The sequence below is a fragment of the Rhinolophus sinicus genome, linkage group LG04 (assembly GCF_036562045.2).
Source record: "Rhinolophus sinicus isolate RSC01 linkage group LG04, ASM3656204v1, whole genome shotgun sequence".
Classification (NCBI taxonomy): Eukaryota; Metazoa; Chordata; class Mammalia; order Chiroptera; family Rhinolophidae; genus Rhinolophus; species Rhinolophus sinicus.
Window position 1 is genome coordinate 50207492 of NC_133754.1, and position 60567 is coordinate 50268058.

The 60567-nt window shown below is 40.2% G+C and overlaps 1 protein-coding gene across 2 annotated transcripts; it reads right to left on the reverse strand.

The window, feature by feature from the left end:
• Positions 1-11906: 11906 nt before the first annotated feature.
• On the reverse strand, positions 11907-55191 carry EFNB2 (ephrin B2). 2 transcript variants are annotated; one of them, XM_019731055.2, is made up of 5 exons: positions 54417-55191; positions 32453-32736; positions 16286-16378; positions 15405-15518; positions 11907-13930 (listed from the first exon to the last, which is right to left on the reverse strand). In XM_019731055.2, the coding sequence occupies exons 1-5, from the start codon at positions 54536-54538 to the stop codon at positions 13542-13544; spliced, it is 1002 nt and encodes a 333-aa protein (XP_019586614.1). In that variant the 5' UTR covers positions 54539-55191; the 3' UTR covers positions 11907-13541. The 2 variants fall into 2 exon arrangements, with proteins under 2 accessions (XP_019586614.1, XP_019586615.1); XM_019731056.2 differs by lacking the exon at positions 16286-16378 and having other exon boundaries at positions 11948-13930.
• Positions 55192-60567: the final 5376 nt, after the last annotated feature.

Sequence of the window (60567 nt, forward strand, 5' to 3'; positions counted from 1 at the left end):
GTGGCCAAGACATGGAAACAACCAAAGTGTCCTTCAAAAGATAATTGGGTAAAGAATATGTAGTACATATATACACAATGGAATATTACACTGTCATAAGAAACGATGAAATATTTCCATTTGCAACAACATGGATATATCTTGAGATTATCATGCTAAGCGAAATAAGTCAAACAGAAAAAGTCAAGAACCATATGACCTCACTCATGTGGTATATAAAACTGAAAGCAACAAAGGAACAAGACAAACAAACAACGAAACAAAAACTCATAGACACAGAGAACAGTTTAGTGGTTACCAGAGGGTAAGGGGGAGGGAGGGTGGTAGAAGAAGGTAAAGGGGGTCAAATATATTGTGATGGAAAGAGAACTGACTCTGGGTGGTGAACACACTCTGCAAATATAGGTGATGTATTACAGAAACGGACACTTGAGGAGATCCAAGATGGTGAAGTAGATAAGCACCATGCCTGCTTCCTTCCATTAACACATTAAAGTGCAACTAAATTATAAAACAATCAACCTGGACAATCACCTAAAGTCTGGCTGAACAGAAGTTTTATTACTAAGGATATAAAGAAGCCACTGGTAGGAGGGGTGGAGATGCAAAATGGGCTGGTCCCAAACCTCCATGTAGCAGATGAAAATTGGGAGGGATATCTTGGCTGCAGAGGTTCCCCCCAGAGGAACGAAGGACCCCAGCCCTATTCCAGGCTCCTCAGCCCAGAGTACTGGTACTGGGAAGAGGAACTCCCATATCTAGCTGTGAAGAACAGTGGGGACTCCAACCATACAGGTGGGACAGAAGCCTGCAGGAAACCCAGAGGTCCTCTTAAAGCGCCCATGCACAGACTCACTTGCTCGCAGGCACTCGCCTTGGGCTCCAGCAGAAGGGCAGTGACTCGGCAGACATCAGAAGCATACAGGGAGCAGACTGAGGTGGTGTGGCTTTGAGGCCAGGGCTGAAAGACAGTCCCACTTTCCCTGTGAGAGGTCCTTTTCCTATGCAGCTAGCAGTCAGAGGCCATCTTTAATATGTTAAGCCCGCCCCCACAGGCCAATTCTGAATCTGATTGGTCTGGTGAGCTCCTGGGCTCCACCCTGCTGATTCACTGGGGCTCCGCCCCACATGTCTCCCTCAACACCTAAGGCATTTTCTCGAAGAGCAGCCAGCCTGGCCTGCATTGCACTCTTTCTTGGAAAACTATCAGAGTCCATGAGCCCTAGGCAGACAACAACTGGCCTCGGTGTGCTCTGAGACTTTTGCTGAGTATCTCCAGGCTCAGCACTGGCACCAAACCAGAGTCTACATTAACCTGGTGACCACAACGTTTTCCACTGTAGTGAGTCTCTGAGACCCTGCACCATCCAACTTGCATACCACTCGAGGCTTTATCAGGGGCTGTAATTTAAGGGAGCCTGCAGATGGCAACAGGACTCAGGGTGTCCTGGCTTTTTGCAGAGCTCCCCCAGGTCTGGTACTGATGGCAAAATATCGTCAGTTCACAGTGGGGCCTCTTCCACATGCCTCCAGGTTTAGCACAGGCAGCAAAAAACCCTGCATTGATTTGTAGCTCCTACCAGGTAGACCCCAGCTGGTCACAGCACTGGGTGACCTAGGTTTAAGGTGGAAAAAAGAAAAGATTAAAATTATGAATAATAAAATGGCAATAGCTATATGTCTATCAACAATAACTTTCAATGTAAATGGATTAAATGCTCCAATCAAAAGGCATTAAGAGGGGTGAATGGATAAGTAAACAAAACCCTTACATATGCTGCCTATGAGAGAATCATGTCAGATTGAAAGATATACACACAGATGGAAAATAAAGAGATGGAAAAAGGTATTTCATGAAAATGCAAACAAACAAAATAAAGAAACAAACGAAAGAACTGGAGTATCCATACTTATACCAGACAAAATAGACTGAGACAAAATAGACTCTAAAACAAAGACAATAACAAGAGGCAAAGAAGGATCCAGTAATTCTATTTCTGGGTATTTATCCGAAAAAAAACTGCTTTGAGTTTCAAAATGCTACTTTGAGGGGACGTGTGCATCCATATGTTCATTGCAGCGTTGTGTACAATGGCCAAGATGTGGTGGCAGCTTGGGTGTCTGTGAATGGAATAATGGATGGAAAGGAAGCAGTACATATACGCAATGGAATGTTGCTCGGCCATGGAAGGGAATGGGTTCTTGCCATCTGCGGTGGCATGGATGGACCTGAAGGGTATTGTGCTGAGTGAAGCGCGTCAGACAGAGAAAGACAGATGCAATGTGACAAATTGATTGTTACAAAGTAGTTATGGGACTGTAGGGTATAGCATAAGAAATATAGTCAATAATATTGTAATAACTATGTATGCTGTCAGGTGGGTACTAGATTTATTGGGGTGATAGATGGAAGGGATGGATAGATGGGGAGAAGGGTGAAAAGGTGAAGGGATTAAGAAGTACAAATTGGTGGTTACAAAATAGTCATGGGGATGTAAAGTACGGGGAATATAGTCAATGATATGGCAATAACTATGTGTAGTGTCAAGATTAGTCAGGGAGATCACTTCTTAAACTATGTAAATGTCTAACCACTATGCTGTACCCCTGAAATTAATATAAAATAATATTGAATGTCAACTGTAATTGAAAAATTTAAAAGGGAGGGGGGGAAGGTAAAGGGCAATAAGAGGTCCAAATTTCCAGGTATAAGACAAATAAGTCATGGGGATATAATGTACAGTATAGGGAATATAGTCAACAATATTGTGACAACGTGGTACAGTGTCAGATGGTCGCTGGACTTATCATGGTGATCACTTCTTTAGGTATATAAATGTGGAACAGTGATGATGTACCCCTAGAACTTATTTAATATTGTGTGTTAGCTATATTTTTAACAAAAATCTTTTTGAAAAACAATATGTACACTTGAAACCTATATAATTTTACTAACCAATGTCACGTCAATACAATTAATACATTTTTTTTTTAAAGAATGAAATTGGAAGGCAATCTGGCAGTATATACTGAAACTTCAAATGTGCATTCCCTATAATATAGCAACCCACAACTAGGAATTTACCATAAGGATATAGTTGGAAAAGTACCTCAAGATGTTAAACATGTATAAGTTAGGAGAGGCAGGTGTATGCTGTTGTAGCCAACAATCCTCCAAATCTTGTGGCTCAACATGTAAATTGGATTTCTCCTAGTAACACAGGTCGGTTAGCAGCAGGCTCTGCCATACACAGTCACCTGAAGACCCAGGCTGACGGAGCCTGCACCATCTTTGAGCTGCTCCCTCTGGCATTTGTGACATCCTGAGTCACAACAGCAGAGGAGGAAGGGAGCTTGGGGAGCCCGTACCTGCCCTTTTATCCTTCATGCCTCATTCCCATTCTGGCCCGCTGCCGTCACTTAATTGCAAGTGAGGCTGGGAGAATTAGGGGAGTACATAGATTATCCGAGGAGCCCCTCTGTCTCTGCCATTAACCATGAGATGCTGTGTTTAGGAGCTTAAAAAACAAATTTTGCTAGTGGGTGATGATTTAAATAAACTCTGGTATATTATGTGGTTGTTTAAAAAAACAGATCTGAATGTACCAATGAGGAAAGATTTTAAAGATGTATTATTTACCAAAAAAGGATGACACAGAATAATGTACATAGGGTGATCCCTATTAGAGACCATTTGTTAACAAAACATATATGTATATGCACGTCTATGCATACAATATTTTCTGAACCAATAGATAAGATTCTGCTTATGATGATGATTATTTCGAAGGATGGAGAAGGGGATGGGAAAGGAAACTTATGATTCTTTTAGCAGTGCAACTATAATACTATTTTTATCCCAAATTTTAAAAGATAAAAAGATACATTTAACAGAATAGTTGATTATAGTATGAAATTCTCATTAATTTTCTCAAGATCGATAATGGCATTATGGTTATTTGAGGGGGATTCCTTCTTAGATGTTGAGATGTGGGAAGGAAGTTTCATGATGTCTACAACTACTTTAAAGTGTTTCAGCCAAAGGATGCGTGTGTGCACGTGTGTGTGTGTACACAAGCACAGAACATGCACATATGTGCAAAAATGTTAATTGCTGAATCTACATGGTAGATACTGTGTTTCCCCGAAAATAAGACCTAGCCGGACCATCAGCTCTAATGTGTCTTTTGGAGCAAAAATTAATATAAGACCTGGTATTGTATTGTATTATATTATATTATATTATATTATATTATATTATATTATATTATATTATATGAATTATGTAAGACCGGTCTTATATTATATTAAAATAAGACCGGGTCTTATATTAATTTTTGCTCCAAAAGACACATTAGAGCTGATGGTAAGGCTAGGTCTTATTTTCGGGGAAACATGGTATATGGGAGTGCATTGTTCTAGTCTTTCAACTTTTCTGTATATCTGAAAATTTTCAGTCAGAAGCTAAGGAATATAAAATGAAACACAATGATAAAAAGCATCCCATTTAAAAACAGAGAGCTTCATAAATCTCCCATCTTTCTACCTCAGGATTGATGTAGATAGAGTTCAGAGGTTGCCATATTAAAATGTCAGAAATAGACATTACAATCTGAAATCCAGACACATCACAGAAAGCAGTGGTGATCCTAGTCTATAGAACAAGTTCTCTGAAAGGATTTCTGTTCGGGCCTATAAAAGGCTGGGGCAAACTTATTAAGAGGAACCAGACTCTTCAAACTGCTTAATTACTGTCGTAATCACGGTACCTGCTTGGCTGGTGATGCTGTTTAAAAAAATCTGTAGCCATATTTCAAACACTTTCCTGGAATCAGTTCTTCAAGTTAGCATAAATGAGACTCTTAAAATAAAATGCACAGAGGGATGAAAAGCCTGATAGATGATTTGAACCCATTCTCTCGCACACCCTTAAGGTGGTAGTGACTCAAGAAGAAAGTATATCTTTCCAGGTCATTCTTTAGGAGGTGAGGTATGCTGCCATTCCAGATGACACCTGCCTCTCCCTGTGTCTCTAACAATAGTGCATAGTTCATGCGTCCTGCTCATTGCGTTATAAACTCTGATGTTTCCCACGTTTGGCAGTTCTCTGCAGCCAAACCCAGTCCCCGTGGTGTGTGGTGAGGCAGCTTGAGAAAAGGAACCATCAAGGTGTATTTTTCATTGTTTGACAAAGTAAACCATAGCTTCCTCTTTGGAAATGGTGAATGGTGCTTCTACCACGTCCAGGAGACATTTTTTATAAACCTGTATGTGACTGCTACATACAGTATGAACTTCTGACACTTGTGCTTCTGGAAAACGGTGCGCTCCAATCTTTTCCTGACACTCAGCCAACAGTATGGAGGAATAAATTCACGTAAGTTAAAAGTGAGATTAACACAGTCATTACTTTTATCTGAAATATTTAAGGGAGTAGGTAGGAGCCCCTTATCTTTGCTCTCTCTTTTTACAAGGAGGGAAGTTAAAAGGGAGAGACCTGGGTTTCTGCAGGAGTTGCCCTGCGTCTGGCCTGCTCGGCTGAAATGCTTGTGCTGCCGTAACTTCTAGGTCACTCTGGCAAACATCCCAGATGCTCAATCATTTTTTTCCCTGCTGCTTTTGAGCTCAGTGCTAACTACTGTTAGCAGACATAAAGCTCTGCAATTCTTTCCTCAGAACTAGCTACAAGAAAACTACCAATTATAGCCAAGAAACAGTCTTTCAAATACACACACACATTGTAATGTGGGCTGGAAACCAACTGGAAACATTTTGATTTGCCCTTTAAGGCCAGAGGCAGGCACTTAAGGCAAACTCCTAGGATGTTTTGAAGAACAGTTATACTAAATTTAGCATCTAACCAGCCAGTTGGCATATGTGTAATGAAAGATTTAAAAGGAAAAAAATTCAACCTACGGTAACAGAGGATATAGGTGGATGAAAACAAGGCTGCTAACAGACAAATACTTTTTAAAGAAAGATTCACCAGGAATAAAAGAGTGGTTATAATCATCATTACTTCCCTTCATACATGCATCTGAGATGCTTAATTGTTATTCATGAAAGTTTTTGAATTGTTGACTGGAGTGTGAACTTCCCTAGGAAGAATTCTGTCTTTCATGTCATCTCCAATGTTTAGCATACTGCCTGGCATATGTTAAGTACTAAATAGACACATGTTGGATAAGTGAACAAATTAGTGTGTGTGTGTGTGTGTGTGTGTGTGTGTGTGTTCACTGTACAGGAGCTTCTAGCCTTGTAGATAAGCATGAGTCTGCTTGGGTGGGCTCGTTGTTAGTGTCGTGGACCAGTCTAATTACAAGGCTCTAGTTGAGAATGGCTGAAGCTCAGTGTTTCTGCCTCTGTATTTGCTCACTACTAAGCTCTAAGTGGTCACTGCTGGTAACCTACTGCGATAACATCTTTGCATTGGTCGCATTTTATGAGCTACACTTCAGAACTCGATGCATGTAATCAAGTTAAACCTTAGGACGTCTCCATGAATATACCACAGAACCCACATTGAGATGGCTGACCGAGGTGGAATAGCAGCTATACAGTTTTCTTGGGGTCACAGAGGAGCCAGAATTTCAGACAGAGGTGTCCCGGTGTCGTGGGTTGTATGCTTTCTCTCAGAGTCAAATGATACTTCATCCAAAGAATGGCAAGGAACCCAAACTATGCTAAATTACATATGTAAAACAAAGAAATTTGGAATCATGTTTATAGAAATCTCTCACATCTTTCTCAGCATCTTGAGTAATATGCAGATTATCCTGATGATAATGAACTAAGAAACCAAATACTTACAGACTGAAATGAAAGATGTAGTAAGCCTCCAGCAGTTCCCGTAGCTTCCCCCCCTTTCTCCACATGAAGGATCTTAGAGCTAGATGTTAATGTCTATCAATTTTTTGGTCTTTTAATGTTGTATTCATGAAGCCACAGTACAAAAAAGATGTTCCTGAAGAGGAATCTTGTAGTGTTTGACTTCAATTGATTTTAAGCAATTTTCTTTGATGGCATTTATCTCCCCTACTGTTCTTGGACTTTTTAAGATAGTCACCATGGCTTTAAAAACAAAACACACACAGAAAAACTCTAATCTCTTTATTAAGCACGAATGGCACTTAGGAAATAATAGCACTATTATCAACTAAAAGATGTTTATTAGTTATACAGTTCTTTGCCACAGAACACAGAATCAGAAGTATAAATAATAAAGGAAGTATCAATAATGAGGGTGTGTTCCAGATACCAGAATGAAAAGAATGAACTACTAAGTAAATTAAAACTCAAGTCTACAAGGAAGGCAAAGTGTAGCTGAGCTAAGTTAGCTAGGAGAAGAGACCACTACCAACACCTAACATGCTGCCTGGCCCATGGTGGACCCTTATGAAATATTTAAATAGAAGCTGGAGGCCTGCTTGCAGTGAGCTAAATATGTTTTTAAGTAAAGAAGAAAAATCTACTTAACCATTATGCCTTAAAGGCTGAAAACACAAGAGCACGGCTCACCGTTTAATCAGCATGCATAAATTGTTAGTCATTGGATGTTTTTGAGTTCGAAACTAGGAAGGGTGCAGAAGCGACAGCAGAGCTCTGAGCTCTGAGCCCTGATGTGGACTTGAGATGGAGGCAGTAGGTCAATGGTCAAGGGCAGTCGAAAGGAGGGTGTGGTGTTTAACTGAACCACTCCAGTGGTCTTCAGAGCTTTGCCTGGGGGATGACAGGATACATAGAAGCTTGCATCAAGATACTTTTGTACAGCTGAAAATGCTTTAAATCCCTTAAAAAGTTAAAAGCGACCTTCAATGTATCAGTCCCACCTTCTCTCAGGTTATGGGTGAGACTGGTGAAGCACAAAATAGAAGGGATTTGCTGAAAGGCCGTGGAGCAATCAGTAGTAGAACTAGAGCTGGAAGCCAGTGCTCACTTTCGATTCATTCAACACATTTATCAGCTATCTGTGCTGGGCCATAAACTGTGTTGGCATTGTTACTTCCCTCATGCTGTGCACTTATATATAGATTTTTTTTTTCTTAACAAGGGATTTGGTTATATTTTAAAATATAATTAAGTTCACATGAAGAATTCTTTTTAGGAGATTCTATTTATCAATTGATCGCAGTATAAAAATCTTGAGATGAATGAATGTATCTTTAGCTTTTGGCATACAATTTAATCACTAAAAATCTATTTAACTACCCGGCATGCTATACTTTATTACAAATAAATACAGTATTTTAATACCCCTCCAATCGTTGATAAATGCCTCTGTACCTAAATGAGGGGAAGAACATACTCTTTCCCATTACAACACGGAAAATTTGCCGTTAAGTATTTCTGCAGTGTAAATATCATAAGCATAATCTCAAATGCACTGAAAACAAAAACAAAAGCTGCAGACCCTCCAGGTTAGTCTCCTTTGTGTGACAATAGCAATTTTGTATCCTTCTGAGCCACCGGAAGACCTACCGGCTACCCAACCAAACAGGAGTGGAATTACCCTTTCCAACATACATAAGGAAATTGAATTTTACTCCTCTATGTTTTATTTTTTCCTTCTTTGCTGATTCTTCTCTGGGTTGGGTCCAGAGACTGACAGCAAGCTGCACAGTTCAGTGAGTGATAGTTTACTGACTTTTTTTTCTCATTTCCATCTTGAACCTTTATCACAGTGTTTAAACGGGCAACTGTTTTACCAAAAAGGGAACTGACAATAGGGAGGGCTGTTCTGAAGTGTTGCCCGCTGGCCAGACAACACTTTGTGATGCAGTGCAGTGATGTCGCCACACCTTTCAGGCAAAGCAAAGAGCATCTGGTCATATAATCTCTGTGTGTGAGATTCCTTTTCGCCAGTTGGAAAGAATGGCTGCACTTATTTTTGTGTTCGTTGTCTTTTCACTGAGTTTGGCTTACTTGATTTTGGAAAACATGGTTTCAAAAACAAAGTGGAAAAAAAATGACACAGTGTATTCGATAACTGAAATAGTAATAGAGGCCACAAAGTAAAAGCTGAAAATGCAATACTTGGCAGTTGTTCTTTTCTTTTAGCCAGACTAATCATTAGTGATCTTGGTATATGGGGTAGAGCATTCAGCTTAATGACGTGGCTATAAATTGTGCCACTAAACTTGGACTTGCAGTGGAGGGGCAGTTAGTTGGATGCAACAGAATAAAAAGCTGGAGGAAAGTACTATTCCAGCATCAACTAAAATTGTGGACCTCTGGAGGATTTTTGTTTTTGAGCATTTATTTGACAAACTTTTCTTTGGTACAAATAGTGTGCTAAGCAAATGCAGCAGAGATCCCTGCTTCCAAAACCAGCCTTTTATGAGAATCTCCTGGGGAACTTTTGAAATGTATAAATTCTTCTTCCTACAACTAAGATCTTGGGCAAGTTAGTCGGGCCCAGAAATCTTTCTGGATCGCTTCTTCACTTCAGGGGCCTTTCTTATCCTCCCTAAAATACCTCACTCCTTGTGGTAAGGATTAACCTGAGATAATGTAGGTAGAGATCTGAGTACTTTCTTGTAACTAGTAGCTGTCTCTGCTGTGACTACTTTGCTACCCTCCCATCCTGCAGGTAAGATCTTCCCTGAGGGAGGGAAGTCTTGTGACCTCAGTCTTAAGACCTCAAAGCCCACGAGAGCAAGGGAAACCACTCGCAGCCCTCCAAGTGTCCAGTCACCTTTCCCAGGAAGGCCAGCATTGAAAGTGTGGTTAAATTCACGGCTGGCCTCTGACTTGCCTCAATCCAGTATCACAAAACATGCTTTTATCAATGTTACATTTTCACAAAGAACATTTGACTTTTTCCTTCCTCTTGGGATTATTTCGTGAAGAAAAATGAAGCTGTTGATAGCAAAATGCTTTGCTTGAATGGAAACTAGATAGATCTGGATCAAGTGTTGAGATAACAAAGGTGTGTTTCCATCCTTTTCCTCTCACAGCTCACTTTGCAGGTCACTATTCAGACCGTGCAATCCTGGTGAAACCAGAGACATTTTCTGTTCAGGATGATTAGGACTTTCTAAAACTTTATGGTAAAGCGTTCTTTGAGAAATGTGAGTTCAACAGTTTTACGAGGAAACCAATGGGATCACGACTCTTTGCAAGACTAGCACTCATGTTCTGTGTATGTCCTGATTAGGAAAATGGGCACAGAAATGCCCACGGGCAGAAGGCGGTGCATAACTGTAATGATAGAGAATTAGGGAAGGAGAAGGCAACTTAAAGTAACAAACAAAAAGAAAAGAAAAACAAAAGGAAAGAAGAAGAAAAGGAAAATACTTTGAAGGCATTTTTTCCATAGGAAAAAAATATTTTATTTTTTTTAAGAACAAATTCAGTTGGAAACAGACGTGGAATGTGACTTCACGGATTTCATTTTCTGGGGGCTAACTGCAATGTGGAACTAAGGCAGATCGAAAACCTATGACAGGCTATGAAAATAAAACAAAGAAAGAAAAAATATTTATAACTCAAGCATAATACTGTGTTACTTACAAATTGGACAACGAAATTTTAAATAAATATTCATGGTACATAATTACGGCACAAATATGCAGCAATTTGGCAACCTTTTATACCATTTTTTTCCTCATTACAGTGCAAAGGGGAATGACACTGCCGTTTAACAAGCTGTAGCTAAATACATTGCAAAATTCAGATTTTATACAAAACATCTTGCTTAGACTTTATAAAAAACCAACATTGCTCTATGTACACAATCTGGGTAAGAAAAGCCATTTCTGTCTTGTTTTCATGTGTATTTTTATTAAAAAGGTGAATAAGGCTACTGTAACACCCCAAATCCATATACAGTAAAATCTGAACCTATTTACAGCATCTTCACTTAAACATTATGGTGCAAATTCCAAAGTCAGGTGACTAGGGATGATAACACAAGCAAGGCATTTACAGTAACTTTCCAAAGCTGAACCAACTTCAAATAAAGGGACAGTTGGTAGATTGTCATATTCTGCACCAGACACAAAACAGACGCACAGAACACTTTTCGATTGGTTGCAGGTAACTCTTCATCAATTCATCTGATTTTTCACAGTTTAGCATATAACCAAAATGTAGCCAACCGATGATACACACATTTGATTTCATTAAAATCAGACTATTTCCCATTTTTCCCCTTCTCACCCCTCTCCCCCATCCTACAGGTAATTTTTGATGGCTTATAAGAAAATCTTGTCCAAATGCACATAAAGGAGAAGGTTGGGGTGATGGAAAGAATTACATATGTACTGTGGCTGGTCACCATGGCAACCTTCCACAGAAATATGATATAGATATATATAATATATATTGTAGATATATATTATACATATATGTACACATGTATACCACACACCCACTCATACATACACACACGCACTTTGGACCAACATCATTTTCAGGTTCAGGAAATAGAGAAGAATAATTTCTGTTGCAACTCATTTTTGCAGGTATTCATTAGAGGTTCGAGAACCTTAAAATGCTGTTGCCACATTTTTTTCTCCCAATTCAGAAAGCAAAGTGTTACCATAGTAACAGGACTATGTTAAAGATGTCTATTTTGCATAGCACATAAAAAGTAGGTTTCCTGTTTACTCGTTTAGTTTCCCAAAAGGGAGGGTTGGGGAGAGGGGAGGGAGGAGGGAGGCTCAAGCCAAACTTTCAGCTGAAACCCCCTCCATGTGACCCGGTGGATTCTAGCGAACACTTCAGCCATAAGGCAAGGGAAAACACAACACAGAAAATAAATGCCGGAACATCTTGTCATTGTTAAATATATGATGCAGTAACATCGATTTCCTGGTATTTGGGGCTTGCATTTCCTAGTCTACAGTTACGTGAGATGCCTTCAGAGGACTTGGTTATTTTTGTATTTGCTCTCCTTATTGTTATTTTTGGAGTGATGTTGTTTTTCCCAGAAGTAGCTGTCCAATTTCTTTTTCTTTTTTTAAAGTACTGAGCGTTGGGACCACTTAATTGCCACAAATGAATTTCACATCTTCTGGTGTGTATTGTGTGCAATCTTAAAATATATATTAGTAAAAATCTTTCACTTTATATCCCTTGTGTTCTATATACCTATTATAAATACGTCCTATCCTCCTTCTTCCCCCTCGACATCATAATTTATTTCCATCTTAAGGATCTAAGGGGTTTGCCATATGTGCTTCACCTTGACACGGAGCACCCGCGCACGCGCGGCGGCCTCGCTCAGTACCTACCCCGCGGCCCTCGGCCGGGACAGCACCACCATAAACCAAAGTGTCGTAAGGCTCGATTGGGGAGGAGGGCGGGAAAGGGGCATTGGGGGACAGGGGAATCTGACCTACCTTTTATATATGAGAATTCTTTAATAACATCAATGATGATGGAATTACAGCCTGTTTGACCTTTGGCTTTTAAACTTCTAGGTCAGATTTGGCTCTCTGCTATTCTCCTAAATGCTTTCCCTGTGTTTAATAAAATGTGATAAGTATAGCAGCTGAGTCTGCTTTAAACATCATCCAAAGCAGACCGACTTCCCTCCAGCTTGGGAGCTGTACATCTTATTGCCAGTACCACAACAGTCCTGCCGGAACCTACCACCAGCGGCCTGCTTTCTCCCTTCCCTCTCCAAGCCCATTCCTTTACCAACAATGCCCCTTTGTTCCACCCAGCGAAGAGGGACTGCATTTTTTCCTGCACGTTGCTATTTAATAAGAGTGAATTCCTTCCAATGCACCCTGATCCACTGTGTGCTGTTGTGTCTCCTACTTGCCTCTTAAAATCTGAGCAAAACCGAAGCGCTGCGCCACCTCATCCGGTTCTCTTCGTCCCTTCCCAACTTTCTGTTTCAGAGGCAGCAGCAGGGAACCACATTTGCAGACAGCCCTTTCCCCCGGCCCACCCGCTTCCGCCAACTCCTAGTCTTCCTCAGCTGACAGCCTAGCGTCTGGCTGGAAGGCTCCTTATTAGCAAACGTAATTTCTATAAATGTGTTACCCATTCAACTGTAGCTGTTGTTGCAAATGGATGGAGTAGGAGACCCCAAACATTAATGTTCCATTAGTGATGCAGAGTGTGGCGTGAGAGGAAACCTCATGTGAAGTACTGTAGAGCGCCGGATAACAGGAGTGTGCAACAGTTATCCGAGGGGCACACACCCGAGACAGGAGCCGGCACCTGCCCAGGAGGCTCCGGGCTCCCTCTCATCCAGCAGCCACTCTGTCTCCCCCTGGCTGCGGTGCAGGCTGGAGCGGCTGCGGCACATGGCTTCGGGGATGAGAGGTGTGAGGCGAGCGCCGCAGCCCCCGCGGGCACCTTCCACACGAGTCTCCCAGCGGTCGGTGAGTATCTGTGTTCACCTCGGCCGAAACGCTACAGACTAGTAAGCTGTCCAACTCCACAGGGCTCTTCCGAGAAGGAGTGTTCCCTCTCCCGTGCTGTGCTTCAGTCCACTCGAGACACAGGGGGTCATCAAACCCTCCGCGGGCTGGCGGCAGCGGGACAGTAAGTTTCCTCCGGGAAAGCGAAGGCACCGCCGAGTCTCAGACCTTGTAGTAAATGTTCGCCGGGCTCTGCGGAGGCATCTCCTGCACTATGTACACCGGGTGCCCATAGTCCCCGCTGACCTTCTCGTAGTGTGGGCAGAAGACACTGTCTGCGGTCCTCAGCGGGATGATAATGTCACTGGGCTCCGAGCCGTTGTTGTTGCCGCTGCGCTTCGGCGTGGCCAGCGTGCTGAGGGACAGGGTGGCCGTGTGCTGCGGAGAGTGCTTCCGGTGTCTTCTCCGGTACTTGAGCAAGAGGACCACCAGCGTGATGATGATGACGATGAAGATGATGCATCCTGAAGCAATCCCTGCGAATAAGGCCACTTCGGAACCAAGGATATTGTTCCCAGAATGTCCGGCACTGTTGCCGTCTGTGCTGGAACCTGCACCGGTTGAGAAAGAACAGTTATCGCTGCCCTGAGTGCTGACGAGCTGCTTTTAGGGCCCTTCAAAATGTGAAAAATAAAGCAGGGCCCACGATGTAACTGGCAACTAGACTTTGACAAACCAATTACCTCATTTAATAGCTAAACGTTAAAGGCAGAAGTCAGCAATCGATATGAAAGGAGATGTGCCTCTCGGTCGGATTTTCATGCTGCTCCCAAACCACATCGTTTCCTTTTCATATATCATCATCCATCAACCTCGTGGATGGGCTGTGACAGCCAGCCCTTGATCTTGCCTCATGTTTTAACCCATGGAAGCCAGCCTGCGGCCACAGCAGACAGAGGAAAAGGAACTAGCCGATTCTCTAGGTCTCAATGTTTGCTGACAGGTTGTACTGCTCTCCTGCTTTCCTCTGGAGCTGGTGGCTTCCTGGGAACCCAAACAGCCTGCCTTCTTAAGACAAGCCCTGCCTACTGGCAGCAAGGCACAAGTACGCCAAAGGAGTGGTGGGGCCTGGGGAAATGTTCAACTCGTAACTCGTCTGTATTATTTGATTTACACTTAAAATGTATTTGGAAGGCAGTAGAAACTCTCATGCTGAACAGACTGCCAACCCAAATGTTAAGCACTAAAAAATTGCCTGGCATCATTATATTATCCATTTATCAGTTTGTCACAAGAATTTGACACATCTTGTCATTGAAAGTTAGAAATAACAACTTCCCTCCTTGCCGCTTGGAAAGAGAGAATCTTGCTACAGATGCTAACTTCACATGACTACCAACCGGGCATACAGATCCCTAGTACAAAACTGCTGACGTCTGCTCAACAACTACCATGGAAAAAATTCATTAGTGTGGTAAGAAACACACAGCTATTTGTGCAAAGGCTGTTAAGAAAATGAAGTTAAATGACAGCCAATTTTATCTAATGTTCTCAACTTCTGCCAGGGATCTATTTAATATTTTCTCTTATACTGAAAATGTAAAAGAAAAAAACGATTTTTCGATAATAACCGCCTGGAACACGTGGCACTATGCAGGACTTTAAGATGTTACCATCTAAACTGTACGAGAGGATCAATCAGGCTCTTTGTGGATTAGACATAATTACATGAGGGATTAGAACATTAATTACATATACATTAACATCAGCTTGAAGCAAGTGTTGCAACCAGCACGACAAACTGTCAGCCGATGAAAGCAACTTTGGTCTGAGAGACTTGTGCTAATAATGGGCACTTACAACTGATGAATTCTACACTTTTGAAGGTAGGACTTTTGTGGAAATAAATTATTTTGTTCTAACTGAGTAATTGATGACAGCTAACTGAGAGCAATGATTCCTGACTTCGGTAACTACAAGCTAATCCTACTAGTGTAGAAGTACTTCAACTCCGTTTTACCTCTTGAAATACGGAGCATACACACAGCGCACACAGACCTACACACACAGGTCACGCTGCTGTACCTGGATTTGGTTTGACAAAAGGACTTGTTGTTGAGCTTCTCCCATTTGTACCAGCTTCTAGGTCTGGACGTCTTGTTGGATCATTATGCCTGGTTGACCCAGCAGAACTCGAATCTATATGAAAAACAAATGGTTACTTGCAGCACAGACGTCTGATAAGATCTAGCTTTAGAAGCTGGCTATATATCTTCAGAGGCATGAATAGCAATGAACATAAGATTCTTTATGCAAAGTACTACAAGATACAAGAATATAATGTTCCTTTTGAAACAAAATGGTTATTCTAGTAATTTCAAAGGTTTAGATTGTGAGGCCATCTGTGGAAACTATAGGGATTCTTGCATTTGGCAGGCAGAGCATTGCAGATGACATTTCAATTTAATTGAGCAAGTTGATTGACTGCTATACCAATTTCTAATTAGAAGAATAATTCTTCCTGCACAATAGGTTATCTATAAGAGTAAAGGTTCAACAAACAAAAGTCTTCTGTAGTCAAGATGAAGAAATGGGCAAAATGGCAAATATCTTAGTTGTCATTCTGGGTATTTTAATTTTGAACCAAAGAAATGTTTTGCTTTTAAGAAGGAAAGACCATATACATATATATGAATATATATACATATATATATATATACATATACACACACATATATATACATATATGGCAATAGACATTCTACCTGGCTGACATTAACTTCTATCTCCAATAAAAGAAGTTTGTTACATTGACTTGACGAAATCTCAGTGGCTCAAGGTGCAGAAAAAGGTTTGCTTTCAACACTAAACTGAAGAGTGCCTGAAAGCGAGTGTTAGCAATACTGACACTAGCGGGGGGTTCAACCAGATTACAGTGGCTTCATGAAGCAGCAGATGGTCTTTACCTTGTCCAACTTTCATGAGGATCTTCATGGCTCTTGTCTGGCACACCCCTCCCTCCTGGTTATCCAGGCCCTCCAAAGACCCATTTGATGTAGCTGATTAAAAATAAAATGGACAAAACAACAAAATAAAGAAAAATCAGGAAATCAATAAGCCAACTTTACATGAACATGAAATGTCTGAAAACAATTTGAAAAATAAGAATTCACTCTTAGTCACGTTTTCTGAAAGTATGGGATGCTGAAAGTCAAAAATAAAATAAAAAATAAAGAAATAAAGAAAAATGGATGCTGTCGACACTGCCGCATGTATGCTACCTGGTTCCAAATTTACTTAAGCACTTTCTCCTTCCTTCATAATCAACTAATTTAGTCTTACTATATAGATAAAAGGGACAGCATCTTCCAAAAAGCTTACTATTTTGGGGTCAAACTGAAAAGAGCAAAATAGTTAATACAGTAATTTCAAAACGTGGTAATCATCACACAACACCTGCTTCCTCTACTACAGATTTCCTGCTTCAAGAACAATTAGCTTGATGCGCCCTGTTTGTCAAGCATCCAAGTTCTGTAAACACTAAAAGAGAGACTCCCACATCCCTTTTCTTCTTTTCCCAGCCTTACTCAAGCTTAAGAAGTATATTAGAATTTAGGTCTTCAAATTCTGAAGTTTGTTCCACTCATTTTGTACTCAACCAGAAAGAAGGAGTGTATTATTACCACCAACCTCAATATTAGTCAAACTCGTCAGCCAAACTCCCTGTTTTAGGACAATTCTGGATGGACAGAGGGAGACCCACACATCCCACTCTGTGAGGGCCCTGTGGCAAACTGGGATATAAGGCAGAGTTCTTCATGTTCAGCAGCTTTATTCCCTTTCCACTTCAGGAGGAACAGAAGGAGCAAGGACAATATTTGACCACTCTCCGTGTTTTCGTTTTTTTTTTTTTAACAGTCTATGCTCTACTCCACTTAAACACATTATTGTTCTGTCCTTTTAGGATAGTGAGTTCTCTGAATTGCTTTGTAACTAAGGCTGAAAAAAGATAGGTGGCCAGGTACTTTGCTGAGGAACAGGATTTAAATTACAGGTCAAGTTCCAGAAGAGAAAAGAAGGTGAAGAGTGCTAGACATTTACATTCTTCCCAAGTTCAAGGGGCAAGGAACAGAAAGAAGTGTTTCATAATGCATTTCTGCAATGTAAATCATTCCCTACTTTCATTATCAGAGTCTTATCTACTAACATTATACTTTTAAAGGCAGTGAAAAAGGGACAGACTTTCTGGTAAAAATAAAACCGAAAGACATTCTTTCACTGGGCTGTTTGTTTTCCAATGATGGGTCAACAAACAAATTCTCAATGCATATATAGAAATATGCATGCCATGGATAATTACATGAGCTGGAAATAAGGCGCTTATTTACTTGACTTTGTGTTCTTGAGTTACTGACTTTTACTTTCACTGTTTTCCTTGAAAACAATGGCTGCCTCTTGTGTGTATAAATATCTCTTTGCTTATCTGCGTATTTCCTTAAAGTTCACAGTCTCACAATCGTATTTCACTCTTCTGCTATTGCTGACACTGAACTTCTCCTGGGAAACTGGGTGAAAGTTGCCATAATAATTTGGCGGGGGTGGGGGGTAGTGTAGAAAGCAGACAGTATCCTCTTACAGATTGTTGAGAAAACGTTTGGCAGGTAAGTTAAATACTTAAAAACTAAAAAGTGTGAATCTAAAAAAAAAATCATCTTTTTTCCCCCATTTCTACACCCTTCTCTTTCCCTTTTCCCTCTTCCAAATATGTGCCTAAATTTCAAAGTATCCTTTTCTCTTAAAGGCTTAGAACAGTATGGATATTTATAAGCAGACATGATTTCTGGACAATTGTAGAGCAGCACTATAATCTGCACTTAATTATTTTGAGTTTTCTCATTTGATCTTTCTCAAAAATTAAAATGTGTTTTCATACAGGAAAAACTAGAAAACTGATGTCTTTTTTGGTTGCTGGTTTCAAAGATTCAGTTTACTTAATTCAAGTGAATTCTTAACATTTTCTAATTCATATACATAGAAATGCACCCACATGCAAAAGTGTACCAAACTCAAAGTTAAATGACTAACTTTTTCTCACTAAAGGCTTAACACTAAGCTAACAAATAAGATAAAAATAAGATCTGAATGGTGGTACACACACACAAAAAAAATAGGGAAAAATGTATTTATTTTAATCTTCATGAAAAAAGATCAAAGATTTAAGTCTGAAAGAAAAAAATAAAGGAATAACAGAAAGAGTAAGACAAGGCAGGGTAGAGAAGAGTCACTGGCAAATATAATTAAAAATAGCAACTGCAGAGGGACTGACTACTTCTACTTTGTCAATTTGGAATCACAAGAAATGCACATAAGTTGAGCGACTTTTTCTTTTCATTTCAATTTGTAGGTCAATGCCTGTTCTGAATATCAACACTTTTGTGCAGAATTCCCTTTGGTTTACCCAAAATGATGTCTGGATAACCCCCAAATGTGAAGAACTCTAAAAGTATTCAATTAAATTGCAATCTATAATTTAACATCTACAAACTATTTGATGGTAGGAGAAAAACTGTGAGAATGACACTGCATTGCATCTTTGAGAACTGAAATTTTGTTTCTTCCTTGGGGAGACAAAAAGGCTTCAAGCCCTGGTATTACATAGAGGGAAACCCATAGATGCCGCTTTGTAGAGGTCTTAGACAGTAGACGCTAACTGCCGTTTGGGGCAGGGTGGGGGTGTAGGGGAGAGCAGGCCGAGGGACAGAACTCTGTGAGTGAGGACAGTTTCCCTGTACATTCCTGGACTCTGCTTCTTTTCCTTTTAAGTCAGCTTGGAAGTTGCAAAGGTTACTGGAAGACATTGAAAGATTCATTGCTAAAGTTAAAACAGCTACCCAAATACTTGACTATTTAAAAAGGGGCTACATTTTATTTGTGACAACATGGATGGATCTTGAGATTATTGTGCTAAGCAAAATAAGTCAGAAAAAGTCGAGAACCATGACTTCACTCATATGTGACATATAAAACTGAAAGCAACAAACGAACAAGACAAACAAACAAAAACTCATAGATATAGACAATAGTTTAGTGGTTACCAGAGGGTAAGGGGGGAGGGTGGTGGTAGAAGAGGGAAAAGGGGGTCAAATATATGGTGATGGAAGGAAAACTACTCTGGATGGTGAACACACCATGCAATATATAGATGACATATTATGGAAATGTACACTTGAAACCCATACAATTTTACTAACCAATGTCACCCGAATAAATTTAATAAAAACTAAAAAAAAAAAGAAAAGAGGGATTCACTTGCTTCTCATTTCAAATAAATAAATAAATTAAATTAAATTAAATAAAAAGGGGCTACATTTTAAAATATGGTTAGATGTTCCACCACGAAAGATTTTTGCCCTAAGTTAGGAATGATCTAAGTTGTCATGGAAAACCCTGTTTTAAGATATTACTACCAACTGAAACTGCAGAAGGTAAACTTTATAGGAGGCATAAAATGATTCGGAGTAACTTCAACTTACATTTGATCCCACAGTAAAAATTAACCTCTCTTCCCTACTTCCTCATCAGGGAGGGAAGTACCTGTGGTTCTAATGCTACAGGTCTCCCTGCCGCCACCTTGAGAAAGGGCAGTCAAAAGTGTCCTGTCCTGACTGTGCCTCTTTACTAGCAGAGAACTCCGAAATAAAGCCACAAGACTAATATTCTGATTTCTGCTGCAATAGCCAGTCACCAAGAAGCTTTAAAAGGTTTAGTGGCTGACTTTGGGAAACAAGAAATTGCTAATGCTGGAGAATAAAATTTATTTCCATTTCAGGAGACAATTTTGCAATTATTTTTATTGTTGATTGGAATGGATTGGCAATTTTTAACACAGAGAAAGAGGAAAAATAAGTTGTTACCTCATTATACTTTGTTTTTCTTTGTATCTCTCTACCAGCATTATCTAATCCTGCCACAATCAGTATTACTAAATGGAAGACACTGCATTTCATGATTCAGAAACAGAAAAAAACAACATTGCTATACCAAAGCTTTTAGTGACCAGATTTTTTTTTTCCCCCCTTGGCCCTGGGAAAAAATAAACTTTACAAAATTAAAAATTACAAGAAAAGTTTCTCCATCTAGTTAGAAAACAAGTTTAATAAAAAATGCACAGGCGTTTTATAGCCTGCTTTTAAAAGCTTTTGCTTCAGGGAATCGAATTGCATGTAGTGAGTATACTGAAATCACTATATTGTTCCCCTAGGGCCTGATTTTCAGTGGGTGGAGATCATTGCTCAGCAAAAAAGTACCTTGAGTTCACATCGGCTAAAACGTTCTCTTCACATCTGAAAACTACATAGCCATCACCTGTGGTTTCCCATTAGTCTAGTTTGCACACGAACGTATCTGCAGTTCTTACTCACTGGGAACAGTGACACGCTTGTTCTCTGAGTAGGAAAAGGAGAACCAGTGGTAAAGCAGACTGAAAGGGCAAGAATATTTCTGGGCTGTGTTTTTTAGACTGTGTCCAGGGAGAGGAAGTAACACTGCATTTTAACATGTCTTTATTTGATTGTTATTCTCTGCACCGCCGGAAGCTAAGCTGCTGCACTGCATTTTGGTGGGTTTTAGTCTATCAGATCAGTAACATATACTAATCAGATGGAGACTCCAAACCTGCATGGGGGCTGATATATGGGTTAGCGATGAGGGCAGCACACACACACAAAATCTACAGAATGAAATCTTCTTAGGTCATGATGGAAAGAATGAAACATCAACATACACGGATACTTTGGGGGATATTTCAAAGTATTTTAAAATGTAGCTTATTGGAATGGGCTGGGATGAAGTGGGGGGTTGATGGACACTAAAAAGCAAGTATTTTTATCAACTCCATCAAAGAAGTGCAGCAAAAAGAGACAGATAATAAGTCTACAGGGTGAGGAAAACCTGAGTTCAGTTTTCTAGTAAGAATGACAATCTGGTCTTTATATAAAGCTGCACATGACATACTTCCTCTTGATTATGAGACAAATAGCATTTTATGAAAATTCTCTATGAATAACATCCTCTGTGTACGATTCTTTTCCATCATTATACCATATGCTGGCCCTGCTCATTGTGATTTCTTAGGCCAGCTCCCTGTACATCAGTCTCGTTAAGCTCAATACAGTCTTCTGAAAAACCGGAAGCCTATTACCTGGCAAACTTAGGAACTAAAAGAAGCAAAATCAAGTGAGAAATATGGAAGGTAAAGCTGGGACATTAAAATTAGGTTACTGTTTTCTTCTATTAGTGCTAAGAACTCTTTGAGTATCTTAAAAAAAAAAAAAAAAAATTGGAATGAGATGTGTAAGTTGAAAAACAAGGAGGCTGATAAAAATATAATTACTTAATGTGAACATACAACCCAGGAAGCTCAGATCGATCTACTTAGCACCCTGACATCAGTTCAAATTCAAATGTGTGATGCAAATTCAAAATATGTACTACAGAAAAAGGAATTCAATTTCTAGAACTCAAGTGAATGTAATTTAATGCCTTGGGCATCATGGCTCTTTAAAGATATCAACTTAAGAGAAAAATTCTAAACATGGAAATGATAATGTTCACTGAATGCCAAAAAAAAAATGCCTTTTTATAACTAATAAAAACTTCTCAAACAGAAACATCTGTATAACATGCCAAAAGAAAGGAGAATAATTCACTTCTAATTTCTTCCTTTTTATGTGTTTTCCTCTGTGGATTTACAGTGAAAGAAATGAGGAATATACCAATATACCATGACTTTCCAAGGGCCTTGTTATTCTTGCTTGGTGTAATAAAAAAAATAAAAAAAAAATAAAAAGTTCAGCATTATTTCAAATCACATGGCATTTCATCCCATAATATCTGATCTTAGAGTAAAAGTTTTACACATACTTCAATGGCCTCGTAGAAGAAAGAAAAACACAAAGGATGTTTTCAAAAAGAAATATATATCCACAAAAGCATTTTTTTTTTTAAACCTTTCTACTTGATAAGACAGCTCTTAGTGGCATTCACAGTCAAAACACTGGAAAAGCTACTCATGAGGTGGGATGTGTTTGTTTCTTACCTAAGGAAACATTGCTCCAGTTTGATAGGAAGAATCATTTGAATTAAAACCACATCACTATGGTTGTGTTATGAAATTTTAAAGCAGTACATCAGGCATTAAGAAGTAATAACTGGCTTAGCCCCAGTGACTTCTATGCCCCACAATTAGTTTCTCCACTAGACAGAACAATTTGGAAAAGTGAATTTAAAAAGAAGTCACAGTTTAGACCTTCCTTCCTGTATTCTAGCATAAAATATGACTGAAGATACCAGGTATCAAATATAAACGGATGTTCTTGAATAAAACGGTGTAATTTTATTTCTTCAATTTCAAACGTTCATCATCAACAATGATAGGGTGTTATATTGACAGTTCAGCAAAAAAAGAGGGGTGTTAGAAAATGTAACAACCTTGAATCAGTTTAGGAAAGTGTGCTTGTGTATTCCTTAAAAGATTTAATGACATACATGATTTTGCCACTTTCCTTTTAGGAAAGACAGGAGATAGGAGGATACTATGTAGAACTGAGTCGTGAAGGTGCCAATATAATATATAGTCATATATTTTATAGCTCATATCTCATATATCATATGAGACTTGGACATTGAGGGAAGTCAACCTACTGAGAGAATAGTAACAATATAAAGTAATAAACACCACATCTAGAACGTAAGAAATTCTGTCATAGCTTACTCATAAAATCTTTTAACCATTAAGAACTGTATACAAAGATCAAGTAAGTGACAATCACTGAACATGCCACAATTCATAGTTATCCTTGATAATACAGTCCTGAAAAGTCACTGATCACATATAACCAGAATGCAAAAGATGGGAAGTAGTGAATGCGTGTGAGTGTATGTGTGTCTGAGATATACATGTGTGCACACCTATGTGACATATATCACGGAAAAAAAGCACCCTCCAAGCTCAGCTCAGTGCCCTGACACTATTCTGAGAAAGATCAAACAGTTTTGGCAATAAATTACCTGTCACTCTTTTTTTTTTTTTTTTTTTTTTTTAACTAGAGGCATGATTAAACACATGAGATTATTTATGAGTGGTTTACTTTATTTCCCCTCAAAATACTGCTTGAAATACTTTGTCTTGATTTTTAAATGAATTATCTTGAGGAAATACATCTCCTGCTAAGTTTAAGATTTTATTGCTAAAAATTATGATGATTTATCTTATGCAGGTGGAATATCCCATTAGGTAAAAAAAATTCAACATGAACCCATAAAAAAGCTTTTCATTTAATATGCTTTAAGGGAGTTTATCTTATTGTCATAGTGATTCAGACAAAATTAACATTGTAAGAATGTGACAATCAACAGTAAAAGACTACCTTTATGCATGAGAGTCAAAGCTAACATGGGCCAAAACTGACTGAAATAGAGAAACTGTATTTCAAAAATAGATGCCAGATGACCACTTCAATAAAATGACCACACTCATATTAAAAAAGAAAAATGATGTAAGAGTTCTAAAGATAGAACATAATTCTCTACTATCTGTATTAGCTTAACGTTAAGCATTCAGATTTTTAAAAAATGAGACTTCCCAGTCAACAGATAGTGATAAGATCTAATGAAAATATTCTGAAATATGAAGAAGCAAGTGTTTGAGTGGCTTATTATTTCTAGCACACAATCCATTGCCCACTCCTGCATTTTTAAGTCTTAGTCATTAAAATATCTTTGTGGCGATATCGAAATGTCTAGCTAGCAAAGGGTCAAAGTAAAAAGTTCATGGTGGGGGGGGGCGCACATCCTACGAACCTCTTGCTCATTCTCCTGTCACTAATCGCATGCAATGATATTAATGACGCAGTAATTGCGAGACAGCAGCACTGAAGTGGAAAACGTCCACCTGAAGCAGAGTTCAGCTCTGGGTGGCAGGACTTCACCAGTGGCTGAATTAATGTTTGCTGACAGTTTAGAATACAACACTGCCGATGAGAAAATGTGCCACTCTCGTGGCATAACAGTTTAGCTGGACATGAAGTTATTCGCTTTGACCATCTAGACACCAGTGGTAACCCCAAGAAAGGGCTCTGTCTGAATTTGCCCTACACGTGAATCTTATTCCGTTCAGGGGACATGTTCTCTATGCTAAGAAACCAGAGCAATTTTCCACATGTTTGCTTTAATAAAAGAATACCTTCATCTCCTGGTTTAATATCAGGAACAATGAAACTAGGTTATCTCACTAATGCAAAAAGCCATTTGTGATGCATATCTGTCTTTTAGCAACTTACAGCCAGCTCCTCTGTGAAGTGATCAATTATGCCCCTGCTAGAAGTTTTGCCGATCCGTCCATCCATCCATCCATCCATCCAGCTACCCACCCACCCACCTAAACCACAGCACTTATACTTGGCTAATGAAATTTTCAGTCTCTTAATCCCAGTATTTGTGTATTGGGAGTTTTTTGTTGTTGTTGTTTTTTCTAATTTAACTATTTAGCAACTTTCCATTGTGGACCTCCAAGTACTTGATAACATTTTTAAAAACTAAAATAACATAGTCTTATTGAAGAAATGGAACTGATTGATAGTAGATCTAAAAAGAAAAAGAAAATTCAGAAGATCTGACAAACTGCTATTACAACCATCTTTTCTGAATGGCCCTTACTCCTTTCCATCTGCTCTGTAGGATGTGTTTCAGTCAACTTGGAGGCACATGATTGAAGTGAGTTATTACTGAAGTTGGTACACAATGTGGGACAAGGCATCGGGCCCAACATGCTTGACACAAGCATGGGCTTCATTAGGTATCAGTATCCCACGAGCTTCTCCTCTGTTGCTATGGGTGTTACTGAATGTCCCTATACTCTCTTCAGTGTAGCTCTGTATGGGATGTGATACAAATGTGTACTCACTTTCCTCTCACTGTGTATGCACTTACATGCTTGGTGAGCAGGAGGCACTGTCATCAACTAATGACTGGTCTAATGGTCTGACAGCCCGGGGGAGTTTTAACCTCGGTATTTCATGGCTGTGAGAACTGTACTGAACAACTCACACTTCCTAAGTTTCAGTTTTCTCACAGTGATAAAAATTTCTCTGTCACCTGTGTTTCAAGACTCCAAAGTGACACAGAGGAGGTGAGGCCACACTTCCCCAAGTAATCAAACACCCACCCTGAGATTTCTGAACGACAGAAATAAACGTGTGACTCTTAAGAGCTATATAAATAAGTGTTTTTTTTCCCCCAAAGTAATCTTTTGTGTCTGTCTATGCCTCTTGGTTATTTCTTAAAGTGCTTTATTTTGCTTTAAATTTTCATCTTCAAGATGAATATTTAAAGGCTATTAAGAAACTTGTTCTCTCTCATGCTTGTAGTAGGTCTCCAGTATTCAATTATTTAAGTCTGTAAGTGAACTTTTAAAAAGTTATAAATAGAGGTGCTAGAGATATTAAGATGTATTTTATGAAATAGTAAAGGCAGTTTTGTTCTGAGCAATCCCTAAATAATTCCTTTTTTCCCCCTAAGTAATCTTCATTTCTGATCTGCTCTTGCTTTGCTCTTATTTTGCATATGAAGTTTTAGTCTCTCCCGTCTCTTTAAGAATCAGATTCATCTCATTCTTTTGTCGGTTATTTTGCGAATTGGGAATAGTGTTCACAGGACTCTGTCTAGCTCTAAATGACATAAGCTGTCACTACTACCTAGGTGACGCCATGGAATGTGAACTGAGTCTCACTCTACAGCAGCCTTCTCCTCCTAAACCCGAGTGATCTGGGATAAATAGCCCAGTGGCCACGACTCCATCAGACCCATGAGCCAGAAGTTTCTCAGCACAACCTCCAGTTAAGCAGAAGCCAAGACTTTATTCCTTAAGTGCAAAGAGTTTAAGCTTTATTCACATTGAATTCAACAAGGAGTCTTACTGATACACTCCAGGAGAGCCTTCAGTAGAGTCAGAAAAGGATTTCACATTATGTTAAATAATAGAAATGACGCTTCTAATTATCAGACTAATGAAATGATGTACTTTCCCAGCTAGTCTCAGTGACAAGGCAACTCTGAAACATTTTTTTCTTCTAGAAGAATATTTCTACTACATTCGGATGCTGCTGAAATTATCAATAAAAACACAGCATTTCTTTTCTGTAATAGGGAACTGAGAAAAAGCCCAGCAAAGTTAGTTAAAGGGCAAATAGAGAAAATGATTATGCATTTGGAAGACGCCTCCCACTGTTGTCTCTTTTGGGTCTTACCGAAGATCTGCTAACAAGCTTGGGCAATTCCACCAACAAAAAGCTACTTAAATGCATGTTTCTTGGTAAGGGAAGTCCAAGGACAAAAGACCTTTTATTAACACTCCAGGAAGACAAAGAGGGAAGATCTTATAATTAAGTTACACAGCATTACTGAAACTTGTAAACTCTTGAGTTTCATTTTATGGATGGTTTTCAAATAAATGATACTTTCTGAGCCCATCTTCCCCGCCCCCAGCTTGCAGGAAAGCACAGGTTGCCTTCAATCTTCAGTCTCACACATCCTCCCCCACTCCAAAGAGCTCCTCAGTTGTATGTACTCATTTGGAGCCAACCATGGAAGTAAGCACTTTATGTGTATTACCCCATTTCAATGCATACTACCTCGAGAAGGCAGGTACCGTCATCATCCCAGTTTACAGATGAAAAGATTGAGGCGAAGACTGGTTAAGTAACTTGTTGAAAGGGCATTTGAGAACCCAGGTCTGTCCACCTCCAGACTCGCAACTACTACGGAAATCTGTAGCTCTAAGTGGTGTGTGTGTATATATCCCCCAAACAGCAAGATTCTGATGAATATTCTATTACAAAGATGACAGTTGTAGGTTAAAAATAAAAATGTATTTACATGCTTGAATTCAGCAATTATATGCAAGGTATCAAACATAAATCTTCACCCCAAAGTCAGAAGACATGAGTGACAGGCTGATGTAGCCACAGCACTACACGTGATGAAAACGTAGCTTTTGTTACATTTATCATATAAATATTTAATCAACTAAAGCATATAATCATTTTGCAGAGGCCACACATTCTTATTTATTCTCAAAGATGTCTACTTCAAATGTACTTCAGAAGTACATTTGAAAGCTCCCGTAACTATTTTGCTAGAGAAAGAGATTACAGTACATTCAGTATATTTTACTGCCACTTGCCATACCTACTCCCCAGATACAAGTAAATCAAAAACAGGAAAGAAAAAAGGAAAACAAATATATAGACACACTCAACAAAAACACAGAAATGGAATCTGTTCTTCTGTTTTGATTCTTTAAAAATAGTGTTTCATTATAATTGTGTGCAAGTGCTTTAATTTATTTTGCAATTTTGCTCAGCAGTGGAATTTATGCCTGAAAAATAGCAAAGCTGACTGTGGAGCCTTCCAATTTTATAGGCTCTGATTGAAAAAAAAATTTTTTTGCTTTGGAGAATTAAACCAACGAAGGGCCTAAGGAATGGTAATTCATTCAGTGGTGTCTCAAGGAAGAGTGTGCCGAGGCATGGTAAGTGAGGGATGTCTTTTGGAAGCATGGCTGTGAACATGGCAGCATGTACATTATAAAGCAATTTTTAATCAATCATTAGAAGTGCTGACTTTTAGACTATTTTCCACAAATCCATGTCTGGCTGCAGATTTGAAGTAAAATAACATAAAAGCCACACAAAACGAAATCAGGAGGTGCTCTGAGCATGTGGCATTCTTTGTTTAGCAATTCTCCATGGCCACTGTTCACTTCAAAAGTATGAACACAATGGCATTCATTTTCACCCATCTCTGACTCACATAATTTTGGTAGTGTGATGAAAACCTCTTTGTAGGTATTTTGTAAGACTTTATGCTAAGGTTGGTTAATCAACCTGCAGAACCTTTATAAGAGTGGATGTTGTAAAGAGCCAACACACAAAATTACTCACTCATTCAACTCTACCACCTCTAAAAAGAAATTGTAAACCAAGCCCAGAAAGTGTCTACAAGAAAATTTTATGACACAAATATGGATGATGGCTGAGACACAGTTTAGAATGCCTTCCTAATATTAATTGAAGTGTTTACTAAGACAGAACTTCCCTTGACAAGGGGCAACTGTAAAACAGGTACTGTTTCCCCAAAAATAAGACCTAGCCGGACAATCAGCTCTAATGTGTCTTTTGGAGCAAAAATTAATATAAGACTGGTGTTATGTTTATTATATTATATTATATTATATTATATTATATTATATTATATTATATTATATTATATATTATATTATATAAGACCCAGTCTTATATTATAGTAAAATAAGACCGGGTCTTACATTAATTTTTGCTCAAAAAGACGCATTAGAGCTGATTGTCTGGCTAGGTCTTATTTTCGGGGAAACAGGGTAGTTATTTCATAAACTCTTTTTAAACTTTAAAGATATAATAACAATAGCTCTACTTATGTAAAATGCTTACTATGATTTTAAAGTAATTAAGATTCTAAATGTAATAAAAAACGGAGCTTTTTCAGACGAAATGATTGTAACATTCCCACCTTTGGATCATTTAAGATTAGGACATTTTATTGGGCAAAATTAGGCCCAAGGCTAATCATTGGAAAAAGGTCACTTGAAAAAGTCAATTCTAAACATTAAGAAAACCCACAGACATCATTTTGCCACATATCAAAGCAAATAACCGCCTATGAGAAGAATTAATGAGGATACATTGCATTTTATCATGTCATTTCCTAAGGAAATTCAGTGGCTACTCATTAGGTTTAAAAATATACTTCCAATTAAAAATTAATATTTACTTCTAAAACAGAAATGTATGATGTCTCCATTTTAAATCTGGTAACACTACAAATCAAATTAAATGTCTTTAAAGAATTTACAACAGATCCTGTGCATTTCCATTGGAGAGGAGCCACACTAACAAGAGAGCAGGTATTAGATGTGTACATCCAAATATAAAACGGCTGGAAACCGGAGATTTCCATTGTTAGCTAGAACAGTGTTGTTAGAACAACACTAACAAAAGCAGTTTCTAAAGAAGAAATTAAAATTTGAGGAGATAAAGTGACTTCCCTGCTAAGCTCAGGCCGCAGGACGCGATCCCCCATCTCTGGGCCCTGTGCTGCTGGAATCAGCTCATCTAGGAAATTACCCAGCACCAGTCAGTCCGTTGGCAATTCGAACTCTCCCCTTCTGGGGTTAACGAAACACTACTCCAAAGTATCATGTCTCTTTTTTCTCCCCATGAAAAGAAACCAGCACACAATAATGATGAGTTTCATACTAGTACTCTCAGTTATTAAGGTGTTTACTAAGTAGACAGTAAGATTTGAAATCAGGCATATGTAGTATTCATTGTAACAACTGAAAAATACCAGTATCGTTAACTGCCTCAGAGTGAATGGATGATTTGAAGTGTTAAAAATATACTTGTAAATTTGAGTACTTTTCATCATGCTACCTATACAGTACTATTTTAAGTAGAATGTGACTGTACATGAGAGAGAGAGAGAGAGAGAGAGAGAGAGAGAGAGAGAGAACTTGTTTGATGTGGAAAGTAGTCACTTTTTAAAATCTCTTGTTTTGGTGCCTTGGGATTCCTAAAGAAGCAAAGAAAGTCAACATTAAGTTTTTAAACTATTTTAAGATTCATTCCTCTCATTATTCATTTCCTTTTCAGGGTAAGCTGTGTATCAATGAGCTTTGTTGTAAAGTGAGTGAGAAATTGGCTTCTGCATTTTCCCAAGTATCTGAAATGTCTTCCTATGCCTGTTGTCTGTGATGTGGCGGAAGTCTTTCAACTTTGGAGAGTCTGCTTGGACTTCCCGGTACACTTCTGAACTCTGGGCCCTTCACCTAGCCCTGTGACAATCACCCAACCAGCAGCATTTAAACAGCCTCTCATTTTGTTCAACCGTGAAATCCTCAACTCTATTTTAAGAAAGATTCTTTTTTCCCAGGCTACCACATATTTTTGCATAGTAAACCATAACTCTAAGGAGAGTTCTGGAGGCCAGTGCAGCCCAGCTACCTGCTAATGGAACTAATAATGAGTTTTTAGAAAAAGACAAATAAGAATGTCATTATTGTGTAGATTAATATTACAATTACAAATTAAATTGTGCTTCTAAATACAAACCTGTCATGTATTAATAACAAATCATTTATTATTAAATGCTTGCTACGTTAAACAGAAAGACGTTGCTAAACAATGTGTTTATTTGCATTCCCTGCATATTTCTTCAGACTGAAGGTTAAACCCATAATGTTTGCTGAAATCCCACTGGCACTTAGTAGGAACTTTGAATTGATAAAGCCATTTTTATGAAGTCATAAACTAAAGTTAAAGGACAGAATCTGGGTCTGTTGGCTGATCTGCATGGAACAGCCAATCAGGGGAGTCAGGCTGCTCCCCCAGTTCTAGTGACATACACTTAACACTGTAGAAACACATGATACTCTAGGGCATCCCCTCCTCAGGTAACCCCCATGTTCTTTCTTTCTCCCACCCTACCCTGGGGCATTAACCTCTTAATGAATTCATCTGAAGTCACTTTCAGTTCTCTATAAGTGGTATGCTAAATATTAGCGCCCTTGGTAAACATTCTTACTTTAAAAGTCTTTTAAAAAAACACCACAAAAAAACTGCTAGGCTTCCTGCTAGGTTTCCATTTATTTTTACCTAATAACTATTTTATATTTTCCAAGATTCCTCTATTACTCTGTACACTTTGCCACTCCATCTGCTTGTTCACCCCTCAGAATGCTTTTATTTTCGTTTTATAATTATTCCTTAAATATATAATTTACCACTTTCCCTTTTTCTTTGTTACTTATTCTTCCTAAGCCACTCTTAGGGTATCAAACTGACTTATAAAAAGGTTTTCAATCTCGGTGGCATTTCAGGTTTGCAGCAAAAGACAACACGATAATGAGACAGCTATGACCACCTTGGTTTTAATTACCGATGTAGTAAAAAAATAGTATGTTGTGGAGCACTAAATCAGTATTCAGTGAATTATTGATTCTGTGCTCTAAAGAACAGCAAGTAGGTTGAGAAGGCCAGAGTTTCAATCTGGTCCCCAAGAGACGGGAGGGCTCAGCCAACAGACAGCAGCTCAGCATTCCCTAACAAACTAAAGTCTACAGTAACAGAGGAGTGGTGGAGACTCCAAGCCAGCAATGAGCAACATTTTAAACCAAGGAAATAAAGAAAAAAACATTTGATTCCTTGAGTGATGCGAACAACTGTCTCAGTCACCCAGACTGCACTGTGACAAAACCCTGCACGGAAGGACCCTGGCTTTGTGCTAGCATGTGATTTGCACTTAGTAGGCATGTGCTCCAGGGGGGTGCATCATTTGACTTTACAGCGTCATGAGTGAACACCAGGTCAGATGTGACTCAAAGGATATATAGTATCTGTTCCTGAACTAGTGTATCAAATTAGTACATAGATTGTTTTAAAAGTTAAACAATTAATTAACTGAGCAAACCCAAGTTTTGTCTTATTCTTCTAAATCTGGTTTTGATGTGCCCGTGCATAATTGTGGTTTGCCTGCAACCCCCATCCTTGGAGCCTATGAGCTCATTTCACTGATGCTTTCATGAGGAAAGGATACCATTATACCATCTCGTTACTGTTGAATCCCTAGTACTTCGGCAGTTTCTGGCACAGAGTAAACACTAAATGAATGAGTGAATGAATAGATGGATGAATGGATGCAGAGAAAAGTCATAGCACAAGATTTACCCATCAAAACCTCACCAATGGTCCTTAAAAATGTTTTTTGTCAGTAAAGATGCTGAGTAAATTCACACATATCCATTTATTTCAATCCTATAAAAACTCTAGGAGGGTTTTTCTCTTTAGACATTTATATTTAATGAGTACTATTATAAAGGGTCCCACATTCAATTAAGGTTTCTTCAATTAAAAAAAAAAAAAACAATTTTCAGCAAAGATTCTCAAATATTTGCCACAATAACTTTAAGGAAGGAAAAACTGATACAAACCTATGTAGCTTATCCTACTTTGTATAAAATAAATGTATAGAATTATACTTACATATAATGTAATAATCTTTGTTCTTCTGAAATTCCAAACCCCAGAGGTTTGGGCTGAATTCTTGAAACTTGATAGTGAATTTTACATCTTGATCTGGTCTGGCACAGTTGAGGAGAGGGGTATTTTCTTTCTTAATAGTGCATCTGTCTGCTTGGTCTTTATCAACCATATAAACTTTATAATATTCATACTGGCCAACAGTTTTAGAGTCCACTTTGGGGCAAATAATATCCAGTTTGTCTCCTATCTGTGGGTATAGTACCAGGCCTTGTCCAGGTAGAAATCTAAAAGCATAAAAAAAAAAAAAAAAAAATCACAAAACAATGAGTTGACAAACGTTAACAGTATGAATAATAATCACAATACATCCAGACATTTTCAATGATTCCAAACTACAATTTCATAGATCCACACTTCTATTTACTAAATCTGGCCTAGTTCAGATCAGCATGGGACGGATGTATTTACGAATTAAGCTTTAAAGGAAAGAACCACTCTCCTTCCTCTATGCAACAGGATCAGTCAACCTGCTGACATTTCTTTACCACCCCCTCACTTGTAATATTTCAGTGCTCCTTTGTGTAACTTTACAATAACTTTTCCTCCATGGTGAGTCAGACCTCCCCACCTGTTTGTTATTTTTTAACCATTGGCAGCCTTTGTTATTGGGCATGCCACAGAAAGATGGCATCGAAGCCAGGGAACAGTGGGTGCACTAATACTTTGTTGTCCTGGTAGTTTCCATTGGCTGTTGATGTTAATTAACAGACAAGTTTCATCAAGAATGTTTCAAATTACTTATCATAATTAGTCAGTCACTGATCAAACAATGGGTTTTTTATTACACTGAACAAAAGAAATGTCTTACAAACCCATAAAAGATAACTAGAAATAATTAGTTGTAGTATTGATTCAGCTGCAGGATGCAGAGTCCCTGACTTGCAAGGACAGCAACTACTGTCCTTGCTCCACAAACCTCTTCCCCCCTCCCTTGAGATGTATTTGCTCCAATTAATTCTTAGAAGCAAAGCTTTAGAACTAAGACTACTGATACAATATCCCCTTAATGCTTCCAGCTAAAAGCTCCCCCCCCCCCCCACACCATTTCCTCCTTCTTACTAGCCGCGCTGCTGAAAGATCTTTCTTAATGGGGGAGTTTCTCTGAGAAACTGAAACAAGAGCTTCCTAATGAACATCCTTCTACAAGTGCGAACACTAACAACACACTTAGAAATCCCAGCTCGTCCTTCCGAAAGCAGCCAAGCTTGCAGGCTCATTAAAATATTAAAGCCAGAGAACAAAGCATCAAGTCTGAATCCTTCCAATCCAACCCTTTATTTAACCAGGGAAGCCCACCAGCCATGACGATTAATGGGTCATAATTCACTGAGAGAAAGCCAGAGTAATGGGGCACCCCCAATTTCAAATCCATACCAAGGAGCCAGGTTACGCCTTACGCTAAAGAATGGTATTAATTCCCTGAAAAGTGCATGAGACTGGTTAGGAAGCATCACAGAAAATAACAAATTTCATTAGAAATTTTTATCAAAAAAACAATACTCTTTATGGCAGGCAAAATGCATGTTGCAGACAATGGTTTGTCATCTTCCTTGGGAATATGTTATTTTACAATCCCAAAGAGAGAGGTCCCCCCACTCCTTTTGTTAATTGAGTTTCTTTAGCAAGGACATATGACATTTATTCATTCAAAAACAGAGGAAGGAAAGAAGGAAAAGAACCACCTGACAAAGTCTTTCTCAAAATGAGTATTTTTTAAACAACAATGACAAATATCATACAAACATGTGCACCCTTGAAGAATTCTCTAGCACTTTTGACAAATGAGTATCACCCCTTAGTAAGAGCCTCTTTCTGATCTTCTTGGCCATTTCTGCTGTTTTCTGAGGGGACACTTTGAAAATTCAACAGCAGGGGACGAGAGGACTCCCTAGGTCTTCCCTCCGGCTCCTGAATGCAGTCTCTGCAGGCAGTTCTATCTTCCTTGTGGAGCAAACAGGACTGTGGGGGAGGGCCTGAAGGACTGAACCCCCATGTGCGTGGATGAGGCTTTTCAGACTTGACCCCTGTCCCCCAACAGTGATTCTGATGCGTCCCTGTGGTTAAGGAGCAGGGGCAAGATGCCTGGCAGTCGGTACCAATGAAATAGGGTGAGCACTAATTACATCACTCACCTTCCTGACACATCCTTTTTCTCATGCTTTATTCCTTAACCTTCTTGGGAAATCTTTACTGCATCCAACAACCAGAGGCCAGTTCCTGCCTGTGGTTCCCACACTCCTCCAAACAGTTGCGATCCTAAATCTGCTCCTTTCGTAACTGGCACAGAAGATCTTCACATGTTAGCTGTTGTTAGAAGTGTTCCTAAATCACAACCCAGCTCTGCAGCCCGGATGCCTGTACCTGCCTCCTCTCCAAGCTCTGATGTTCACACCCATCATCTTTTACCACAAACCAATGTCCCAAGGGCTTGTCCAGGTTTCAGAGATCAGAATCCTTAGCGGACAGATGGACCCGTTTTCTTGTCCATCCAGTACTTCTTTTAAGAACAAGCATCGGGTCTCTGACCCCTCCCCAAGCTGCCTACCCTCTCTGCACATCTCAGAACTCTGCCACTTCACACCTTATGTCTAAAGTTTGGCTCATGAAGCTCTTTCTTCATTCAAAATGCTCCCCAGATCCGGTTTCCTTCATGAAATATACTTTTTTCCTGCTTAAGCAAAGACTCAGCAGAGATTTCCTCCCCACCCATGTAAGCTCATGACGCGCTCTTCACTCACCAACTCTGAGTTATAGCTTTTGCTGGTGTGATGAAATGAGGTCAAGAACATATGACACATGGGCTGGTGTGGCTACAAGGATCTCCGTGTTTTAGACCATATTTTCAGAAGGCACAAATCACATCAAAAGTGGTAAGGGTCAGCGATTGGGGAGCAATGTATGGGGAGGGGTACCCCAAGGGATGGCTTATCAAAATGGAAAGGAAGGGGAGGAATCTCAAATTTCCATAAGCGTATTTGATATGCTCATGAAAAGTAAATCCCGCTAAAACCCATCATTCCTAATGCTTGAAAAGAATCAGTTGACTTTTCAGAATATGTTATGGCAAAAAGTAAGGCAAGGATTTGACCCTTTTTCCTGAAAAAGTAATTGTTTCAAGAGTCCCTTAGAAAATTATTCCTTCTTTATTTAAATCCATACAAAAAGACCCAGTATGTGAGTGCTTTAGAGGTTCACTTTTGAAGCACATATAGACATATGTACATAAACCAGTCAGCACACCAGTGACTTCAATTGATGAGATCACGACTTCTCAGTAGACAAAGTGTGCTGTTGAGCTTTGAGCCTCAATCACAGATTTCTTGCCTCTGTTACCACTATGTGCAGTTGAGCCCCAGAAGCCTCTTTGCCTCCCGGGAACACTCACAGTTTCTAAGGCAACATGGGAGCAAACAAGAGTAATGTGAGTACAACAACTAAAGCAACATATCATGTGCCAGATTCCGAGTGACAAAAAAGTAAAAGATACCGATCCTTGGGAATTTACTATCTAGCTCCCTGAGGGCAGAGAGACGCCCTGTGCGGCTGATTCAATACTGCATGCCCAAGGGCTGACACACGGTAGGTCCTCAATAAATAATGTATTAACTGAAAAAAACATGAAAGAACAAATGGAAGCCAAGATATGCACAAATAAATGTAAGTCCCATTAAGTGCCCCCCAAGTATTTGCAGAGTACAGGCATGGAAAGAATTCGGAAGATAGGACCACACAGAGTTGGGACAGGGCTGAGCTAAGAGCAGAGATGGGATTCCCAGCAGACACCCCGGGCACGGCGGTGTTTCCGGAGAACAAGGAGCAGTGCAGAGGAGTTTCAGGCCTGTTCTCTGTGGAAAGCTTTATGAGTATCGGCAGTCTTCTCCAGTCCCTTCCTATTAAAAATGTACGGCAATTAACCACCTCCAGAACCACTAATAACAAAAACACTGCTGCTTTTGAGCACTTATTTTTTGCTAAGCACTGATCAAAGCACCTCACATCACATTATCTTCATTTAACTATTGCACACGTACATAACACGCAAAACAGACGGAGGCACACCTGTGCCAAACATGAGTCTTTCTCTGCACACTTTTCAGTTCTCACTGCATTACATTAAAGCATAAATCTGGTTTGTGAAATGAATTTTTTTCTAAATTGAGCTTTTCATAGATAAGCCATAAATTGAAGGAAAATCAAGAGAGTTGATATACACACAGGCTTGAGAGCATCACACAGTGTAGCAGCTTCATGCCAAGCACCTTAGTTGTGCCCAAAAGATCAAGCTGCTTCCGAGGTAATCACCTGAGACCACAGCTCCCAGAGGTGGACATCTGGTATCCCTACCTTTCCACAGGAGGCCAAGAACCAAAAGAAACTGACTACACGAGCTTGTGTTTTCAATGTAACATTACAGATGGACTCCAGACATTTTATGAGAATCGCAGAATATAAGTGAGAAGAAAACAGGGTGAATTTCTTAATGATACCATTTTCGAAAGGAAACCAATGTGTCCCATGTGTTAAAATCAAGTCAGTAACTATAGAGTTCTATTTTTGAAGCTAGGTCATTTACATTTGGATTTTGTTACCTCAAGATTACTTAGAGATTTAATATGTTCAGACTACACAGCATATCAAGGCCTCTAATATTTTTGTAATATTTAATAATACTCTTATGCTATATTGACCTAGGAAGTGTTAAAAAAGAAGAGGAAGAGGAAGAAGAAGGAGAAGAACTATGGTAGTGACAACTGGCTAATTTTAAATTACTAAACTGGCTATCCACAGTGGATGTCAAACACAGATGTCCTTTCGTGTGATGAGATAATGTTCATCTTGTAACCCAAAGGAGCACAGAGGGAAAGCCCCACAGATGTAACTCATACCACACAGGCGAGGGTGTTTTTATTAAAGCACATCCCAAAACAAAAAGAGGTTAGAGATGTCATTTAATAAAGTCTGCTGGTTTTTAATACAAAACAAAAAACAAAGAAGACTTACAGGGCTTCATGTCCTAGATTGGAGAGAGAACACTGCCAGCCCAGTTTCCTCTCTGAGCCAGGCTAGCAAGGTCAGAGAAGTCACCTTGCTGCCTTCCTGGAAAGGGGAAGCCGAATTTCCCCTCCCATCAGAACCTGGGGCTCAGGACTGCTTCCCGGACTTTGGTGGCTTCGTGCTTCTTCGTGGAGGGCCTTCTTGTGTTACTAGAGTGGAGCACGCTGACCGGAAACAGGCAAGTCCTGTGGTTTTTCCCAATGAATCATTCCCAAGCATGGCAATAGACATGGTGATTTTGAATCAAATAAAGAGACAGTATAATGTGGAACAAAATGGAAACCCTAAGTAAGGTTCCAAGGTTAACCTGCCTGAAATGATTTGATATCAGATATATTTTTATCTTCTGATTATCTATTGAACTTAACCCAAGTTTTTAAAGGTTACTCTGCAAACTAGTCTCTAGTACTTCCACGTGGAATATTTTGAATCGATCTCTAGTACTTCCATATGGAATAGTTTGAATCAATCTAATAACCTAAATTAGACATTAATATCTAATAATCTAAATTGGATCTCTAATAACCTAAATTAGACATTTCAAGTTCATATTCATCATTGCAGAAACTATTTTTATAATACAGCCATTATATTCTTTAATGTTTTAACCCACACTAGGAACCAATGTTTGTTTAAAATAATAGTACAATGCATTTAAAGCATAAACCAGCCACTTAAGAGTTCCGTGGTCATAACACACAACGTTCTCTGATAGAACAGAATGTCACACATTGTGATCTCAAGTCTGAATTTTTCTATTGACCAGTGAGCACTGCATTACCAGGTCTCACGGGGTAAATCAGTGACTTCTGAACCTATCCCGATGGAACAAGAGGATCCATAGGAAGCTTAAGGACAGCTGTGTAGTGGAGCCATAATTGCACTCCCCAACCCCACTCCCCATGGGTGCCCCGTGTTCCCTGCTTCTCTTTTCTTCCCCACCCACTCCTGCATTTGCACCTGACCATAACACACGCACCACAGGACAAACATCCAATGATTTCTTTCATTTTTCTTCACAGTTGCCCAATATATGTAGGTTATCCTAGAAGAACAGCCAAATTGCTGAATGGCCTCTTGATGCTGATATAGTCTGTGAAAATATACGTGAAATATGAAAGACCTGGCTCTTCTGAGGAAAGCAATGCACGAAAGTAAATGACTGAAGAATATGCCAAACTACCATATAAACAAGGGTAAATAAATATGTTGTAACCGAATGCAAAAATATCAAGCTGACACAGAATAAAAGAGATCAGAATAAAAAGATATACACAAGAATGACCGGTTTCTGTGCCCAAACAAATTACTTGGTCAGGCAAAGCCCCTCCGGTCTCCTATCTCTAGAGCAAATTGTCAAGTAAAATCAGATTCATAAGTAAATGGGTATTACTTTTCTCATGGAGAATTGCTTTTATTTTTCCTTTCATTCCAAAATTAGATCATTAGAGTACATGATTATTCTATGTAAATAGCTAATTTCAGTTGAGAAGATACACAACATGTGATACGTTATTCTGCTTATTTTGCTGATGACACAGAAAACACGCACAGATGATCAAACAAAAGGCCTTTACCTGAGACTGCTTTGGGCTACTGGACGGCGGGCTTAAGGTGATTTTTAGCTCCTGTGTTTTTCAGAATTTTCTGCAATAAACACTAAATGCTTTTGGGATCAGATTGGAACATTATTTTTATAGTTTCAAAGAACAAACTATTCGTATGTCATATTCTTGAGCATTGTTTTATAACTCTGGTTTTAACAATAAGCACTCAAAATATTTAAAGCTGGTAGACTTTTTAACATTTTGATGCAATTTCTTCAAAAGCAACTAAATAAAGTTATTGTAGTCGGAACTGTGGTCTATTTAACAAATCAATCATTGAGTCCACCCAAGTTGTAGTAACAACAGGTCCGCAATGCACATCGAGTTCACTCACACACATAAAAAATATGGGCTAGAGACAGTTAAGCATAATCACTGAACCGCACAAATCTGGGAGCCGGCTCACATTTCAGGGGTTCTGAGTCCCAGCTTTAGGACTAAGTTTACCTTAGCAGTTAACACACCAAACATCATACCATAGAATTGGTTTACTCACAAGCCAATATTCTGTATTAAGCATACTCTGAGCTTGCCACATTTTGGAAAACAGGCACTTTTCTCATAAAATGCTTTAATTTTTAATTTTAGTTAAATGTTGAAGTCTGTGGGGAAGAAGAGCAGTCACTTTATAAATGGTGGTGGTCTGAAATTCTGAATGAGGAAAAACACTCTGCTGCTTTGCTGGAACTGGCTGGTCTTTCCAGTTACCTCCTGACAAAAGATGCACATTGCTCTGGATAAGCCCAAACCCTTGACCTGTAATCTCACCATACACTTGGGTCTTCCACATCTATCTGGAGCAAGAATGGCATTAACAGAGAAGCCCAAGATTCCCTTCAGAAATGCTCTGTGCACTTGGGAATATAAATACTCAGGAAGAATGACAAATTCATGAGTGTGTGAATTTGATGACACATTGCATAAACAGGCAGGATATTCAGTCTTGCATTACTTTCATTTAATGCTACATTGCTGCTACAGCTTAATAAGACATTTTCTAAATGCCCCCAAATAGAAGAGTTTGTTATAAAATGAATAAATAAAAGCAGGGCCCAAAAAAGACTTCGGCAATATCGGCCTTCAGAAATACTTGGGGAAAAAAATTGCCTTTTTTGTGGATAGCACTTTACTGCCCCCTTTTGCACTTTCACATCAGAACAAGTTTCTGCACAAACTTATTCTGAAACCAGAAGAGATAATGGGGTATAGCTATAGGGTGTCAAGTTTATACAGAATTAGGTCACCAAATACCACTGCTTGGAGTAACAAGTAATTACCTTAAAGCTTCAAGTGAGTACTCCACTATCTTCTCAGTGGCTTTACACCTCCAAGAAGTAAGGCAGTAATTGGAGGCTTTAATTGACATTTTCTGCTTTAATTCGAATGTGTATGTGTGCTGGAACAATTGCCTGTTTTCACAGGTGCCCCTTCTTCCACACTTTTCTAAAACCAATATCATCTGCAACATGAACCTGATTTATTCAAGGAAAAGAAAAGGGGCATAAAAGCAAGTTACAGAATTTGGGACCATTAAAGTGTTATAAATCTGAGAACTAAAAGGAGGGGGTGTGCATTTCAAACTTCACACCAATGACAAGCAAAATCTTTTCAAGAAAGGGAAAGATGAGAAGGACAGAAATGCAAATGCACTGTGAACTTATAGGTAGGTGCACAAACCAGTTTAACAACTCTTCAAGGCGAGGTGCCACAGACAGTATTTTTGCCTCTTCATCTAGGCATACACTTGAAAAAAGTAGTAAACCAGTCTAAAGGAAAGTTTTGTTGATAAAATTCTAAACTGCAATGACAGAGCTAGAGGGACCCATTCTTGGCCCAGTGACCTTAACTTGCAGGTGACAGTCTGTGTGCTGATGTGTATACTTTCATTTAAACTTAATCCATTTCCCTCTGTCACTCTACAATTACCATACGAGTCAAAATAATATTAAATTTCACAGCCTACAATGCTGCACAATTGAATGAAAACCAACTCCTTTTGATGTTAATCTTGTTTTTTCATTTGTGATATACTGTTTCCCCGAAAATAAGACCTAGCAGGACAACCAGCTCTAATGCATCCTTTGGAGCAAAAATTAATGTAAGACCTGGTCTTATATTATGTTATATTATATAAGACCCGGTCTTATTTACTATATACTAATTTTTGCTCCAAAAGACGTATTAGAGCTCATTGTCCGGCTAGATCTTATTTTCGGGGAAACATGGCAATGTTCAAAACACATTTAAAAACTTTATTTTTAGATGCTCAAAGGTACTATTCTCGTAGTTTAATTTTTCTTTCAGGAAAATAACACATGTAATTCTTTAATTTGTATCCACACCGTGATTGTCACTGTAATAAAACCGCTACAGCAAGCTGAAGTTGCAAGGTATCTTCATCCATCAGTCAGATTTTAAGTGTGTGATGCACAGATATCATTGTTTTCTTTTCACAGAGACTAGCTGATCCGAACACTCCCTCCCCGAAAACTTTTTGAAAAAAATAAGTCATGCCATGCATTTTGTAGTTCGGTAAAGCAAACTTGGGGGGCGTGGACAGTAAGACTGGAGAGCTGTGATGCACAGCAGGAAAGTGAACCAGGGGTGACCCGCCAAGGCCGACCTGTGTCATGCTGGCTGGACCATGCTGGCTCCATTATCGAAACAAGTATTTCACAACCCTCAGAGGCAAGAGACAGTGCAAGCTTCTTTCCCAACTATAATTTGTTTGCACCTGTACGGTCTTGTTTCAAACCATGCTTTTAGCAAGAGTCTATAAAGGAAGGTGGAACTCTTGTTATTTATAGGTGAGGCACCAGGAAGAAAAATGGCTTTCATATAGAAAAAAATTTAAAGGGCATTTCCAGCTGGTTCTCTGTTGTTTCAGATACAAGTGTGGAGATCTATTTGATCATCTACCTGAGTGGGAAAATCACAGCGATGAAAGGCACACGTAATTCATACAGGGAATGGCTTGGTATTTCAACAAGTCAACGAAATGGAATTAAGATCTTAGTGAGTGGCAGTATCACAACCTAGAGTTTGGGTGTATCTTTTCTATCAACCCCTCCCATCCCTTTCATTCCCATCACTTTTTTTTTTTTTTAATTTCAAAGAACTTTTACCTACTTAGAAAAACAATTCACCCATGTTTTATGGGTGAATGAAACTTTGGTGGGGCAAACAGCCCTGAAAGAAAGGGTGTGCACACCAAGAGGGTCCAAGCTTGCTCCTCAAGCTGAAGTGTGACTCTCAGACAGAGCCTGTGGCATTTGTCCCTGGAACCCAGCTCCCGTCCACCTAGCGCCTTGCACAGAATGGCTGGTCAATGGGTGTCTGTGTAAATAAAGAATGAATATTTTAATAAGCAAGATTTAAGAAAACTATTTTAGTTCTCTTTTGATACAAGAGGTGATTCTTCTTGCCAGCCAAGCATAGTAAGTGGAGCAACACAATTTATAGGACTGTGGGTAATCACTTTACAACCACCTACATGGTTGCCTCCTGGACACTTCCTGCTTCCTGGACTCCAGAGCAGGGTCAGGTATAGGTCTGCGGTGGGCGTATGACGGGAGACATTATCCTGCACCTTCCATAACTTGGTGACAGCCCAGAGTACAGAGAAAAGAGAAGGAAGAGAAATAAGCAGGCTACACAACAGCCAGGTCTGCACTGCTAATGCGTAAAAGGAATAAAATCGGATTGTGTTACTGACTTCGATTCAGATGACCCCCAAACCGTGTAGCCTATAAAAATATGAATGGCATGCCATTGTAACTGTGTAGACAATATATTTACTTCCTGCTCAGTCACCACAAGCAGCCTGGAATTACCTTGACCCACAAAAACAAAAACCCACCAAAAGTTAAATATTCTAAGTTATTCCAACAGGCTGCTACTGAACAAAAGTGAAGGAAAAGTGGACAAAGCAGGAGATAAGAGGATGCCCTGGGGCCCTCTAACAGGAATAAAGATGTGGTTGTTTGAGACCTCCAGCCGGCTGCTTGGTCTCCAGGTAGAAGCAGATGATCGGCCCCAGGGAAACGCCACGGGAGAGGCTCACTCTGGAGTCAAGAGAACCCCAGGCCCACCAATACTTGCCGCCCGGCTTCCTGAAACAAACTGCGCCAAACTTGCAGAACATCAAAAGCCAGATGGGCTATACTGAATGAATCCACAGGCAAGGAGCCAGAATCCCAGTTTGCTGTAGAAATAGGCCTGGACTTGATTTGAGTCTTCTCAGCTCTGACAAGCTGGAAGCTGGCACAGATCCCAAAATCCAAAATAAAATGGCATTTAATTGTGACTAGACTCTAAAAAAGATGTCATACTATCTCCTTAGCTTGACACACGTTCAGCATCTAACCAAATGCAACTCTCCTCAAAAATCTGACTTTTTCACCCAGCAACAAAACAATCAAATATTTAAATTTTGAAAAGGAAAATGTTAATAAAGGAATAATACTTATTACGTGCCTTAATAGTATATACTTTCATAACTGTCTAGTCTCCATTGCGTAGAACCTTGTTATATGAAAGATTCAAAGGATCCATTTAGAATTGCATGCCCATCAGAGGAAAGACTATAAATCAAGATGCACAAGGGAAGAATTATATCTCAAACTTTCTTTTTATCTACCTTGTATATACTGCTTTGAGCAAACACATGCTTAATTTAGTACATAATTTTTAATTATTCCATGCAACAGCATAAGAAAGAGAGGCAGAGAATTAGGAGGGATCCTGGAACCAGAGTGTCAGGTTCAAATACAGACTGTACCACCACTTATAGCTATAGGACTTTGGGCAAGATACTTAACCAACCTGTGCCTTAGTTTTCCCATTGGCGTTACGGGGGATCATAAAAGTTACCACCCTCAGATGGTTATTAAGAAGGTTGACTGAGTTAGTATTTGTCAAGCAGTTAGAATAGCATCTGGCACATGGGAAGTGCTATATGCAACTGTTGTTAAATAAAACATACCATGTCCCCCAGGTAAGTAGGTTTCTAAATAAGTATCATGTAATATTAATGCAAAAAAAAAAATAATGCTACATTGCCCATCCCTACAGGTTACATTCATGTATTCATTCAACACCCCAGTCTCTTACTGTACCTGTCATAGAACGTACAAAGCGGTGCTGCCCAGGCATCGGCGTAGGGAGCAGCAAAGACAGTGTCTAATTTGGTAGTAGAAGGGAAATTTAAAAGGTGCTTCACATAGAAGAAAAGGCTTCAAGAATGGATAGAAGTCTGGCAGCTAAACAGGCTACAATATAACATTAGAGACTTTGAAAGGTGAAAGTGGCATGTTATAATCTTCATTAACATTTTATTTTTATTTATTTTGCTTTTGTATGTGGAAGGCAAATTGAACTGGAGCCAGCCACACAGTAGATATTCACTTCATTTTAAATAACAATAGTTGACATTTATTGGTTCATTGTGCCAAGCACAGAGCTAAAACTCTTTAAATCCTGACCACAATTTTATTATTGCTTTATTCAGCACTATTAGATTACTGTCCCCATTTTAGAGACATGACAACTAAGAGACATAGAAAACACTGCTCCCAAAATTACACAGCTAAAAAGTAACTAAAATGGGATTGGGCTCATACAGCCAGATTCCAAAGCCTGTACTCACAACTAAACTAAAACAGTGTTTGTCTGGCTGTCTTTGCTAAATCGAATTGCCTGACCTTTCCATTAACAACACAAGCCTTTTGAAAAGCAGTGCTGCTAATTCTCATATCAATAAGGTAGCTGAAACCACTGGGTTAGCTATCCCACAGGGTCAATGTGTTTCACTTGTGGGATCTGTCTTGGCGCTCTCCTCAGATGAAATAATTGCAGATGCTTCCAGATACACACTTGAGAGACACACAGTGTCCTTAGCTGAAATGTTATTACTTTGACTTGCTTGCTGTGTCCTTTATTTCAGAGACCTACCGTGACTTTGCTTAGAAATGCCTGTTGTCTCTTTAGACTCGGCTTCCCCTCACCTGGGCTGCTTTTCTGGACATCCCTCCAGAATGAATGTCATTCCCTTCCTCCGTGTTCCCACTGCACACAGCTCCCACGCACCACAGCATGAAACACATTTGCTGCCACCAGGCTTCCCTCTACTGCCCTGAGGATTTAGATCTTTTGAGGGCAGAGCTTGTTCTTCTTATTCTCAGAGCCTAGTAACAACAGACCTCACAGTTCATAAATGCTTGCTGAATATATCAATGAATTATCCATCATCAATGGTCTAGATGTTCCCTTATGGACTCCAAAAAGGCAAGAACGGAGGCTACAGAGCAGTGAGGCAAGGGCCACAGATTTCTTAAATATCCCTCTTTAAGAGGATGATGACTTAATGTGGAATTGTTTTCCCAAAAAGTTGACCTAGGGCAACAATTCTCAAGGTGTGGTCTCAGACCAGGCACCAGCCGTCAACTGAGAGCTTGTGAGAAATGGAGACCTCAAGTCCCACCCAGACCTCAGGACTGGGAGCCCCGGGGCTGGCCCAGCAATCCTGTTTTAACAAACGTGCCAGGTGATTCTGATGTCCTGACATTCTAGAGCCGCTGGTCTAAAGGTAGATGTCCAGTAGCAGGTGATATGTTAACACAACGTGGGCAGCCGGATACACATCTGGCTTGTGCCTGTTCACTCGACTTATACTTACTGGATGTCAGTAAGTAATAACTGATAAAAAGAAACAATTTGCGTCCCTGCCTTTTAGGGATAGAAAAAGTGGTAAAGGGGATTTAGACTTGCATATGAATCATGGCAGCGCAGTGTATAATGACCTTCCTATGGCGAAGGAACTTAACTAAAGTGCTGTAGGCTTGCAGAGAAAACATTTAAGAAATTGGGTTTGATCTACTCAGTCATAAAGAAAGGGCACTCATCTAGGGGAAACTGTGAACTTTATGAGACAGTCCATTATAATAAAGATCCATTTTCCCAAAGGGGGATTTGGGGATTAAGAGTGCTTTTTATCTAAAATGCACCCCAAATATAGTTCTGGTAGTTAGGTGAAAACTGACATTTTTAAATTTCTTCTGCAGGTAGACACATTCTGAGCTGGCCTTGAACAAACGTGTAATTGTCCTGGCCCCAATCGCTCATTAGGCAGTTCTGATTCAGGGCAAATGTTTCGGGTCACAGCTTTACTGTTGGAAAGAGCAAGGACCCAGATTCAGAAGCATTTCATCAGGTGGTGGAACCACGCTGGGCCTCAAGTTCCTAGGCTGGAACAGGAGGCTGAAGAGATGCTGGAAGCAGGGCATTTCAGACACTCTGGCTCTGCAGGTCAGACATTGTGACGTGCGGAGGTTAGGTATCCTGCGGGGCATGTGGACTGGGAATCACAGCAGGCTGGGCAGACAGTAGGGAGTTGCAACCCCCTCCCCCAAACACACACCCCTACCAAGCAAGCCTAAGCCTTAGGAGTGTCTTAATCATGCGTTTTCCTCCAACACAAACACACTGACACACGGGTTTCAAAATACGGGTAGCACTCGTAATTATTCTAGGGTGATACAGGAGTAATCTCCACTGAGAAGCAGAGTAAGGCCTCGGGGGCAATATGGACTTAACTACCAAGTATTGGTCGAATGATACAAGGACTGGAGGCAAAATTGGACGCAACTGAACTTGAACCAAGAAAATGAACTGGATTGTTTAATAGTTTTATGTGGAAAACATGAAGAATCTATAGCACTTGTGCCGTTTTCAAAGCAAGGCAGAGCACCGGCACTCCATTCGCAGCGTTCTGAACGTCTGCCCACCACTGGGGATAGTTAGAACGTTTGCCTAGCCATGGTTTGGAGAAAGGAAACAGCAAGCTATTAATACTTCACTACTGCCAATTTTCCTTCAGATATTGTTTAGAGAGTTACTAAGAGCAGAAACAACTTGTTTTTCTTTAATGGAGCAATCTCCTACTATGTTTTTTATTTGAAATCAGCAAGTACATACTCACCTGTCACAAAATGCTGTAGACTAGAATTAAATGTGTGAATTTATACAGGAAAAGGAAAATAAAGACCCACTGCTGATTTTCTGCAGGAGCTACAGAAACAGGGTGTTTACCTGGTATTCAGCGTGCACAGAAAACATTTCATAATTGATCACGTATTCTTTTTACTGGTTCACCGGATCCAACCATCCTTACCTCTAACACTTCTGAAATATGTTCACACAGGTAGAACATAGAGCTAATCTTAGAGCTAATCGTTGGATGATGGTTAGTAAACAAGTGGCAGGGCTTTCCTGCATCATTTCTTTAATCACTTTAACCCCGTTCTGAATAGAAAGCTGGAGGCCAGGGCAATTCAGCAGCTTCTTTTGTCATTTGTCTGCCATAAATATGCACCAGTCTACATTTGAAAAGCTGAAGGAGGCCGCAAGCTTGCTGGACATTTATCATGCTCTGTTCCCTGTTAACAAGCAAATACTTTAGCTGAATGGGCCATTAGCAATCATTGTCAAATGCAGAATGCAAGGTGCTTGGATGTGACCAGCTTGTAAATTATGGGGTGTCCCTTCTCTTTGATAATTCTAGACAAGTGTAATGGATCTTTTGATACAGATTACTGAATTAAGTTAGAAAAGCAGGTAAAGCAGCAGGCAGTGGGTATGGAAAGTCTATGTACAATAATTTAAAAAATGTTTTTCATCTATGAAAGCTACATAATAATGTCCAGAAAAACAGGCAACAAATTAAAGAAATCTACTGCCCAAAACAGATGTTCGAGTCAGCTGTCTTTAGAATTAGGAATAAAGTCAATGAAATGGGTCTGAAATAGAATATTGAGGATTGATGAAGATCTTCAGACACTCACAGAATGTTAGTCTAGAAAGGCCTCATGTTGCCGTTAGTAAGAAAACAGGACCGAATCCCTTGAGCCAGCCACTCCATCAAGAAAGACACTTGGGGTGTTTGGAGCTGTCAGTGTTGTCAATGTCTTAAGAGTGCAGATTCTCCGAAAGAAACGCCGAAACTTTTCTTAAACAAGAAATAAAGCAAATATTTCCTTTCTGGCTTGACCCAATGGTAGATGTCACTCTGCATGTAACCCAATCATGGCTTCAGTGGCTTATTTTGTTTAATGACTAAAATGGAAAGTGTGGAAGGCAAAAACAAAAGTACAGCTTATTTATAAGGTTGTTCAGTACAGGGGGCAATAAGATTCAACAGCATGACGATGTTGTTGTGGTTTTTAACTTTAAAGCTAGGCAGCACTTTTATAATCCTTTCATTTACATGAAGGGTGCCTATCCCATTCAACTCAAAGGTTAAGACTCACGTTTATGAGTAAAATATTATCTAGATAGAGCCCATTGGTTTGTGCATATTGGATTACTACTGATTAGAATGAAAACTGTATTCCCCCTTTTATTTATCTTATTATATATTTTTTTCCAGGGTAGGAATGACAAAACTCTGAGAAAAGCTGTCTGGATGAGCGAAAGGTACAATACATGTTTACCATTTCTTCTCCTACTCTGTGTGAGATGGCTCGGGGTCTGAAAGATGGCTGAAATCAAAAGGCCTCTGTTTTCTTTTCAGATAACTCCAGCCCTACCTATTCCCTCTGGTCTCTGTTCCTTCCCAGCATGTCCCTGCCTGAAGCCCAAATAGATTAAGGCAGGGACCGCCAAGTGCAGTTAATCCTAAAGAATGGCTGCCGCGGTTAGGCCAGGAGTTAAAAAGGAAAATCTTGCAGGCCTTAACAACTGCAGTGATCTGAAGTTTTAATCAGACCCAATCTCAATCTCTGAAAAAGGCAGTCAATGAAATCTACCTTTGCCGTATTATCCGCCACCAATGAGCAAGAACTGAGCAGCTTTTCTTTCCTGCTTCAACCATCCGAGGCCACAAGTAGGGCTTTCATACTTTCTAATCCGAGTTTCTAAGTCTGTGTGGCTCTCACATAATAGCCAACAGCCTGGAGCAAGGGCCTCCGTTTCTACACCCTTTTCAGAGACGTGTCATTTCCAACATCAAGCTAATCTATATGTTGCCATGGCTTCACCCTTTATCTGCCTTTACATCTTATGAACTGCATGGATTTACCACATTATTTTTATCTGAAAGACAGAAAATGGTGGTTTTATTGCCATACAATCAGATTACTGCTGCTAGTTTCTCTATGCCTTTTTACCATACTTCAATCAAAAGGGATCAGTTTCTTTATACTCTGCCCTTGATTTACATTACATCTGTAAAGACCTAGTCTGGGTTGTAATCCCCTTATTAACTATGACCAGGGTTGATTTGCCTAAAAATAAAAGCAAATTGTGTCAGACCCTTTCACTTTGTTTTTGATTCGGAACTACAAAATGGATTACTAAAGAAATCTTCAGAGTTCACACGGCTAGTATAGTGCTGAATTTAAAATGAGAATTAAACAAGTTAAACAGGGGAGCCATGTCAACGGTTTACATTTTCCATCATGGGAGAAGGGCTGAATTGCTTATGTCTTTGTATTCTTTGGCTTTAGAGAGACAATGAAGCCACAGGAGTTTTTCCAAGCTGTTCGGAACACTGTCCCATTTGCCATCGTTCCTTCTTTGCTTTTCTTATATTCCTCTCCCAGCACTATTCTAATTCCTCCCCTAAAAAAGGTGGTGGTGCGGGTGGGGCGAGGTGGGGGGGGGGAAGCTTTTCCTTGAAAGAGCTAATTCCTAAGTAGAAGTTTATAGTTCTACGGGTTCTGCATATTTTAATCAAAATATTTTAAACAGTTGAACACTCCTATTTAAGGCTCTACTCCTCTACACAAAGAGTGAGCTCATAAGCAAATCTATGTAGATGTATGACAAGTGACCTGAAAAACAGGCTCTTTATGTCAGCAGCAAATGAAGGCAGAGATTAGGCAGCCAGGAGTACCATTTTAATCATTATTTTTCTTAGAAGAGTGCTTCTTTTTGTTTAATTTGCAAAGAAAGAGTTTAAGAATAAAGTTTTCATAAAATGTTAAAGAAATATCTTTCTTCAAAAATATCTCTTTCTTGATGAGGGTCTACAGTGTGTATTTCCTTTCCCCTGCCACTCCCATTCCTATGACGCGTCAGTACAATCATGCTGGGATCTCAAATCGTTTCCTATTAGGAGAATGCATCGGGAAACATTGCTCTAAGGTAGATGTCATACCCAACCTCCTGGGAGCTACCTGAAGCATTTCAGTGGAGGGCAAGGTAGCAAAGATGTAGTTGCTCCAATTGCAGTGTCAGTCTGAAGGTAATGATCGTGCTGATAATCCATCAACCGAAGGATTTATCTCAGCAAATTTACGGATAAGAGGTTTTATGATAATTAATCAAAATATACTCATTATTCTTCAGCTGACTCCATATGGAGAAATCATTCTAATCTGTAGGATTTTTTTTTTTAAGCTGATCTGAGGATGACAGCTAATTCACCTGTCCTCATACTTTAGCCTAGGAGTCAGAAACATTTAGGAATGTTGAAGTCATTTGCATTTTTCGCGTCGGTTGGACAAGTGTCAACAGCTACGCTTTGTGAAAGATTTAGAACCAAGTGCTTAACAAATCATCTTAACCTCCAGCTCCCATTTCTGAGGCTTGAAGCTGTAATTGCTGAGGTTAAAAAGTGCAGTCCCTTGACACACGATTCCCAAATAAATTCTCTTCTCGTCTGCAAGAAGGCTGTTGTGAGATACTGCTTTAGCTCGTCTTTGTGCTCGCTCTGGCTCAGTTGTCCTGTGGAACAACGACAGTCCATTACCTACAGTTTATCATCCTGACAAAATGTGAGGAATGTGGATGTGAAAGCACTAACAATTCCACCCCTGGTGCTTTGTGCTTTTTCTCTCTCTATATTAAAACCGACAAGATTAACCCAAATGCAAACTGTGGAGCATAGTTCAAGGGGCTATTCAATCAGTGGTGAATGTGCATTTGTTTACCTACAAAAATAAGAATTTCAGACACAATGGAAGGCAGGCAGGCTTATATATGGTATTGAATGGACTGTTTAAACAGCACTATCCATTGTACTTTATTTTATCAATCTCTGACAGGTCTGTATTTATTCAGAGTCTAACTGTGCTGAAGCCCATGTGTTATAGGTTATCTGGATATTATCCAGCTATTCTTTTGTATCAAGCCAATCAATATCAGGAATTCAGGATTATGTAGGAAAAAAATGACATAGGAAAAGCAAAATGCTTTGTTAACTAACTAGTCCGTGGTGCATAGGGAATGGCACCTATAGACATAAGAAATTAATGCTTGACTGAAATATTCAACCGAGTCTGTGTAGTTCATTCTAGAATACCATACCAATACAAACTCGCTCACTCTAAAGTGAAATCCATATTTAAAAAAAAACACAACTATTTTATTTTGGCTAAAACATCATGCTTGGAAAAAATTGTTCTACTGAAATGTTAATTAGATATGAAAGCCAGACTTCGCCATTCTCTCCAGAGGTTAAAAAAAAAAATTGCTTAAACAACCTAAATGGCTACAATTGACCCAAATCTACCAGAGCCTACGGATGCAATGTGAATAAGATAACAGGGCTAATGTTTTAGTACATAGAACTTCTTTCAATTACTGCATAAACCTCAAGGACGGGAGCAGCAGACAGTGTGATTAAAGTAGTTAGGGAGAAGTGAATTTACAAAGGATTTTCTAGACCCAGGATCCAAACAGCTGCTGCACGCTCCCTATGTCCACCACCTGCTAAAAAAGCTGACCCCCGAATGAAACAAATCTAATTACTGATGGTTGCTTCATTACAAATGAATTGTTCCCCAGTTCATATGAACTGATGAGAAACTTCAATGCATTTGATTGCCTTCCTGCCATATCAGATTGACTGACAAACTTTTCCCTGGAAATAAATATCCAACTTCCCCAAATAAAGCGACCCTTTGGCACGAGGGGTTTTTATTCACTCCTCGGGGAAGAAATCTTTCTGATCACAAGCTAGCACTCAGCTACATACTTTGTTAAGTAGACATTTTCCAGGAACAAATATCCAGTCCTCCAGGCAAGTCATTATCATGAGAACTATTAAAGAGATTCTACTCTTGAGAACGGAAGGAATCCTGCCAGCAGCAACATCAGCAGTACAGGAGGCAGGTTTCTTCAAAAAGCAGGCCTCCAGCAGGTCTCTAAATCTGTGGCCACAGCTCAGAAAAACAGACTAATCCTAGTCATCAGGACGGTGAGTAAATATCAGTCCCCCCGTCCCCCCCACACCACCACACAAACACATTAGGAATAGAAGATATTAATACCTAAACCTTAGATGGAAAGAATTATTGCTCTACGTTTTTTTCCAATTAGGTATTTCTAATGCTCCTCTGATACACACAAACTAGTGGTTAATAATGCAAAGATACATATACAGAGCTGAACGCTGGAGGGGTTAATGGGGGTTTCTTTAAACTAGATTTAAATATAAATATTAAGTACTGATGGGGGGAAAAATCAGCCTCCAAAAACAGTCCGTCAGTGAAAGTGCAATGTGGAACAGAGCAGGCAGCCTAGGGGAAGAAGTGAGAGCTAGCGCCGCGAGCATTGCGCATGGAAGAGTGACCTCTGTAGGCACAAAGAGAGCATTGGCTGGCCTCATCCCGGCTCCCCCAGCCCCGGCTCCCCGCCCCCCCTCGCCCGGACACCCGCGGCTGCGAGCAAGTCCGAACCCGGCGCTTTCTGGCACCACCTGGTGCCTCACGATTCGGTATAGGTGTAAAGATGTCACTGCCACTACTTTCTCGGCAAATACAGTATCATTACATTAAGGAAGAAAGAAAGAAAGAAAGAAAAGACGTCCATACAAGATCAGACTACATGGAAGGAGGCTGCAGTAACTAACTTTTAAGTATGAGCTGTGTTGTGAATGCCATCTAGTAGCACCATGCTTGAATTTCTGTTTGATCCGATTTACAGCTATCACGTTTCTTGCCATGTAATAGGGAATCCTTGGTCAGCATGTTGGTGAACCTGAAGCTGACCGCTTTAAAAGGAGTGGGTATAATTCTTTAATTAAGATGTGATTTCTAAATCAATCCCTCATCTCTTTACTCCTAAATCCATGGCCAACATGCTCAACATCAATTAGGCCATTGATTTTGTTTCTGATCTCAACGCTTACTCCAGGAATCAGCCAATGCCTCTCCATACTTTGCCCAAGTTTCCCAAGGCTAAAATTCCATGATTCTGTGAAATATTTTTGGCCGTGATTCAAAATTCATCCCGAAAATGAGGTAATATGCAACACTGAGTGCACAGACGACTAATGACGACTTATTTAGGGATGGATCGCCTTTTCTAAATTCTAAATGTACCCTGGGAGCTCACACTGGAAGTTAATCTCCAGAAGGCCTGGCTTTCTCCCGGCTGCACTATTTGATACGTAAGAGCAAATGGGATCTAAGGATCCCATTCCTGCCCAGGCTTCCCAGGCGCGAAGGTTTCAGCTGTGTCGCCTGGGCAGGGCCTTAAGCTTTTTGCAAAAACCATCCTTAAAACCAAGTCAGCTATCGGGACCGCACAGAGTTCGGGGGGCACAGGTTTAGAAACCAAGGGAGAGGCGGACGTGCAAGAATTCTCCGGGAGAATCCTAAGAAAGAGCCCGCGTCCCCGTTGGGGAGAAGGCTCGTCCCCGGAGTTCTCCGGCTGAGCTGGCGAGCTCCCCGCGCACCCTCGGGCAGGCGGCGCGCCGCTAAGGTGCGCGGGGTCAGGGGCGCTATAGGCGGCCCAGAGACTACAGGCTCCCTTCTCTGGGGTGCGCCCCACTGCCCGGGGTCCGCCGCCCCCGCCCGTCCACCGGGCTCGGACTGCGCTCCGGGGCTCCTCCCGGACGCAGCACCCCCGCCTCTCTCTGGAGTCCGCCAGCCCCCGCGCGTCGGCCAGCCCTGTTTGTGGCCGTCTTCGGTCCTCGAAAAGTGAGGGTCAGGTATCGCCATCCGACACCTTTGCGGATGTGGCACCAGAGCCGCCAGAGGCTTTTTTAGTGCCGGGGAGCTCACGGGGGACGAAGGGGAGGGGGCTCCTCAGTGCTGGCGCTCCGGCTAGAAAGCCGAGCGAGGAGACTCCACCAACTGAACTGTGGCGGGGACGGAGGACGGGGAACTGCGGGGGAGGAGAGGAGGACCGAGGTTCCAGAAACAGGCTGAGGCTCCGCGGTCCGACCCTTCCTCCCTCAGGGACCGAGAGGCGCGGCAGACCCCGGAGTGGCGAGGGGGATCGCGGATGCCACTTACTTGGAGTTCGAGGAATTCCAATAGATGGGCTCTAAAACTATCGATCTGGACATCGCAGTTCTGCATAAAACCATCAAAACTCCCCAGCAGTACTTCCACACGGAGTCCCTTCTCGCAGCCATCGCCACGCCACTCCCAGCTCCGCGCACTCCGGGCGACGGAGGGAGCGGGTGCGGACCGGTTGCCACAATCCTCTGGGCAGAAAAGGAGGAGACCGCAGGCAACTCTGGGGCGCGTCGATCAGCTCCAGCGGTCGCTGAGGCCGGGGGCGCTGCCCTCGGGGCCCTCAGGGCGAGAGGCGGGAGCGCACACGCGGGGCGCGGCGGCGCGGCGGGCTCGGGGCTCCGGGGCGCCGCGCCGGACCCAGTTCGAACCGCCGGCTCCCGTGCGGCTCCAGGGTGCCGGGCGCGGGGCGGCAAGGAGGGCGCGCAGCTGAGACACAAAGGCGGAGAAACGACTAGGCGCGGGCGGCAGGCGCTGAGTTCCGAGCGCGGCCACCTAGCACTATAGATCCAGGGGGGCGGGCAGCGGCCCGAGCGCACGAGTGCCGCGTCGGCGCGGTTCCATGTCCCGGAGGGCTGAGCGGCGAAGGGTGTCTCTAGGCGCGCGGGAGCCTCAGTCCTGGAGGTTCCTCGCCTGCAGAGCAGGCAGGAGGGGCTAGGTCTCAGCCGCGGGCGCCGGACGCGCGCGAGCCTTTGTGTGTGGGGAGGGCACCCGGACCCGCTCTGCGCGCGACTCCTCGATCCGGCCGGCGCCGCTGCCCCTGCCGAGGAGAGTCAGCGCGACCAGCGCGCTGTCAGAGCACTATAAACGCGGGGCCCCGCCCCACACAGCCCAACCCATTGGTCCGCCGCGAAGCAGCCTCGCACTGGTTGGACATCCCGCCTATCTGTCATCCGCCCCCGTCCGGCATTGGGCGCGGCGAGGCGGTGCGCCGGCTGACAGGTGAGCCCCGCCCCCGGCTCCTGGCGGAGGCGCGAGCCGACGTAGGGGAAGTCTGCGAAGGAGAGGGGCCTGCTTGAGAGCCTTGCAGCACCCGAGCGGCGGGGCGGGGACGCTGATAGGGACGACTGAGTGGGGATCAGGGACAGCACGGTGCTAGCTGTTGCCGCGCTTAGCACGCGACTTCACACCCGGCAAGTGTCCTAACTTCAACAGAGGGACAATGTCAAGGGCGAAACTTTCCCTGTGGAGTCCAAGGCAGTGCGTTTCTCCGTGGGTCTGCCTTCTTTAAATGAAGTATCCCCTCTTCATGGTTTGGCTCACACCCCGCACGCGCATCCCTTTGCTGCCCCCACCAAGCCTCTCAGTGATACGTGTCAGATCTGATTTCGGTACCAAACGTCAGCAGGGCCCCGACCTAAGTCAACAGGACCGAAAGATGCAGAACGACTCCCGGTACGAGGCGCCGGCAGGGCAGACGACGTTGGGGCGCGGACGTCCTGGCCTCGCATCCTCTGCGCCTCGCTTCCCACGAAGGCAGCACCTCTCTTTGCAAATGTCACCGGCACAGCCGCGCGTGCCACGGGACCTTCTCCTTAATTAGCCTCCGGACACACGCCTTCCGAAGATGACCAGGAATTTAGGGGTGACGGTAAGAAACAGCGCCCAAATGGAGAGGTGGCAGGAATTCTTCACTTGAGGTCTCGGTAAAGTGCCTGCCCAGAGAATGATTTGGACTAGCGCCACCATGTCGACGGTTTCCATGGACCCACAGCGCCCACTAGCGGCCAGCTTGACTTTTCTGCGTGCAAGAGCACAATGGTCTTCCACCCAGAACCAGTAACCCACGAATATAATCGCGCCAAGTCCAAAGGAAAATCTTAAATGACCAAGAGAACACGGCAGAAATAAGGCACAGTATAAACGCATAATTCAGTTTGGGGAAAAAAAAAAGGTATACCGTATACCCACAGGCTTAAAAAAACAAGCCAAAAAACCCTGTCCACGCCAGCATTTAATGTTTTAAACGAAGCGGGCAGTATTCCTACAATTTTTTCTATAGCCAAATTAACACACTAAGCTGAATTTGAGAGAGAATATGCCAAAAACATCTCGTTTAGATACTAGTTTTCCTTTCACTCTTTAACAACTTGAAGATGGTTGTTATGTACTTATGGTGCATTAAGTACTCGTTTTTTGAAACATTAAGCATAAATTTAATACATTTCCACTGAGTATGTTAAAAATTTGTAAAGACTAGTTTAAGATCGATAACAACAATTAAGGTACGCGAGGTGGCGAATACATTTCTATTATTCCAAGCTGATCTTGAACAGAGAAAACAACTTTATATTCCGCAATTGCTAGTTTTAAATAAGCCTCCAATTTTACGAAATAATTTTTTAGAAAGAAAGACAGTAAAGCGATTCAAAGTCTTAGGCAGATTCCCAGGACTTAAAAAACAAAAAGGGGCAGGCAGTTATTATTCGTAATTTCACAAGGGTCAAAAAGGAGTCCATTTTAATAAGCTTAAAACATTTCAGGAATTCATTTGAAATTTAAAGCTAACTTAAAGATCTTTTAAAAGAACTGAGTATCTCAGTACCGTATTTCAGATTTAGCAAACATATTGTGAAACTTAAGTTGTGACCTCTTAGCTCTCCTACATCCTCTTCAAGTAAACCAGAGGAAATAAAGGAAATTTGCATTATCTGAAAACAATCCTGGCTTCCATTTTTAGTAAGATATTCTTACATCCACAGCATTTTACCTTGGGAAAAAAGTAAATGCACGTGTAAAAATTGTCTCCATTTTTTTAAACAGCATGTATTTGACCAAAAAGTAAAATCCTACACAAAATATTCCTATTGTATAACTTTAGTGTTGACTATCATTCAACTTTCAGTAAACATCGAATAATTAGCTATAAAGACTGTGAAAAGCATCCACAATAGCAACTTCAAGATGCTAACAGTCCACTGCTGTTTAGATAGTAATTTCAGTAATTAAAAGCATATCAAGCTACTTTTATCTATTATTATAAATATATCGTGCCGGGCAAAAAAGTCCTATCCTCATGTACAAGACAATTGAAATTTTTAAGCATGCTAAACCAAAAAGAATCAGTCACCTTGGTTTAATACCCCTTTGTATTTGGACTTTATTTTACAATTAAATTGTTGGAGACATGGTTATTTTTCAAAATCTGTAATTTTACCAGCACATAATTTAACCCCAAAACAAAAAATAAAATTGTTTCAGTAGAGGAAGTTACTTCAAACTGTTTCTAAAGAGGTTTCTAAAAGTCCAATTAATAATTTTGGAACTTGAGAAAATTATAAAAATTGATATACATTTACATATCAAAAGTCAAATGAGGTGGCAAATGTTTAATTCGTTTTGAAAACCAAGAGGGCAAATCAATTTTGTCCAAGTAAATTCACCTGTTACTGCCCCTTTGAATTCCCATGTGTTGATCTTTAGAACTTATGGTTCTTATATATTCCTTATACATTGATATATCAATTCTAGTAAGTAGTTCAAAAGACATCTTTAACATAAGCCTCTACTAAAACTGTGTTTCCTGGCATTGCATGCAGTTTATTTCATACAAGTCACTGAAGGTTTTAGAACTCTTCTGCAAATGACATTTTGCTCCATTTACTGGGAAAGACCTTTTGAAACAAGCATTGAAACCCTTAGATCAACTTTGTCAAACACTCCTGCCCCATCTATCAGCTTCTGAAATTCAGACTACACATTGAGACATCCTATATCTAATTTGTGAATTCAGCAGGAAAAGTATTAGTTATTACATTGGGCTGTTGGTCAAAAGAAAAAATTCCTCGTTGGGAAGTTTAGTAACATCTCACTCCTTATAGACCACACATTCCTTAAGGAACCAAAATACCATTATTTTCCACTACAGTAGTCATTTAAATCTCTAGCTCATAATTTATCATTACTTTTATAACATTATTAATGAAAAGCAGCACATGTGGAAAAAATAGTTATGGCTTCAACTAGCTTGGGCACCTGGCATGAATCATCATTTCCTTATTTGCAAACTAACAGGTTTAGAGGACCAGTCAAGCCCCAGTCATCATTCCCAATTGGATTAGGTAGTTTGGAGATAAAGAAGCAGATAATAGCTACTAGCTGTGCAGTTTTGATTTTATCACTCAATTGTAATTAACTTCTATAAACAGTATTCCTACTTTATGGACTTACACAGACATACTGTGTAAGTTAAAATCTGCTCTAAACACTAAGGGATATTACAGACAGTAGTCATAAGGAGGTAGATCTCTTGTAACGGATCCATAAAGCGCTTTTTGCTCCCTCTTGCACCCACCTTACAATGAGATTCAACAGCACTTAGAACCAACTCCAATTATATAGTCCTTATGTTACTTGTCATTTGTGTAATCCACAGTGAAAGCCTGGAAATCTTAGGAAACAATCATTATCCAAATGTATACAAAGTACAAACCCATTATATTCTAACCCTAATAGAGCCAGGTTTAGTCATCAAGTGTACTAATCTTAGAATATATACTGACACTATTAAACACATACACCTTTGCCTGAGTGATATTGAAACTGCTGGGTCACTGAAGATTTTACTTTTTAACTTGCTGGCTTCAGGCATAGAAAGACTAAAGAAATACGTAGAAAAAAAGACAACTGTTCCAACATTCTCTGATCAACCACTGGGGCCCGAGGAAAAGAACAACATTCTTCTCAAAGTATTTCCAATGAAGTTCAATTATTCTCGATTGCTCGCTCGCTCTCTCACACACACAATCTTAATTCATACTGGGTCTTCTGTGTCCTCTTCCATTGTTTCCTAACTGAAAATCAGTTACTTTACTAACTACAGATACATACTATGTAATCAGGCAATGTGATCTATCTGAAAATCAAGGACAATCTGCTACAAAATGTAAAGTGCAGCATAACGGTAAATGCAAATCTTCTAGATTGCACCACTAGCAACTCCCTGATTATGGACAACTGTTTAAAAAAACAAAAACATGAGTAAACAAAAAACATTACAAGTAACAAAGATAATGGTGAAGGAATCAAGACCACCATTAAGTGGCAATTCAACAAATGAAAACACCGGGCCTAACTGCTTAGGCTTTCAAGACCCATTTTAGATTTCTAGATTGAGGCCCTATTGTTTTATCTTCAGTGATCCTTTTAGGTCCTTTCACTAATACCACTCTGGTATTTGAGTGTTCTTAGGACTCCTGAAGGGAGTGGCAAGTCTCAAAAATTAAGATATCCTGTCTTCAGAATTTCTCATGGCCAGGAATACAAAACAGATGGATGGTTCTGGGTGTACAGGAGCAGAGAACAGAGACAAGTGAAAACAGAAGCTCTACTTAATAGTAACAATTTTGGAGAAATTTTAGTTTAGTGACAAATGGAAGATCCTTAATGTAAAATGATGCATTAGAAATGACAGAGTGCAATTAGCCAGGATTTTATGCTTATTTTACTTCATAAAATTAAAAAGTACAAAACCACTGTAAATTCTTAAGGTACTCATGACCATACAAAAAAGCTATGTACATATACTAGCACAACTAAATAACTCAGTATTTAACTGAGGACAGAAATAGCTTAATTTGCTACATCTTAAGGGAAATTGGAGCAGTAAATCTTTAAATACAAAACCCTTCCCCTGTTTGTAACCATTAAAGAGTCCTCACACCAAGCTAATTTGAAGTTTTAGTTTATACAACTGATTTAATTCTGCAAACTCCACAATATAAATGGCAGTAACTACATATTTTAAATATTGTAATAAAAATAAACAGTCATTAGTTAATTCTATAATGCATTAAAGAAATAATCTAAAAAAACAAATTGTAAATAAAGGCATATTTAATAAATTAGGAAACATCTGAACTAGTAGTAGACTGGGAGAGAATTTGAACTTTTATAATATGTACACAAAGGCAGTGAAACAAATGAAGAAAACAAATTATTAAACATTGTTGCAGCACAGAAAAGATTGGGTGTATTTTATTAACAATTACATCCTCTTTCCTGCAGCCTGGCACAGGAACAATTTCAATATCTGATGTGAGTCTCCAACAGCAAGCAGATACTGCAATATGTCACTAAGCAACTTACTATGATTTCACACCATATGTGGCAGTAAGAAATTAAAAAAAGGCACGCATAAGCTGATTTT

Bases quoted from the DNA above. Each gene is read 5' to 3' on its own strand.
- EFNB2 (XM_019731055.2), bottom strand. From the start codon at position 54,538: ATGGCTGCGAGAAGGGACTCCGTGTGGAAGTACTGCTGGGGAGTTTTG. The intron at 16,379-32,452 runs GTAAGTATAATT...ATTTTTAATCAG, and splicing joins CAAAGATTATTACATTATAT to CTACATCAAATGGGTCTTTG. The intron at 13,931-15,404 runs GTACAGCAGCGT...CAACCGGTGCAG, and splicing joins TTTTGTCAAACCAAATCCAG to GTTCCAGCACAGACGGCAAC.